This window comes from Lolium perenne, chromosome 2 (assembly GCF_019359855.2).
Source record: "Lolium perenne isolate Kyuss_39 chromosome 2, Kyuss_2.0, whole genome shotgun sequence".
Taxonomy (NCBI): Eukaryota; Viridiplantae; Streptophyta; class Magnoliopsida; order Poales; family Poaceae; genus Lolium; species Lolium perenne.
In genome coordinates, this window is record NC_067245.2 from 173,703,705 (window position 1) to 173,775,793 (window position 72,089).

Genomic DNA, 72,089 nt, shown 5'->3' on the forward strand with positions numbered 1-72,089 from the left:
TGCCGAAGATAGTACCCGGGGTTTACTGAAGGCCCACGACTCGAAGAATAAGAAGAATCGGAGGCCCAAGTTGATATTAAGGAAAGTTAGAGTTGTATTAGGAGATGATGTTTGTAATCTTGCGGGATGAGTTGGAAACCCTCCCGGACTCTGTAACTTGTACAATACGAATCCCTCGGCTCCACCTCCTATATAAGGGGGAGTCGAGGGACAAAGAAAGCATCGAATCATTGTCTCACAAACCCTAGTTTTCATATCGTCGAGTACTTTTCGGCTGAAACCTTCGAGATCTACTTGCCCTCTACTTCCAACTAAACCCTAGTCTACAACCCGTAGGCATTGACAAGTTGATACCTTGTCAATTGGCGCCGTCTGTGGGAATTAGAGGCGTCAAGGATCTGATCTCGATGGCACGTTCAAGATCGTCGACTTCATCAACAGCAAGCAACGTGATGGATCGAGGTAAACAGATCGCAACTGGTCCTGTCGATTTTGTTCCTCACCCGCCCTCCTGTTTGGATGCATATGCGTATCTGGAGGAGCCTATGGAGATGATGTTCGGAAGATTCCACTTTCGCGTCGAGAAAGAGGGAAAGTATCGTCTCGAAATTCCGATCTCGTCGGGATTATCGGCGATCGATTCCGATTTTTCAAGCTCAACATCATCAATCGAGTCAGGCGAAGAGGAGACTTCATCGCCACGCTTCATCAGCACTAGGGCAAGCGAATAGCTCGCCAAGATCTTCAGCGACATGTCCTTCGAGTCATCCGCGGACTCCTATATAAGCGATGGCTCGAGCAGTGTCGACAGCTTTAGCTTCATCGACAAATCCACTACAGTGGGCAAGGTCTTCACCAATCTTTATGATGGTGTCACCAAACCCAGCACAGATCTGAATACAAAATACCATCAGATTTATGTCATCGGAGAGCCAAGCCGCGATCAGGAGGAAACGTCTGAGGCTTTCGACGATTTTGGAAATCCATACGTCGATCCCTCTGATTTACGACAAGGTCTAGGCAACAAATATGTCAGACCTACGCCTCGTGTCAGGGTTCAACTCCCGCAAACAGCATGAGATAGAGCCGCAAGAGCTATGGATGGCTCAGAACCAATGGCCACAACAGCCACACCAGAGGAGTTGCAAGCATATCAATATAGGCTCGCACGAGCTGCAAGGGAATTGGAAAAACAGACAGCTGCTCTGAATAGAAGAAAGGAGGCAGCCTCCGCGTCAAGCAGGCGAAGAGCAGAGCTGAGTCGACAATCTGGGACTTCGGGAGATAGCCACAGGGAAGCTCGGAACAGAGCAAGATCAAGGATGCAACATATACCTGAAGGAGAAAGAGAGCACTTGGTTCAAAACCTCGACATGTCTTTTATGTCGATAGACACGAGAGGGAATATTATCCCCAAGACACCAGAAGCTGGGTATATGGCGACACAGGCCTTTATCGTTGCATCCAGGCCACCTCCAGGAGATCCAAGGGAGGCATTGTACAACATGGCAATGGCAGGAGTCGAAGCCATGGGAACGGCGTTTGCATCAACACCTCCCGAAGAAGCAGCGAGGCAAAATAGTCCACGACCCGCGGCAGCAGCAGCGGCTCCCGAAGGAACAAGTGGAGCAAGAGACATGGCAGTGCAGGCAAGGGTGGACAGAGCACGGCAAAGTAGAAGGGAACATAGGCACTCCCCAGAATTAAACGATGAGGATATGTGCGGTTTGCCATGCTTCACGAGGAGAGTCCAAAAAACTCGAGTCCCATCGGGGTTTAAATTGCCTGATAACTTCAAAAAATTCGACGACCTGCAAGATCCAGGGGATTGGCTAGTTGATTACCTCGAGACGGTGAAACTCACAGGAGGAACCAGAGCAACAGCCATGCAAATCATCCAAGTGCATCTAAGTGGAGCCGCGCGATCTTGGATAAAGAAGCTTCCTCCAGGATCTATCGATAGTTGGGATAGTTTCGAGGACGTGTTCGTCAAGAATTTCCGGTCCACCTGCAAAAAACCCGCATCGCTAGAGGAATTGAGGGCGTGTCGGCAAAAGCCAGATGAATCAATGAGAAAATACATCCAAAGGTGGAATATCATTAAAAATTCAGCAGAGAATATATCTGATGAGAGAGCGATAGATGCGTTTGTCGCAGGAATCAGGCGAGGAGATTTTGTCGAGGACTTGGGGAGAACTAACCCAAAGACAGTATCCGCATTAATGGAGATAGCAAACAGATGGGCAGATGGAGAAGATGCTGTTCACAACAAACAGCATAGGTCACCAGAGGAGGACCATGGCCGAAACTATCAAAATAGGCGACGATTTCCTCGGCAGTACTCAGGCTATGATGCTCCTGGGCAAATTTCGGCTGGCTTCCGAGCAAGCGCCGGAGGAAACAATAGAGATGATTATCAGAGGAGCAACGAACAGCGAGGCGACAACAGAGAGGACTCTCGAAACAACAGGCAAAATACAGGGTCAAGGTTCCAGAGACCTTTTGTGTCTCCCGAAGAGATGATGAACGGGCCGTGTCAGATGCATTTTTATCTCGATAATAATGGAAAACAACAGTCAGGACACTTGCAAAAGGATTGCCGAAATTTCCAGGCAATGTTAAGGTGGGCAGGGCATGCCAATGCTCAGGCAGCGCACAGAAATCCTCAAGGACCCAGGAGTGAGATTCACCTGCCACCTCCTCCCGCAATTACAGACGATAATCGACATCAGCTCAGAATTGCGGCAGCACCTGCACCACCGCCTTATGTTGATCCCAATTCCAATGGAGCGGTCTCGATGATTCAGAAAGGTAGGCCATCCAATAGAGCTCAGAAAGTAATCTCGCGACAAGTGTTCATGGCGGAGAAGATGCCTCCACCAACGGTTGAGTATCTTAATTGGTCAGGGCAAGATATTGGCTTCACAATAGCGGATCATCCACAGCAAGTTCCTCGACCAGGGCAGTCAGCACTTATCTTACCAGCAGTAATCGCGGGATTCGACGTATCTCGAGTATTCATAGATGGAGGTAGCAGTCTAAACCTTATGTACGCAGATACATTAAGGAAGATGAATATATCTCTAGCAAATCTGAAGCCAACTCATACGCGTTTCCACGGAATTACGCCAGAAAAGCCAAGTTATCCGCTGGGGAAGATCAACCTCGACGTTCAGTTTGGGACCCGAGAAAATTACAGGATAGAGAGTTTGGAGTTCGAAGTCGTGGATTTCCCATCACAATACCACGCTTTGTTGGGGCGCCCAGCATATGCTAGGTTTATGGCGGTCCCACATTACACGTACCTGTTGTGGAGGATGCCTGGACCTAAGGGACCAATCACAATCAAAGGAAGCTTTGCGTTAGCCGATAAATGTGATAAGGATTTTCATCGACTGTCAGAAACCTTCGGGATGCAAGCGGAGTACATGGCGTCAAGGCTCACGACTGACTATGATGTGTTGCCAGATGTAGGAAGGCCAAATAAAGAATCAACTTTCAACACTAAGAAAAATTCTAAGGAGGTGCAGATTCACCCGACAGACCCGAAAAAGACGACGTCCATTGCAAACGACATGGACCTCGCATAGGAAAGTGCGCTCGTCGAGTTCCTCCGTGAGCACTGGAAAATCTTCGCATGGTGTCCAGCTGACATGCCAGGAGTACCCAGGGAACTTGCCGAGCACCACCTAAACTTGGATCCATTAGCGAGACCAATAAAACAACCTTTGCGGCGTTTTTCGGAGCCAAACCGCAAAGCTATGCTGTCAGAAATCGATCGACTGAGAGAAGCTGGTTTTATCAAGGAACTGCATACAGAAGCCACATGGGTAGCAAATCCAGTGTTGGTGCCGAAGAAAAACATTAAAGTCCTTCGCATGTGCGTCGATTTTACGTGTCTGAATAAACATTGTCCAAAGGATCACTTCCCCCTCCCGAGGATCGATCAAATCATCGACTCCACGGCAGGATGTGAACATCTTTCCTTCCTGGATGCATATTCTGGTTACAACCAGATCAGATTGAAAGAAGAAGATGAAGTCAAAACAGCGTTCATCACACCTTATGGCGTGTTTTGCTATAGAACAATGCCTTTTGGTCTGAAAAACGCGGGAGCAACATACCAGAGGATGATGCAGAAGTGCTTAGCAACACAGATTGGGAAAAACGTACAAGTATACATCAACGATGTTGTCATAACATCAAAAAAGGGGACGACGTTAATCGAGGATCTGAAGGAAACCTTCGACAACCTCGACAAGTTTTGCCTCAAATTGAACCCGACGAAGTGTTCCTTTGGTGTCCCTGCAGGAGAACTTCTTGGGTTTCTAGTTTCAGCAAGAGGGATTGAAGCAAATCCCGAAAAAATCCAAGCTATCGTAACAATGAGGAAGCCAATAAAGTTGAAAGAAATACAGCAGCTAACTGGGTGAGTCGCAGCTTTAAGCAGATTCGTCGCCAGGCTGGGAGAAAAAGCGTTACCGTTCTACGCTTTAATCAAGCAAGGAGAGAAATTCCAGTGGAACGAAGAGGCCGATAGAGCATTCGAGGATTTAAAGCGCACAATTTCAACACCACCAATCTTGGTGGCGCCGAAAGAAAAGGAACCTCTCCTGTTATACATCGCAGCCACACCTCAGGTGGTTAGCACGGCGCTAGTCGTCGAAAGAGAAGAAGAAGGGAAACTCCATGGAGTGCAAAGGCCGGTATATTTTATCAGTGAAGTTTTATCGCCTTCCAAACAGCGGTACCCGCAGTAGTAGAAGTTAGCATATGGAGTATTCACGACAGCAAGAAAATTGCGCCACTATTTTTCGGCACACCCGATAATAGTGGTCAACGAAGCACCTCTATCACATATACTGAACAATCCAGAAGCTACAGGGCGTGTCTCCCTTTGGGGAATAGAACTTTCCCCTCGGGACATCACGTATGAAAAAAGAAAAGCAATCAAGTCGCAAATTCTGCCAGATTTCATTGCAGAGTGCATGGAGCTACAAAATACAGGACCCCCAGATTTGTCGAGAACTTGGACCATGAACTTCGTTGGATCCAAGAGAGTAGAAGGAGCTGGTGCAGGAGTGATACTCATATCACCTGAAGGCGACAAATTAAAGTATGTCCTACGGATGACGTTCCCAAACGCATCTAACAATGAAGCAGAATATGAAGCTCTTATACACGGGATGAAGATAGCGAAAGCTTGTGGTGCAGCTCGACTAAAAATCTTTGGCGACTCACAATTGGTAGCTCAGCAGGTTATGAACCAATGTGATGCAGTCAATGATAGCATGGTGGCATACAAGGAAGTGTACAACAAGCTTGAGAAGCTGTTTGATGGATGCGAAGTAAATCACATCGATGGTGAGCAACGATGAAGCCGATGTTCTCGCAAACATCGGGTCGCAGTGCCTCGCAATCCCGCCAGGTGTGTTTTGGGAAGAGATAGCTGAGAGATCCACAAAGCCAAAGAAGGCGCAGAAGAAAAAGAAGGAGGAGAGAACTTCGGCGCCTCTCAACGAAGCTCCAGATGAAGAAGAGGACCAGGAGCTGGTGATGATGGTGGAAGTCCCATGGATGCAAGCGTACATATCGTATATCCTACGGAAAGAAATACCCGACGACCCAGTTGAAGCAAGGCGAGTTATTCGACGATCCAAAGCCTTTACAGTGGTCAAAGGGGAGTTATACAAGCGAAGTATTTCGGGCGTGCTGCAAAGGTGCGTTACACCCGAAGAAGGAAGGATAATCTTAAAGGATGTACACGAGGGAATATGTGGTCACCACGCGAGCAGTCGAGCTATTGCGGCCAAAGTTTTTCGGGCTGGTTTTTACTGGTTGACAACAATCGAGGATGCAAAGGAAATAGTACGGACCTGCGACGCGTGCCAGAGATTCGCCGCAAAACCCCACTCTCCAGCAGCAGAGCTGATGCCAATACCATTGTCTTGGCCCTTCGCCCAATGGGGTCTCGATATGGTGGGAAAATTACACAAGGCTTCGCCAGGAGGATACGAGTACATGTTGGTTGCTGTCGATAAATTCACCAAGTGGATAGAAGCAAAGCCGATAAATTCACCAGATGGAGCATCAGCAGTAAAATTCGTGAAGGGCATCGTTTTTCGATTTGGAGTACCTCACAGCATCGTCACAGATAATGGCAGCAACTTTACGTCCAAGGAATTCAAGGCATACTGCGCAGAAGTAGGCATCAAATTGCACTTCGCGTCAGTTGGGCACCCACAAACCAACGGCCAAGTCGAGAAAGCCAATGGTATCATCTGCAACGGTATCAAAAAGCGCCTGCTAGGACCACTTGAAAAGGCTCGACATACCTGGCCAGAAGAATTACCAAGTGTCTTGTGGAGTATTCGAACAACACCAAACACGGCGACACAAGAAACTCCGTTCTTCTTAGTCCATGGAGCTGAGGCAGTACTACCGATCGAAATAGAGCATGACTCCCCAAGAGTCAGAGAGTATGACGAATAAACCTCAAGAAGAGCTTTGGAGGACGACGTGGATGCACTCGACGAAGCTCGAGATGAAGTACTCTCACGAGTCACCAAGTACCAGCAGGACCTCAAAAATTACCACAGTGGACGATTAAGGCCAAGATCTTTCCAGGTCGGAGATTTGGTCCTACGGCTAAATCAACAAAGTACTGAAAAGCTCGAGTCGCCATGGCTGGGCCCTTATGTCGTCACAGAAGTAATTAAAGGAGGAGCGTACAGGATCAAGGACAAGAAGACAGGGGTTCCCGAGAAAAACCCCTGGAACGTGGCGCAGCTCAGGCGGTTCTACGCTTAGAGCCAAAATATAGTCCTCCCTTGTAAAAATACAATGTACTGAAACGCCCGCGAGTTTTCAGACGCACTCTTTTCCTTTTCAGGGCACCGAGTGGGGCTGGAAAGGTTTTTAATGAGGCGGGCTCGCGGTGCTGCAATATAATAAAAGATAGTGATGAGATACATCTTTTTTCTTTGACACGCTCGGGGGCTAACGCCTTCGAGGGTACAAAATATACACAACATAGATGAACTCAATTTGCAAAAAATATTTCGCCTTGGTACAAAACACCTCGCCAAATAAAAGATCAGGGGCTAACACCCATAAAAATAGTATACTCAATTGCCTTGGTTCAAAACCTCGCAAAAAACAGTATAGAAAGTCACCACCAAAACACTCGGGGGCTTGACGATCAAAAATAAAAAAAATACATATACATGTTTGGCAGCTTTACAATATAGATTATGCTCACAATATACAGGAAGCAACAATGGAGAAAGTACAGCAAGATAAAAGAAAAACCCTTAGTGGATGCCTAGCACATGATCTATGGTTATTCGCTCGTTTGTAGCACGAGTACTATGCTCAGCATAGCTACCCTTCACGAAGAACTCAGCGTCCATCTGAGGAAGTTCATCCATCATATCTTCTGCTACAGGAGTCACAATATCGTCAATTTTGCCCATGTTTCTTTTCCTTTTTGACATGGGCACTTGGAAACAACTTGATTCATGGGCAATTTTGGATAGCAAATTTTTATCATCATCATAGCAAATCTTGCGCCGGCAGATAGTTGGGCCCGCACAAAGCCATGGATTCGAGGAGCATCTCGAAATTTTTCCATCAAAGCAGGAAGAGTTTCTGGCATCTTGTTGCGCGGAAACATGGCCCCATAAACCAAAAACAAGGTCCTTGTACAGAAGTCGAGAAAATCACGGACCTGAGCCGCGCGATCTTGGAATCTGACAATTTGGCGAGTACGCTCAGGCGTTACCCAAAAGTTAGAACCATGTTGGGCAGCAAGTCTGAGTAGTACATTGGCTCGAGCTTCAACACGTTGATCTTCGGCAGCAGTATCCAAAAATGAGCCTGTTCCAGCAGAGAAATTATTAAAGAAGGAACAATAGCAGGAACGACATCAAGCATGGTTAAATACATGAAGCATACCTATCATATCCAGGCTGGCGTCAGTCATCAGTTGAAGCATATAATTTTCTCGGGAAGAAGCTTCGGTAGCCTCAGGAACCGCGGCATCCTTCACAGCCATAGCATCATGGGCCTGTTGAAGAGCAATTTTTTCCTTTTCTGAAGATCTTCGAGACTGTTCCATTAGTACAAGCATTTGTTTTTTCATGGATTGAAGTTGCTGGCGAAGTTCTTGCAAATCTTGCGAGGAATGTTTACTCAAAGAACCTTCGATAAGGTTATCATCGACAGGAGTTTTCTTCGGGAAGGAGGAAGCAGAAAAAGTATCGGCAGGATGAGGATTTGCGGAGTAGTTATCAAATATCAACTGGAAAAGAAAATTTCAGTATCAATGATCACGCAACATAGAATTCCATTGATCTTCGGGAAATTTACACAGGTATTACAGAGGGAGTTTTCCAAAAGAATTACTACGACAGTTGTCGCCAGAGCTACTGCGACGACAACATCAAAAGAGGCAGCAAAAATAAAAACAGAAAAAGATAAGGACATTCTACTAGACCTCTGGCTTCGACGAGCTAGGAGCAGGAGTGGGCTTGAATCCAAGATAGGCAAGGATCTTCTTTGTGTTGGGCTTCGCAGCCTTGATCAGCGATCGCCACTTCGTGGTCTCCATCTCCTGTGTGTCGCCAACTTTGGTCCAGTCAATATTTTGCTGGCTGTCAGTAACCAGGGCGACAGTACTTTCAATGGCAACCTTCATATTTTCTTGGCGCAGCTTCAGTCCAAGATCTTCTGGCGGATTAAAGTCCTTGGCAAGAGCAAGAAAATTCGCGGGTTCCTTTTTCTTCGGGAAGAAGTAAGGGTAAAGCCGCGACAATCCTTCCTGGGCTTGATCAATGCCTTCGCGTGCTTCTGTTCCGTGAAACTCAAGGAAAGCAAGCGCGTCAAGAAGAGGATCATTCTCAGGATCTTCAAGTTCAAATTCCTGAGATGTTTTACGTGTCGAGGCAGAAATTTATTGATCACCAAACAAGTAAGAAAAGCAAGTCCAAAGAATACAAAATGGTTCGAGTACTCACTGACAAAGCGACGGTTTTGCGACTTCAGGCGTTTAGTAATCGCCTCTTCACGAGCAGTTTGTGCGGCCTTATGCTCGCTCAAAGCAGTCTCGGCGTCATGAAGCCTCTTCTGAAGTTCTTCGACACCAGCAGCTTCTGCTCTGGCCTTGTCAGCATCTGCCCTAGCCTTGCTGGCATCTGATTCGGCCTTTTTACGAGCCTCCTCACTTTGCTCTAATTTTTGAGCAAGTGTGTTGGCACGATCGTTGGCCTCCGCCAGTTTTTCTGCCAAAATAGTCAAAAATAGTTAAAATCGCGACAAGAAAGGAGTGAGAAGGCAAGGGTAAAGGAAAGCAGGGAGTCATTACCTTCAGCTTTGTTAGCGTACTCGCGGTACCCAACGAATTGGGCACCGAAGCGGATGAATTCCTTAATCAAAGGCTGTTAAAAGAAAGATAGAGAAAGAAAGCGTCGGTAGGGAAAAAAGGTGCGATAGCACAAAATCAAAAGAAGCAAACAGAGAAAACATCGACAGCATCAGAAAGCATTTAAGGACTTACATCATCCAAAAGAGGAGTCGAGGAGCTACCCAATTGTAAGGTAGGCTCCGTGATTGTTTCAACCCTCGCCCTTTTTGGTGAAGGGACAAGGGGGCTTGCAGGAGGAGTAGGTGCGTCGGTGTTTTGTTGAGGAGGCGAAGATTCTTCTCCTTCAACTTGCACCTCAGAAACAACTAGAGTATGCGACGTACGAGCAGTCGCATCAATAGCTGGCATTTCTTCCTCGTCACCACTACGATTAAATGGCGACAGTATAAGAAGCAAGATAGACAAAAATCTTCAAGTAGCAAAATAGTAAGAAACAAAAGGTGACTTACGAACTGACGAGGGCTTCAAGGTATGGATCAAAAGCTGCCTTCCGACGTGAAGGAGCAGCTTCTTCGGCTTTGGAGGTGCCAGAATCTTCGACATCTGTCCTCTTCCTTTTGTTCTTTGGAGAAACAGCAGGAGGAGGAGACTGTGCCGATGCGGTAGCCTCAGAGCCAGCCTCCTTTTCAGAGGATCCCGCAGATTTTCGAGAACCTGCGGGTTCATTCTCAAGGCAAGGAGTATCTTGGTTGTCATCAGTGACAACGGCTCGTTCGTCGACTTCTCCACCTTCAGGAAGGGGAGGAAGAGAGACAAGGTCTGGATGGTTCTATAAAAAACAAACAAACAAAGAGAGATGTCAATAAAAGAGTTATGGAAAGAATGTCAAACAAAAATGAGCAAGTCGACAAAGGTTACTTCGGGAAGCGCATTGGTGGCGCTATATGGTTTTACGCGACAAGAAGAAGGGACAGGATCTTTCTTGCTGAGGGAGGAGATTTTCCGGACAAGTTTTTCTAAATCATTGACCGATAAATCCACCGACAACCGATCCACATCACTGTCGCCAGCATACTTCCACAGGGGATTTTTGCGAGCCTGCAGAGGCTGCACTCTGATTCTAAGGAAATATGCCGTGATTTGAATACCCGACAGCTCTTTGCCGCGGGTGTTTTGCAGCTCGTGGATGCGGGTCATCAATGCCTTCGTCGCCGTTTTTTCTTCCTCGGTAGCCTCTGCATCCCAGGAGCGGCGGCGATAGGTTTTCTCGGCACCATCAAAAGGAGGGATGTTGTCTTCAGCACATCCATGATTTTCCTCATGGATGTACAGCCACTTCTTGCGCCACCCTTGAACTGAGTCAGGGAATTTGACATCGAAGTAATCGACATCAGGGCGAACGCAGATAACAACGCCGCCTATGTTATAGGCGAAATTGGGAGAGCCATTGTGGCGACAAAAGAAGATGCGCTTCCACAACGCCCAGTTAGGCTGGACGCCGAGGAAGGACTCGCAAAGGGTGATGAAGATGGAAATGTGGAGGATAGAGTTGGGTGTGAAGTGATGAAGTTGCAGTCCATAAACAAAAAGCAACCCCCGAAGAAAAGGGTGAATGGGGGCAGAAAGGCCGCGGATGAGATGATCGACGAAACTAACCCGATACTCCATTGGAGGGGTTGGGTAGCTCTCTTCGCTGGGGAAGCACAGCGCCTTGGGCCTCTTGCTGATCCCCAGTTTCTTCAGGAGGTTGATGTCTTGGGCAGTGATTTTGGATCTCTCCCACTCAGCGCTCCCCAGATCTGCGGAAGCCATCATTGATTCCGGCGTGTTGTGCCTGGTTAGTCTGCGCGGTGGCATCAACAATGGCGCTGGAGTGCGGCTCGAGAGAAGTTGAGCTCAGGGAACTGTGGGGCGCAAGAGGAGATTTTTGCAGAGGAGAGCAGGGGAGCGGCGCGAGCGAAAGTGCTGGAGGAAGAAGAAGGGGACCTTAAATAGAGGTGCGGCGAAGCGGCGTACCGTTGGATGGAAAAAGTGTGCGGCAGATGATGTACACGTGGAACAGGGGTAAAAAAGTAATTTCACCCTGGAGAAGTTACAGTGCGTGCGCCAGGAAAAGCGGAGGACGTGTGTCCCCCACTTGCACGACGTGTCAATACGATGCGTAATTTGGGCCAGCAAGGCAGCGAGAGAGAACATCGCGCGATTTCCAAGAACTGCGGTCGTGGCTATCGTCAGCAATGACATCACTTTAGCAAGAGAAAAATTCGACTTAACAGCTTCATAAAAAAGGCGACAGCAAAAAATATTGGAGAGCCTTTGATCAAATACAAGTTTTTGATCAAATGCTCGGGGGCTACTCTGGAAAAAATGAAAAGTTCGAGAAAGACAAAATAGAAATGGTGTGAGCCTATGATCAAATACAAATATTTGCTCATAGCCTCGGGGGCTACTCCCATCGGGAGCGCTGTTCGCGCACCCGAGAGATTTGAAAATATCGGGAGAGAAAAGAAAATATAGCGGCATAAGGCGTGGAGCCTACACCCAAGCACAAGTCCTTGGCTGTAGCCTCGGGGGCTACTCCCATCGGGAACGCTGTTCGCGTGCCCGATGAAATTATAAAAAAAAAAAAGAGAAAAGAAGAAAGATAGAAGAACAAGAGAGTATATTTCTAGTTATAAGTAACTCTACATATACTCCCATCGGGAGGTCAATATAAGTCATCCGTTGACTCAATAAAATGTGCCATTCCAACAGCCGAATAAGCACTCGACAATATATTCTCAGAACGCCAAAGTTGCGAACAATTTCTGAATGCCGCGAAACTTTGCGAAGGTAAGACCCCAGATCCGTTTTGTGTGGCGTGGCGCCGTCTCTGACGTCGGTTTGCTACTTTTATCTGTATCAACAGATACGAAGAAAAATCCTAACAGACGCGTTAGGTACCCGATAAATATGACTGGGACTCGACAGAATGGTAAGACCTTAAGCGGCACCTGTCGAAGTTTACACCAGTATCCCGAGATCATGTCCAGGGACGTGATTTTGAAGTAGGTTTTTGCGGATTGCCACTAGAGCAGTTAACTAGTATCTGATCCGTCAGATGAACTAGCCCCAACTACCATTATCCCTGTACAATATAGAAATTCATATGAAGAAATATAGAGAAGTTTAAAGTTGTCGAGTAAATATAAACAGTGGAGAATTTCCCTGACTCTGCGACTCAAGCAAAATCTTGGGGGCTACTGACATAGGCATCCCCAATGGGCCAGCCGAAGATAGTACCCGGGGTTTACTGAAGGCCCACGACTCGAAGAATAAGAAGAATCGGAGGCCCAAGTTGATATTAAGGAAAGTTAGAGTTGTATTAGGAGATGATGTTTGTAATCTTGCGGGATGAGTTGGAAACCCTCCCAGACTCTGTAACTTGTACAATACGAATCCCTCGGCTCCACCTCCTATATAAGGGGGAGTCGAGGGACAAAGAAAGCATCGAATCATTGTCTCACAAACCCTAGTTTTCATATCGTCGAGTACTTTTCGGCTGAAACCTTCGAGATCTACTTGCCCTCTACTTCCAACTAAACCCTAGTCTACAACCCGTAGGCATTGACAAGTTGATACCTTGTCAACGCATCACCATATTATGCTATGGACGAAATTATGAAGTGGAAAACTCTATATTTCGTTCATGTCTTCATCTCCTCTTATGGTGGCTTTAAAGTTCTGAAATCTCCACTTGCGGCGTCTTCTTCAATCCTCAAATGCTTGCTGCCATCTCCTCCATGCGTGATCATGCTCCAATGCTTGTCCTCCTCATCCATGCTTGGTCCATCATTCCTAAGAGTAACAAACATATCTGATTTAGGCAGCATCATATTCTCATGTATGTGAGGAATAGTTCCAAGAAACGAAAGTACGTGATAGTTAAGTTGTTTGGCACGAGCTCGAGTGATTGGTCCTTGTATTTGTGTGGCTGTAGGTACAACGGTTGTATCAAGAGATGGGATGTCCTCATCATGCCCCCCTTCTTGAATTGAAGTCGTCCTCGACGAAAGCTCCTCTTCTTCACCAAAGTAAGGCTTCAAATCTGCAATGTTAAATGTAGGACTAACCGGACCCAATTCTGAAGGAAGCTCAAGTTTATATGCATTATCATTTATTTTCTCTAACACCTTAAAAGGACCAGCAGCGCGTGGCATTAGTTTAGACTTGCGCAACTCAGGAAAACGATCTTTTCGCAAATGCAACCAAACAAGATCACCAACATCAAACACAACATGTTTTCTTCCTCTATCCCCAGCAATTTTATAATTAGCATTCATGCGTGCTATGTTGTCTTTAGTAGTCTCATGCAATTGTAATATCAATTCAGCATGTTGTGTAGCATCCAAATTATTTTGCACCGAAGATGGTAAAGGCAATAAATCAATAGGTGCACGGGGGACAAAACCATAAACAATCTCAAATGGGCACATCTTAGTGGTAGAATGCAGCGAACGATTGTAAGCAAATTCAACATGAGGTAAACATTCTTCCCACAATTTTAAGTTCTTCTTCAAAACAGCCTGCAGCATAGTAGACAAAGCTCTATTTAATACTTCAGTTTGTCCATCAGTTTGGGGATGACATGTAGTACTAAACAACAATTTAGTCCTCAACTTAGCCCATAAACATCTCCAAAAGTGGCTAAGAAACTTAGTATCACGATCAGAAACAATAGTATTTGGCACACCTTGTAAACGCACAATTTCGCGAAAGAACAAATCAGCAACATGTGTAGCATCATCAGTTTTGTGACATGGAATAAAGTGTGCCATCTTAGAAAACCTATCCACAACAACAAAGATACTATCCCTCCCCTTCTGTATACGAGGCAAACCCAAAACGAAATCCATAGAAATATCCTCCCAAGGTACACTAGGAACAGGAAGAGGCATATATAAACCATGTGGATTAAGTCGAGACTTAGCTTTTTGACATGTAGTGCAGCGTGCCACAAATCTCTCAACATCTCGATGCATACGTGGCCAAAAGAAGTATGCAGCAAGTACATCCTCCGTCTTCTTCACACCAAAGTGACCCATCAATCCTCCTCCATGCGCCTCCTGTAACAACAAAAGACGAACGGAACTATCTGGGATGCATAGCTTGTTAGCACGGAACACAAATCCATCATTGGGGATGAATTTGTTCCATGTTCTACCATCTTTACAATTCAGCAACACATCTTTAAAATCAACATCATGCAAGTATTGTTCCTTTATGGTTTCTAATCCAAAAATCTTGAAGTCAAGTTGAGATAGCATAGTATAACGGCGCGACAAAGCATCAGCAATAACATTATCTTTACCCTTTTTGTGTTTGATAACATAAGGAAAAGACTCTATAAACTCAACCCACTTTGCATGGCGACGATTCAACTTAGCTTGACTACGAATATGCTTCAAAGATTCATGATCAAAATGTATAACAAATTCTTTAGGCAATAAATAATGTTGCCGAGTTTCTAATGTCCGAACCAGCGCATATAATTATTTATCATAAGTAGAATAGTTCAGACTAGGCACACTCAATTTTTCACTAAAATATGCAACAGGTTTGCCCTCTTGTAATAACACACCTCCCAAACCAATTCCACTAGCATCAACTTCAAGCTCAAAAGTCTTATTGAAATCAGGAAGTTGGAGTAATGGAGCATGTGTTAACTTATCTTTCAGAATCATGAAGGCATCTTGTTGTGCATCGCCCCACACAAAGGGCACATCCTTCTTTGTAAGCTCATTCAGCGGCGCATCAATGGATCCAAAATCTTTCACAAAGCGCCTATAGAAACCGGCGAGGCCAAGAAAACTCCTCACTTGTGTGACCGTCTTTGGCTGCGGCCAACTCTCAATTGCCTCAATCTTGGCTGGATCAACTTCAATTCCCTGCGCAGTAACAACATAGCCAAGAAACGCAACTCGATTGGTGCAAAAGGTGCACTTCTCAAGATTACCATACAAACGTGCATCACGTAAAGCATTGAAAACAACACGTAAACGATCCAAATGTTCCTCCAAATATTTGCTATAAATCAGAATATCATCAAAGTATACCACCACAAAACGTCCAATAAAAGCACGTAAAACTTCGTTCACCAGTCTCATGAAAGTACTAGGTGCATTAGTTAAACCAAAAGGCATTACTAACCACTCATATAAACCGAACTTAGTTTTAAACGTTGTTTTCCATTCATCTCCTAATTGCATATGAATCTGGTGGTAACCACTACGCAAATCAACTTTAGAGAACATTATAGAACCACTCAATTCATCAAGCATATCATCTAAACGAGGTATAGGATGACGGTATCGAATGGTAATATTATTAATAGCTCTACAATCAGTACACATGCGTGAAGAACCATCCTTCTTAGGCACCAAGATAATAGGGACAGCACATGGACTAAGCGACTCACGAATGTAACCTTTATCTTGGAGAACCTGAATTTGTCGCTGGATCTCTTTGGTCTCTTCAGGATTGGTACGATATGGTGCACGGTTGGGCAGCGAAGCTCCTGGAATCAAGTCAATTTGGTGTTCTATCCCACGAATAGGTGGTAATCCAGGTGGAACATCTTGTGGAAACACATCAATGAATTCCTGCAAAAGGTTAGCAACCGTAGGTGGCAAAGAAGGAGGCATATCCTCAAATGAAAATAGAACTTCTTTACAAATAATAGCATAGCATTGAGTAGTGTTCACATCAAGTTCAGCAATATCAGATTTGCTAGCAAGCAAACAAGGATTCTTCAAACGAATTTCAGTAGCATGGTTCGAATCAGATTTAGTATTAGTCTTATGTGGCACAAAATCTGCAGCAACAATCTGATTTTCACTCTTATGTTTCTCCTCATTTTTTACTCTACTAACTCTAGCAAGGTCATCTTTTACTATTTGTTCAGGAGTCATAGGTTTGAGACCAATTTTCTTTCCATCATGCATAAGAGAATACTGATTAGTTCTACCATTATGAACAGATTCTCTATCAAATTGCCAAGGTCTACCAAGTAACAAAGAACAAGCTTGCATAGGTACAACATCACAATCAACAAAATCAGAATATGTACCAATAGGAAAATGCACACATGTAGTTCTTGTTACCTTGAGCTTCCGAGAGCTCTCAAACCATTGAATGTAGTATGGATGTGTGCACTGTCTTGTAGAGAGAGAAAGCTTCTCCACCATGTCAACGCTAGCCAGATTATTGCAGCTCCCTCCATCAATGATGATCCTTATAGCTCGCTCTTTTACAACGCCTCTTGTTTGAAACAGATTGTGGCGTTGATCATACTCAGCTTTGCTCAATTGCACGCTCAACACACGCTGTGCAACTAAGCTCCTGTACTGATCAGTAGTGTCAGCATCCATTACCTCTATCTCTCTCTCAGAATCAGAATTGGCACCATCACGTGCAGCAATAAGGGCCAATGTATCTTCATCAAAGTCACTTGCAGAATCATATTCTCCATCTTCACGCACCAACATCACACGCTTTGTTCTGCATTCTCTCTCTATGTGACCAAATCCCAAGCATTTGCGACATTGAATGCCGCGCGTCTTCCCTGTGGAGGCCATGGAAGATGAACTCCGAGGAGGACTAGTAGATGATGGTGGAGTAGCAGTAGGTGGTGCTCGTGATGCAGGCGCGGTGTACTTGGAGGTAGTAGGTGCTGGTGCAGTCCCACGAGATGGTGGCGCTGATTGTCGCGGAGACCACTACGATGTACGACCTGCAGAAACATTAGCTCTTCTCCATGGTGGTTGACGATCCTGCACTTCACGTTCAGCTTTGCAAGCAAGATGAAACAAGCGAGTAATAGTGTTGTACTCCTTATAATCTAAAATATGTTGAATCTCTTTATTCAAACCACCAAAGAAACGTGCAAGCATAGCCTCATTATCCTCGACAACACCACAGCGAATCATACCAGTTTGCAATTCTTGATAATAGTCTTCTACAGAATTTGTCTCTTGTTCTAAGCGAGACAATTTCTTAAGTAAATCACGCTGATAATGTGGAGGAACAAAACGAGTACGCATAGCAAGTTTTAAACCAACCCAAGTAGTAGGAATATTAGTAGGACGTGCTCTACAATGTTCAGACCACCAAATAGAAGCAAAATCTTTGAACTCACAAGTAGCAGCACTAACACGCAAGTGATCAGGGTATTTTAAACATGCAAAGAGTTGTTCTACTTCCAATTCCCATGTAAGATATGCATCAGGATTATATCTACCCTCAAATGGCGGAATATTCAATTTAATTTTAGCAACATGATCATCATCACGTACCAGGCGTGGAGGTGGGCGAGCGTTGCGATTCAGTTGGCGTGGCCGACCAGGTGCAGGTTGTTCAACTTCTTCACCGTCCAGCACGTTCTCATCCACCAGCTCGTCCTCATCCCCTTCATAGTCTTCATATCCTTCATCACAAGGTGCGTCATGTGCGGCTGCTGCAGGAGCGGTACCCGCAGGCACATCCGCACGAGGAATGCAGCGCGCGCGTCGACGTACGTTGTCGCGAGGTGGCGGCAACTGAGTCAAGAGCTCCTGGAACTTGGAGTTGAAAGCTGTCTCGAGGCCATCCAGCTTATCCAGCGCATCGGTGAGTTTGGCGTCAACATCACCAATGCGCGCATCAACGTCGCGTGCATGCCCGCCCAAAAGGTGGGTGAAGTGAGCATGCAACTGCTCAGACGTCATCTTGGCCAGGTCAACAGCGGCCGATGTAGGTCCTGACATGGTTAGTATACAAAAAGCACAAATGTATATGCCTAAAAACTACGGAATATGGTGGTTCACGCGCAATTCGTCAAGAAAAATACAAAGCTCTTACAAGTTCTTACCAAACATGAGGAAGGTGATACGGCAACCAACAAGGATCAGCGTCTCCAAAGATTTCCAAAGCGATTACCAGGTGTCGACACAGTGCACGTGGAGACAATATGTAGAGCTGTAGGAAGGCTAATATGGTAGCAAACAACAATTGTCAAAACAGCAATGCAATAAAGTATGCTCAACAACGGTACTGTGCTGGTCCTAGGCTAGACCGTACTAGAGACGCGAGCCTAGTTCACCAACGAAGTCACGGCGCGACACACAAGCAACGAGCAGCTATGGAGTGATATATGGTGGTGGGTGGCTCCAACAAGCACAAAGGAATAGCTCAAAAGCAAGATATAAGTGAAGAACACAAGAATTTCTAAGTAGTAAACTGGAAAGGTCAAAAATCTCAACCTTCCTGGCGTTTTTTGGCAATTCTGAGAGTTCGGAAAGCCGCAAGTTGTTGTGGTTGGATAGAACTTTTTCTCCTGGTGATTTTGACTGGTAAAACGTCGAAAACGGAGTTCGTATGCAAAAGTTATGCTCGGTCAAAGTTTGCTATCGAAAACTGCCCAATTCGGACTAAATTCGACCTGACTAGTGGAAATCGGGTCAACTCGACTTGGATGCGGATTTGACTTTTTTTTGCGATTTTTTTCTCTTCTACTCACAAACGGAAGGCGGCGATTATCTGGACACGACTATGGACACAGTAATGGTGGTGCGTGTATACGGATGTATATGGTAGTGGCGGAAGTATATGGTGGGTGTATATGACAATGGCGGAAGTATATGGTGGGTGTAGATGGTAGTGGTGGCGGTGATCTGCGTATGGTGCGAGCGGCGGCGGTGGCGTAACTAATATGACCAGAACTCGAAACTCTAAAGGAACTAGGCGCTAAGACCAGCAACTCGACACGAAGATGCAGACACAAATTCAACTATGCAAAACTGAAAGGACAATGCAAGGCATGGCAGGGGGTTTATGGGACGATATGATCTAAACCCTAACAATATTTGTTTGGCTTTTTTCGTGGTTTATGGGTATGATGGCAGATGCAATCTACACTAAGAAAACAGTAAATTCTCACCGAGCAACCTGAAATCTGATGCCACTTGATAGGGCAAAGGTGGCCGATCTTTCGATGAGATGTGGATAGATCGATTTGTTGGTGGAGTTCGTATTTGACGATCCGACTACACGTGCAAAGCTCGTGCGCCAATGCAATCGCTAGGACAATCTCCGGGAGTTACTGATCTTGCGGATGCGCGATCAGCCTGACCAGCGAGGGTCTTAATTCCTACCTGAAATCGAGAACAAGTAATAACTAATGATGCAATCAGAATATTGCGGATGAAAGATGAAAGCTTTATTGAATAAGGTGGGATTCCGAATAGTCGGTCTTGTTCTGGGCGTTGGCCTCAAAAGAAGTACACGAGAGTTGCAGCAATGGCTAACTTTTAGTCTAATCAAAATCCAAATCTAAACGTGACGGCTATGGGGGTATTTAAAGGAGGAAAAGGTGGGGTTTCGGCCAGCCATACGTATGGTGGCCGAACCAAACCCTAGAAGGCCTTTCCCCCTTCAATACGGACTCTAAAAAGTGGCTGACTTAATTCCTGCGAAAATGACATGGGCCTGGCCCAAAACTAAAGGTGACGCAGCACCATATTATGCTATGGACGAAATTATGAAGTGGGAAACTCTATACTTCGTCCATGTCTTCATCTCCTCTTATGGTGGCTTTAAAGTTCTGAAATCTCCACTTGCAGCGTCATCTTCAATCCTCAAATGCTTGCTGCCATCTCCTCCATGCGTGATCATGCTCCAATGCTTGTCCTCCTCATCCATGCTTGATCCATCATTCCTAAGAGTAACAAACATATCTGATTTAGGCAGCATCATATTCTCATGTATGTGAGGAATAGTTCCAAGAAACGAAAGTACCTGATAGTTAAGTTGTTTGGCACGAGCTCGAGTGATTGGTCCTTGTATTTGTATGGCTTTAGGTACAGCGGTTGTATCAAGAGATGGGATGTCCTCATCACAACCTTTCTTACATATAGTTGCATTGCCACATTTATCGCCTTGTGTGAGTGTCATTGGTTGTCTACGGTCAGCGCTAGGGCTTGTTATTGGTGCAAATAGGTAGCCCACCTACAACCCCACATATATACTGCTTTGCCGTTGTGATTTGTTCTTATACCCTTGATATTCGCCTCGCTACATCCGTGCACTAGTCATCACTACAAGTGGTAAGCAATACTAATTCACTTTGGAGCGGTAAGATTTCCTTTTCTTATCAGTTTTGAGTGAGTTGTGAGAGTACCACCATATATTTTTGATTTAGTGCACTAACCTACTAACCATGTCTGGTAGTGATGAGAAAATTGTTAACCAGGAGAACAAGAACTCCGCGGATTTGATGACATGGAGGGGGTATGAGGCTCTTCGTAATGAGATGCGATGTGAATTCCGCACTCAGGATGATGAGCTTAGGGGGACTGTTCAGGGAATCTAGCAGAAGCTGGATACTACATGTGAGACCGTCACTACAATGAAAGATCAAATGATGGATATCCAGCGCAGTCTTCAAGATTTGCGGCTAGCTGTTGAGAATTTGACCCAACAACAACAACAACAAGACGAAGAAGATCCTGAGCTTCAAGATGACGCACCTAATGCTAATCATGGTGCAACACGTGGTAATCGTCCTCCTGGGTTTGCTGAACTCCGATGTCCAGGTCATGGGTTTGAGGAAGAAGATGGATTGGGTAAGCCCAAGTTCTCCATACCCAAGTTTGAAGGAGGTGCTGATGTTGAAGAATACCTCACTTGGGAGCTGAAGATTGAGAAGTTATGGCGCTTACATAATTACACTGAAGATAGGAAGATCAAGCTTGCTTCTTCCGAATTTGATGGCTATGCATTGCGTTGGTGGGATAGATTTGTTAGTGCTCGCGAAGAAGATGGTGAGCCACCTATTATCACATGGCGTGCAATGAAGGTGGCAATGAATGATCGTTTTGTGCCCACTAATTATTTGCGAAATATATTTGATAAGTTGACCCTATTGAGACAAGGTGTGAAGACTGTTGATGAGTATTACATGGAGATGGAGATGCTAATGCAGCGTGGCCGTGTCCGTGAGTCACTTGAGATGACAATGACTCGTTTTCTCAATGGATTGAAGTATGATATCAAAGGTATTGTTCGTCATTACAGTTACACCACTATGAATGAGTTGCTACATCATGCAAGAGAAGCTGAATCACAGTTGGCTGACGAAGCTAAGGTTAAAGGCCGCACTACGGGAGCATGGCGCTTCATGCCTCGGGCGTCCCCATCAACGGCGCAAGCACCATCTACGCGCTCCACGCCTTATTCTACTCCGCCTAGCAAACCGGTCTCCAATGTGTCCAACACAAATAAGTCCGAATCTGCTGCAAGTACGAGTGGTTCTAGCATGTCTACTGCGCGCAACTGCGATATGAATTGCCATACATGTGGTGTCAAGGGTCACTTCAGGAGGGATTGTCCTAACCGCAAGGTCATGATTATTAATGAGGACAATGAGTATGAGACTGGAGATGATGTTGATCCATATGCTCCAGAAGATGACGATTATAACAGTGATGGTGTAGATGCTTATCCGTCTGAAGCTCGCACTATAGTTGTGTCTCAGCGTGCTCTTAATGTGTTGCCTAGTGCATCTAATCAGCGCTGCAATTTGTTCCAAACAAAAGCTTTAGTTGGTCCTGAAAAGGCTTGCAAGGTCATTATTGATGGCGGGAGTTGCCGCAATTTAGCAAGCAAGGAGTTGTGTACCAAGCTGAAGTTGAAGTATCTACCGCACCCGCATCCATATTATATTCAGTGGTTGAGCGACAATGGTGAGATGAAGGTAAACCACATGGTGCGTGTTGAATTTGCGATTGGACCGTATAAGGATTCCATTGATTTTGATGTGGTTCCTATGACGGTGTGTCACCTACTATTGGGTCGGCCTTGGCTCTTTGACCGTTCTGTGCAACACAATGGCCGTGCCAATACATATCACTTGGAGTTCAAGGGCAAGAAAATTAACTTGCAGCCTATGTCACCACAACAAATTGTCAATGAATCTCGTCAGAAAGTTGAAGTAAACTTGGAGGATGCTCCTTTAGATAGGCGAGAGAATTGTAATGTCGTGAGTGATATAATGAAAAGTGAGAGGGTGAATTCCTTAGTCTCATTAGCCACCAAAGAAGACATGAGAGAATTTAGTGAGGATCCTACAGCCATGCCTCTTGTGCTCTTGTACAGGGGTATGGCTTTGGTTTCTAACGACATGACCCCTCTTCCTCTTGGTGTTTCTAATGTTTTGCAGGAATTCAGCGACGTGTTTCTGGAGGAGGTACCAGCAGGACTACCACCATTGCGAGGTATTGAGCATCAAATCGACTTGATCCCCGGAGCTTCTCTGCCCAATAGGGCACCATATAGAATGAACCCTGAAGAAACGAAGGAGATACAGAAGCAAGTACAAGCGCTACTCGACAAAGGTTATATCCGCATAAGCCTTAGTCCTTGTGTTGTTCCTGTTATTCTAGTTCCTAAGAAAGATGGTACATGGCGTATGTGTGTAGATTGTAGAGCGATAAACAACATTACTATTCGATATCGTCATCCTATTCCCCGTTTAGAGGATATGCTAGATAAATTGAGTGGTGCTGCGGTTTTCTCTAAAATTGATTTACGTAGTGGTTATCATCAAATTAGGATGAAAGAAGGGGATGAATGGAAAACAACCTTTAAAACAAAATTTGGTTTGTATGAGTGGTTAGTAATGCCTTTTGGTTTGACTAATGCACCTAGCACTTTCATGAGACTGATGAACCATGTTTTGCGTGATTTTATTGGCAAGTTTGTGGTTGTATACTTTGATGACATATTAATCTATAGCCGCAATGAATCTGATCATACTATACATATTCGACATGTTTTGCAAGTGTTGTGTGATAATAAACTCTATGGTAATCTTGAGAAGTGCACATTTTGCAAAGATAAGGTCATATTTCTGGGTTATGTTGTCTCTAAGCATGAAGTAGAAGTAGATGTGTCTAAAATTGAAGCTATTCAGAATTGGCCTACTCCCATGAATGTGAGTCAAGTAAGAAGTTTTCATGGTCTAGCTGGGTTTTATAGAAGATTTGTGCCCAACTTTAGTACTATTGTTGCACCTTTGAATGATTTGACTAAAAAGGGTGTTATATTTGAGTGGGGCGCAGCCCAAGATCATGCTTTTGATGAACTTAAGAGATTGTTAACTTATGCACCGTTGCTTGCACTTCCTGATTTCAATAAGCAATTTGAGATTGAATGTGATGCTAGTGGTATTGGAATTGGTGGTGTGTTGATGCAAGAGGGTCGTCCAATTGCATATTTTTCTAAGAAACTTTCTGGTGCTAAGTTGAACTATCCTATATATGATAAAGAATTGTATGCTTTAATTAGAGTTCTTGAGGTTTGGCAACATTACTTGTGGCCAAAAGAATTTATCATACATTCTGATCACGAAGCTTTGAAATACCTGAAAGCTAAGTCTACTTTGCATAAGCATCTTGCTAAGTGGGTTGAGTTCATTGAGTCTTTTCCATACATTATTAAGCATAATAAGGGAAAAGATAATATTGTTGCTGATGCTCTATCTAGGAAGAATATGCTATTAACTCAACTTGATGTTAAAATTCCTGGATTAGAAGTGCTATGTGATTTGTATGCTACTGATCATGATTTTGCTGAACCATATCGCTTGTGTGCTATTGGTAAAGCATGAGAAAAATATCACATACATGACGGGTTCTTGTTTAGAGCTAACAAACTATGTGTTCCATAATCTTCCATGTGTTTGCTCTTATTGCAGGAATCACATGCTGGAGGTTTGATGGGTCACTTTGGGCGTGAGAAGACGCTACTCATGCTAGCTGACTATTTTTATTGGCCAAAGATGAGGCGGGATGTGGATAGGTATGTGAAGAGGTGCATTACTTGCAACAAGTCCAAGTCCAAGCTGAAGCCTCACGGTTTGTATACTCCTTTACCGACACCTACTACACCATGGGAGAATATAAGTATGGATTTTGTGTTGGGTTTGCCGCGTACTAAGAGAGGCCATGATTCTATATTTTTGGTAGTGGACAGATTTTCTAAGATGTCACATTTTATTGCCTGCCACAAGAGCGACGATGCGTCGCATACTGCTAACCAGTTTTTCAGGGAGATTGTACGATTACATGGAGTCCCGAAGACTATTGTTTCTGATCGTGATGTGAAGTTCATGAGCTACTTCTGGAAGACACTTTGGGGAAAGCTGGGGACAAAGCTACTTTTTAGTACTACTTGTCATCCCCAAACTGATGGTCAAACTGAGGTGGTGAATGGAACCTTGTCACAACTGTTGAGGTCCATGGTCAAGAAGAACCTGAAGGAGTGGGAAGAGTGTTTGCCGCATGTGGAGTTTGCTTACAACAGGGCGGTACATTCTACCACAGAGCTGTGTCCTTTTGAGGTGGTGTATGGTTTCAAACCCATTACTCCACTTGACTTGTTGCCTTTGCCCGTACATGAGTGAGTCAATATGGAGGCATCCAAGAGGGCAGATTTTGTACAGAAGATACATATGAAGGCTAAAGAGTTGATAGAAAAGAAAGGCAAGAGCAATGCTGCAAGGATGAACAAGAAGTGCAAGGAAATATTGTTCAAGCCTGGTGATATGGTCTGGGTACATTTTCGCAAGGATAGGTTCCTGAAGCTACGGAAGTCCAAGTTGCTTCCTCGTGGTGCTGGTCCTTACAAAGTGCTTGCCAAGATCAATGATAATGCATACTCGATAGATCTTCCACTTGATGAGTTTGGTGTCAGTAATTCTTTCAATGTTGCTGATTTGACACCATGTGACGGAGAAGACCTTGGAGCATTGGGGTCGACGCCTTTTGAAGGGGGGAGATGATGAGGACATCCCTACCACACTACTACCCCCGTCATTACCAAATGAAGATGAAGTTGTTGTGAAGCTCAAGTCCAATGAAGTTCGGATTGGACCTATTACAAGGGCTCGTGCGAAGCTACTAAAACAACAGGTGAACTTGTTCCTGAATGATACTTTGATTGATGAGAACTTTATACTGCCTAAGTCCTGTTACTTATGTATAATCAGGTATGAAGAAGAGACAAGCATCGAACGAGGAGGAGAGGAGCAGCTGGACATGCAGATGGACGTGAAGCTGGACATGGAGCTGGACATGAAGATACTCCATGGACGCGCGAGGGAGGAGCGGGAGGCATGCGCGAGAGGAGAAGCCAAAGTCCAGGCTGGTCCAGCACCTGGTCAGACCGGCCGCCCGGTCCCTAGCCCGGTCCGACCGGGCGGCCCGCCGAACCCGACCCGGCGCAAACCGAGCATCACGCTGATGCCAACCGGGAGCGTTACCGCGCGACACTGCCAGCCCCCGGTCACCACCCGGTCCCTGGCCCGGTTTGAACCAGACCGGCTGTGTCCGAGTCTGCCTCAACCAGATCTATTCTAGGTCAGTTATTTTCGTACTTTTTCGACCTGAGGTCGTCCCGGACGCCTATATAAGTGCCCAGGATGCTCCCAAAGTTGCTTTAGACCATGTTTAAGATAAACCCTAGTTCTTAGTTGTTTGCTCTGCAAAACTATTGAATTTCCTACACCATATTGCTTGATTTGGTGTAGATCTGAAAGTCTTGTGTAATCTGTTTTTCCATAGGGAATTAGAAGGTTGCAACTTACCGCTTCGTGGTCGGCGGCTCTGTGCGCAAGTGTGTGGAGTTACGAATATCTTGCAGGGTTGAGAGCTGTTGCATTGGCGACAGGGACCAATCGAGAGATCTCGTTGCGTCATACAAGTTATCATCCACTTCATCATCCGTGATTCTCCGCTGTGTTCATCCCGTGATCATCATCACCACCGTTGCTTACTGAGAAGATTGGGCCACCCCTTATCACAGTTATAACATAAGGATAAACTTAATAATAACATGGAGTTATACATAATAAATAAATATTATTATTATTGCCTCTAAGACATAACTCCTTTCGCTCGCACCAGGCGCATGCCCCGTGGTGTCGTCTCCTAGAGCAACATGCAGACGTGGCGTAACGGTTCTGGTTGGGCCCTCGTCAACAACATCATGTTCCCTGCCATCAAGGAGCCCCGGGATGTGTTGACGGTATTTGTGGCGGCATCATATGCAGCAAGGGCGAATCCCAGGGATGTCGCGTTGCAATACCAGGATGTCGAGGCAAAGGAGGAGCACGACTATCGGGTGTCAACCTGCAGAGCCTCAACAACCAACACGAGCTCGTCTACCCGCCTCGGCCTTCCGGCGATGCTTTCTAGGCTGCGTCGGTGAGTGCGATGATGTATGTCCTAGGGTAGACAATCCAAGAAACTAGCTAAGTATCCATATTCTGAGACCTAAATCTCGGTTTAATTTCTACTTTTATGTTTATAACTATAAACAAGTATGCGTGAAGATGAATTAATTATTTGTTAGCAAAAAAGCGCGAGTTCTTTTTTTAGTTACCCATTTTGCAAGTCAAATTTCTAGAACCCGAAAGTCGTTTTGTGGGAGGGGGGGGGCTTACCCCATCCTAGATATCTGTTATCGGGATATCCATGATCTGGTAGATCTGCTCTTAGTCGCAACTAGTCAAAGAAGCTGATTGATGCATGTAAAATGAATACATGAACTTTGTCCTTTATCATATTGAATTCCCACATATTTGTAACATATATGATGATAACACCATGTTTTACATTGATTTATGGGGATTTATCAATGATTCCTTTATTTGGTTTATAACCCTGTGATGTTGTGCAGAGCACACAGTTGGGAAACCCCAATAGAAAGGTATGATGAACACAACAGCAGATTTTTCTCAGTAAGAAACCAAGGTTTAATCGACCAGTAGGAGAAAGAAATCACTTCTGAAGGTGTTGATAGCTGACTTTGGCAGGGCGAACTACCGGTGTCAGCAACAACGTGGAACCTACACACAACACAATCAAAATACTTTGCCCCAACTTACGGTGATGTTGTCAATCTCACCGGTTTTGCTGAAAACAAAGGATTAGACGTATAGTGTGGAAAGAGATGTTTGTTTGCAGTGAAATAAAGAGAATTGTACTTGCAATAGATGGATTTATCAGTATAAAAGAAAGGACCGGGGTACACAATTCACTGGAGGTGTCTATCCATAAAGATAAATAACATGCTGGGTAAACAAATTACAACTTGGCAATTGACAGAATAAAGACCATACATGACAAGATGATTACTGTGAGATTCATTTGGGCATTAGAACAAGATTCATAGACCGTAATCTAACTGCATCTATGACTAATAATCCACCTTCCGGTTAGCATCCGCACCCCTTTCAGTATTAAGTTGCAATCAACAGATTATTGCATTAAGTAAAGGGTGTAGAGTAAACAATAGATTATCCTTGGATAAAGCATTGTTGTTTTCTCCCTAGTAGCAACAGCACATCTACAACCTTAGAAGTTATTGTGACTCTCCCAGATTACTAGAGGCATGAACCCACTATTGATCATAAATACCCCCTCTTGGAGTCACAAGCACATACTTGGACAGATCATCTACTAGCAACGAAGAGCATGCAAGATCACAAATAACATATGACAAGTATATAATAAATATAAACCATAGTATTCAATATTCATCTGATCCCAGCGAACACAACATGTATCATTACATAAAGATGGTCTTGATCATGATAGGCAACTCACAAGATCTAAACATGAAGCATAAAGTGGAGAAGATAACCATCTAGCTACTGCTATTGACCCGTAGTCCAGAGATGAACTACTCACACATCACTTCGGAGGCGGGTATGGCGATGTAGAGGCCTCCGGTGATGATCTCCCTCTCTGGCAAGGTGCCGGGAAGAGTTTCAGAACCCTCCCGAGCTAGGGTCGACGATGGCGTGGCGATGGAACTTTTCATGGATGGAGGCTCGGGTATTTAGGTTTTTCCCGATCATATCAATTTACAGGCCGAAGGGCGAGGTCGGTGGACGCCTGAGGGGCCCATACCACCCCTAGGCATGGCCAGGGAGGGGCCGCGCCTAGGCATGGTGTGGCCGCCTCCTGGCTCTTCTTCGTCTCTCCTCTAGACTCCTTCTTTGCGATAGTAAAATAGGAACTTCGGCTTTCGTTTTGTCCAATTCCGAGAATATTTCATGTACAACTTTTGTGAAATACAAAAATAGCAGAAAACAGGAACTGACACTATAGCATCTTGTCAACAGGTTAGTTCCAGAAAATGCATAAAAGTGCCACGAAGTGTAAACAAAACATATAGAAGTTGGTGTAAAATAAGCATGGAGCATCAAAAATTATAGATACGTTTGCAACGTATCACCCTGCAAAACAGGAAAACCTTGTTTCGCGTATTTTCACTTTCAGAGACCTATACGGAGTCAAATTGACCTGGGATTTTTGGAGCATCATTTTTTCACCGGGAGGAACATAATGGACTTTTGGAGCACACCTGGAGAGGCCCGAGGAGCGAACGAGGCCAGGTGGCGCGACCCCAAAGTCTGGCCGCGCCACCCACCTCCATTCGCACCTCGATCATCCGATTGCCCTGATTCTTTCGCCCACCAATGTATTTTGCCCTAAAAACGACTATATATATGGTCCCGAAGAGTACTCGGGAGGAGAGCGCCGTAGAAAGGCAAAAACACCAAAACGGAGGCTGCTGCAGAGAAGATTGGAGGGGAAAACTCCGTTGGGATCACCACCGGAGGGATCTCCACCTTCTCCAACGTCATCATCATCATCACCATGACCAAGAGGGAGTAGTCCACCTCTAGTCTATGGGTTTGTGGCAATATCTTGATCTATTTCTCTCATGTTCTTCATAGTTCTTAGTGCCATATGAGCTTCCTATCATGATTATGGTCATATTTGTAGTACCTATGTGGTGGATCCTTGTTCTATGATATTGTTATATGAGATCTAATCTTATTATATTTGTGAGATGTGTTGATAGATGCATATTATGTACCCCGTTCTTAAGTTTATCTTCTGATCCAACATCTATGCAAGAGCGTGTGTGGGGTGATGTGTGTGTTAGATGGAGTAGCAGGGTTTTAGTAATTGGATAGTGACAATATGTTCGAGAGCTATTATAGTTCTTACCTTTCTTTTGCTACCTCATTAGGGATAAAGTGAATGCATATGCTATGTTCATCATGTGACAATAATGGTGATCTTGTTTGTTCAAGGTAGCATATTTGATATTCAAACTTCATGTCAAAGTACTTATTGCTATGCTCTGTTAATTCTTAGTACAAGATTGATGAAGTTTCATTCTTATGGAACATAAAAGAGGTGTGTTGCATCATCTCTAAGTTAGGACATGATGCTCATATTAATTCTGATCTTACATATAATATGATTTGCACCTTCATATCTCATTGATGAATTGCTTTTTGTCCACCACAACTTTAGGAGAGAATAGTCAAGTGAACCCATGAACCCCGGTCCATGTTTTATCATAAGAAACACCTTTATCTTGCATTTACATTGTTTTCTATTTGCTGCAATATTTTATTCCAAAAAATACAAAAATATTTACTTTTCTTATTTGCATCCAAAACACCAAAAACAATCAACCTCTTTACAGTTTTGTGTGAAAAAAGAGTTGTGAAAAAAGAGTATGAGAAAATAAACAAAATGTGTATGAGAAAAAAAGTGAGAGAGAGTTAGAGAGGATGCTCAACGTCTGTTGTTCATGTTGTCTCGGTATGGATGGCCTATAGTTGCGATGCACATCTCCTTTGGTCTTGTGTATAGGTGACACGAATGGTTAAACATGTATGTCGAAAGGTCTTGGTAACCCGAAGTTGACTAGCAAGAGGTGTAGTCCTTAGCACTCAAGAAAATGAGGCAACACTTACTCATAAGAGGTCAAACTCATGACACATAGACATCTTTATAAATGAGATACTTGTTACCTCATCCTAATTATTATTCTTAACATGAATTGCATAGCTCAAAACCATGTTTTATGCTCTATACTTTTTTATTTTTGTCGGAGGTTTAGCATATGCATTCCCTGCTTACTTTCTTGAGTTCAAGAGTCAAAAGAAATATTTCTGAAAAGAGAAGATAAAGAATCAATTCTATAAGATTTTCTCAAGCATGCTTTATGATTCATAAGTACTTGTCATTCATGTTATTTACAATGCTATTTAATTTTATGCATGCTATGTAGAATGTAAGAGTTATCACTTTATGAGTTCAAGTTACTTATTGTTATTCTCTATAGACTGAACCTTGTAATACTTTGCATGATTATTTCGAACCTATATATTATAAACTTTAAAGTTCATGTTAGTTTATCACCTTCATGCTCAGGACGAGCATAGGTTAAGCTTGGGGATGTTGATGCATGTAAAATGCATACATGAACTTTGTCCTTTATCATATTGAATTCCCACATATTTTCAGCATATATGATGATAATACCATGTTTTACATTGATTTATGAGGATTTATCAATGATCCGCTTTATTTGGTTTATAATCCTGTAGAACAGAAAACCCTATTTCACGTTTTTTTTTTCACTTTCAGAGACCTATACGGAGTCAAATTGACCTGAGATTTTTGGAGCACCATTTTTTCATCGGGAGGAACATAATGGATGTTTGGAGCACAACTGGAGAGGCCCGAGGTGCGAACGAGGCCAGGTGGTACGGCCCAGAACTCTGGCCACGCCACCCACCTCCGTTCGCACCTCGATCGTCCGATTGCCCTGATTCTTTCGCCCACCGACATATTTTTTCCTAAAATAACTATATATATGGCCCCGAAGAGTTCTCGGGAGGAGAGCGCTGCAGAAAGATAGAAACACCAAAATGGAGGCTGCTGCAGAGAAGATTGGAGGGGGAAACTCCGTCGGGATCACCGCCGGAGGGATCTCCACCTTCTTCAATGTCTTCATCATCATCACCATGACCAAGAGGGAGTAGTCCACCTCTAGACTACGGGGTTTGTGGTAGTAGCTTGATCTATTTCTCTCATGCTCTTCATAGTTCTTAGTGCTATATGAGGTGCCTATCATGATTATGGCTATATTTGTAATACCTATGTGGTGGATCCTTGTTCTATGATATTGCTTTATGACATCTGATCTTATTATATTATGAGATGTATTGATAGATGCATATTATTATCCCTTTCTTAAGTTTATGTTTTGATCCAACATCTATGCAAGAGCGTGTGTGGGGTGATCTATGTGTTAGATGGAGTAGCAAGGTTTTAGTGATTGGATAGTGACAATATGTTCAAGAGCTATTATGATTTTGCCTTTCTTTTGCTACCTCACTAGGGATAAAGGGAATGCATGTGCTATGTTCATCATGTGACAGTAATGATGATCTTTTTTTGTTCAAGGTAGCATATTTGATATTCAAATTTCATGTCAAAGTACTTATTGCTATGCTCTATTAATTCTTAATACAAGATTGATGATGTTTCATTCTTGTGGATCATAAGAGAGGCGTGTTGCATCATCTCTATGTTAAGACGTGATGCCCATATTAATTTTTATCTTACATATAATATTATTTGTACCTTCATATCTCATTGATGAATTGCTTTTTATCCACCACAATTTTACGAGAGAATAGTCAAGTGAACCCATGAATCCCGGTCAACTTTTTATCAAAAGAAACACCTTTATATTGCATTTACATTGTTTTCTATTTGCTACACTGTTTTATTCCGAAAATACATTTTTTTATCTTTCTTATTTGCATCCAAAACACCAAAAACAATCAATCTTTTTTCAGTTTTTACTTTTTTCGATAAAGAGAATATATTAATACTAAAAGATACCAATTACAACCAGCCTCTGCAACAATGCACCACCCTAATATCAATACGGATGCACACATCCAAAAAATAAAAATGAAAACTAAGAAACAAAAGTCCCGCTACAGTATCTCAGGTCTAACAACAACAATACATCCACCATCAAGAGAACACCTGAAATAAAACTTTCCAAAAGCGACGCCTCCAAGAAGGGAACAGTGCTCCAACACCGTGGTCGCTCGATCAAAGATCTTAGGTTTTCACCCTGAAGATAGTCCCCGCTCTCAAAACAATGCCTCCAACAAGATCACTGCCAGACACAACCAGTTAAGGCCAAACCTTAGATTTTTACCCTAAAAGGTAGGACTTCGAACTTCACCTGTGCTGTCGTCCCCATATTCATACCGCTGCTGTGAAGCCCGGAACATCAAGCAAGTCCCTCAACATTGCGGATACTTGAACCTCCCTTAGCTAGTCCTCCCATCCGGCCTTCATGATATTCTCTTCTTCTGACTTTCATCATGGATCCATAGTCACTTGATGTCAACACAGAAAAAGAGCTTCGTGCCGCTTCCTCCAGAACCAAACGGTTGGAATAAAAGCATGGATGCGCGCGACCGAATACCATCCGATCCAGCAAACTACATGCAAAAGATGCGATGTTCCATTCGCTGGCGGAGCTTTCCAGAACTCAACACTCAAGTTAGATGAAGAGGATCAACATCCGGTAGGTCTTAATCTTCGCATAAGAAGAACCCTAGGACCACCATCTTCAAACCCGAAGAAGACAAACATGCTCCCAGGCCGCCATCCGCTGACCAATGAAGGAGAATTCGGTGGACGACGATAGCCGCAACCACACCATCCTCGCCCCGCAGATCGCCGCTCGCGCCACCAGCAGAAGCTAACGATGGATCTCGACGGGCCCAAGATCCAATAGCCGCCGCCGCCACCATCCATCGCCGTAGGCCGTGGAGGTGGAGCCGCCGCCGCACGTCCCGGGACACCGCCCTAGATGCGGAGCACGTCGAAGTCGGTGGTCGCTGCCCCAGCCGCCACCGCCACCGCCGGTCGCTGCCTCCAACAACCCCCCGAGCACTTTGGCGCCGGGGCCCGCCGCCACCGTGGCCAGCGCCGAGAGCAGCGGTGGAGGGAGAGAACGCAGAGGGAGGGGCGGCGGAAGGAGAGCGATTGGCCCCTGGCAGCACCCTGGGGAGCGCCACGAGAGAGGTTAGGGTTTGCTCCTACAGTTTTTACTTAGTTAATTCATTTAGTTTAGTTTCTACTTGTTTTATTACTACTTATGTTATTTACTTACGCGAAAAGAGAACACTCTTCCATCTAGTTCCCGAGAGTTCGATATAAACCCTCGAGTCACCCTTGTGGAAAAGATACCCCCTTAATACAACACTCTGCACTTGGAGTCCCAACGTATCAAAATTCTTTTTAGCGTTGTTATTTACCGCTATCAATCACGCTCGACCCGCGGCAGGCGGCGGTGTGGTCCGCCAGGGACCACAGCAAGAACTTCATCGACCTCGCTGGTCCATCTGAGCTGCCGGTCCCAAAGGAGGAGGACGACTGGTCCTTCGACTTCTCCGACGACGACACAGATAACCTCAACTTCAACGCATTCGACGCACGCCGCTAGTTGTTTTTAGTTTTTAGTTCAAATTCGAGTCACTTTTGTATAAAACTAGTCAATATTTGTATGAATTTCATTTTTTAAATGTTTTTACATTTGATTTCTTTAGAAGCTATCGTATTAGGAACATCGATATGAAAACAACATATTCAAATAGAGAATGCAGTACGGACGTCTGCTGCCACCGCTTATTTGGAAGGAGGCGGTGGAGATGCTCTTATCCCAGAAACAGCAAGTAGAGAGAAAATCCAAGAAGGAATCACGTGTTTTCTTGCTAGGTGACACTATGTTGGTTCACCCACGAGCTAGGTCTGCGCTTCTCTGACAGTCACTCTCTTCCTCTTGACTATTGTCTCCACTCCCCGAGGCACGCCCCCAATGCGCCTCCACCACCTCCCCCTCCTCGTCCTCCTCGCCGCGCTCGCCGCCAGGGATGCGGCCGGCGGCGACGCGGAGGCGCTGCTTGCGGCGAAGGCCGCGCTCGAGGACCCGACCGGCTCGCTCGCGTCCTGGTCGACCAACGCCACTGCCGGCCCGTGCGCGTGGTCCGGCGTGTCCTGCGACGCGCGCTCCGGCGCGGTCGTCGGCGTCGACCTCTCCGGGCGCAACCTCTCCGGCGCCGTCCCGAGCGCCCTCGCCCGGCTCCCCTTCCTCGCGCGCCTCGACCTCGCCGCCAACTCGCTCTCGGGTCCCATCCCGCCGTCGCTATCCCGGCTCCGCCTCCTCGCCCACCTCAACCTCTCCAGCAACGGCCTCAACGGCTCCTTCCCGCCGCCGCTCGCGCGGCTCCCTGCGCTCCAGGTTCTTGATTTGTACAACAATAATTTCAGCGGCCCTCTCCCGCTCGAGGTGGTCGGGATGGCGCAGCTCAGGCACCTCCACCTCGGCGGCAACTTCTTCACCGGGGAGATTCCCCCGGAGTACGGCCGGTGGGGGAGGCTGCAGTATCTCGCCGTCTCCGGCAACGAGCTGTCCGGCAAGATACCTCCGGAATTGGGCAACCTGACGAGCCTCAGGCAGCTCTACATTGGCTACTACAACAACTACTCCGGCGGGATACCGGCCGAGCTAGGGAACATGACGGAGCTTGTCCGGCTCGACGCGGCGAACTGCGGTCTCTCCGGCGAGATCCCGCCGGAGCTCGGGAATCTCGCCAAGCTGGACACGCTGTTCCTGCAGGTGAACGGGCTCACCGGTCGCATCCCGCCGGAGCTGGGCCGGCTCGGGAGCCTCAGCTCGCTCGACCTGTCCAACAACATGCTCTCCGGCGTGATTCCGGCGAGCTTTGCGGACCTTAAGAATCTCACCCTCTTCAACCTCTTCCGGAACAGGCTCAGAGGTGACATCCCCGAGTTCGTCGGCGACCTGCCCAGCCTCGAGGTGCTGCAGCTGTGGGAGAACAACTTCACCGGCGGTATCCCGCGCCGCCTTGGCCGTAACGGCCGCTTCCAGATGCTCGACCTCTCGTCCAACAGGCTCACGGGTACCCTCCCGCTGGAGCTGTGCGCCGGAGGCAAGCTGCAGACGCTCATCGCGCTCGGCAACTCCCTCTTCGGCGCAATTCCGGATTCTCTCGGGAAATGCCGGTCGCTTACGCGCGTCCGCCTCGGCGAGAACTTCTTGAATGGTTCAATCCCCGAAGGTCTCTTTGATCTGCCGAATCTGTCTCAGGTGGAGCTCCAGGACAACCTCCTGTCCGGCGGCTTCCCGGATGTTGTGGGCACCGGCGCACCCAATCTTGGGGGGATTAGCCTCTCCAACAACCAGCTCACTGGCGCATTGCCGTCGTCCATTGGGAGCTTCTCTGGGTTGCAGAGGCTGCTTCTTGATCAGAATGTGTTCACCGGGGCCATACCGCCGGAGATTGGCCGGCTGCAGCAGCTGTCCAAGGCTGATCTTAGCGGCAATTCGTTCGATGGCAGCCTGCCGCCGGAGATTGGAAAATGTCGGTTGCTCACTTACCTTGATGTCAGCCGGAACAACCGGTCGGGAGATATCCCTCCGGCTATCTCCGGCATGGGGATACTGAACTATCTGAACCTATCCCGAAATCAGCTTTATGGAGAGATACCAGCAACCATTGCTGCAATGCAGAGCCTCACGGCCGTGGACTTCTCATACAACAACCTGTCTGGGCTTGTGCCAGCGACCGGGCAGTTCAGCTACTTCAATGCCACGTCCTTCGCTGGCAATCCAGGTTTATGCGGTCCGTACCTTGCGCCATGCCGCCCTGGTGGTGCTGAAACAGGCCATGGAACACACACCAATGGTGGGCTGTCCAGTAGCCTCAAGCTGATCATCGTCCTCATCTTGCTTGCCTTCTCCATCGCATTTGCTGCCATGGCAATCTTGAAGGCCCGGTCACTGAAGAAAGCCAGCGATGCGCGTGCTTGGAAGCTCACTGCTTTCCAGCGCCTTGAATTCACATGTGACGAGGTGATCGATAGTCTCAAGGAAGAGAACATCATCGGCAAAGGTGGAGCTGGCACTGTGTACAAGGGGACAATGCCAGATGGTGATCATGTTGCAGTGAAGAGACTTTCTGCGATGAGCCGTGGCTCGTCACATGACCATGGTTTCTCTGCGGAGATACAGACACTTGGGAGGATCCGGCACCGCTACATTGTGCGGCTACTTGGCTTCTGCTCGAACAACGAGACGAATCTTCTGGTGTATGAGTATATGCCTAATGGCAGCCTGGGGGAGCTACTCCATGGGAAGAAGGGCGGACACCTGCACTGGGATACTCGGTACAAGATAGCTGTTGAGGCTGCCAAGGGTCTATGCTATCTTCACCATGATTGCTCACCACCAATCCTGCACCGCGATGTCAAATCAAACAACATTCTCCTTGACTCCGATTTCGAAGCACATGTTGCTGATTTCGGGCTTGCCAAGTTTTTGCAGGACTCTGGCACATCAGAGTGTATGTCAGCCATTGCCGGTTCTTATGGCTATATTGCTCCAGGTGAAAGATCAATCCTCATTACAGTTTGTGCCTATAAGCTATGCATAGTACTGTCTGCAAATTATCCATGCTCATTTCATTACTGCTGTCAGGGGATGATTTTAGAATAGCCGTGATACTTTAGAACTATTCTTACACATACTAGATTTTCTTGTCCGTTTAGCTCCTGGACATACTTATACATTGAATTCCACTGCACAAACGTCACTCTGTATTGAAACTTTGTTTTGAAACTTCTTAGATTTTTGTACAAACGTCACTCTGTATTGAAACTTTGTTGTCTTGTTTTTTACCTTACTTAATTAGTAGCTGATTTCCGCAATCCTTCTTAAAATACATTAATCTTACATAAATTGTCGCTGGATTTGCAGAGTATGCGTATACTCTCAAGGTTGATGAAAAGAGCGATGTATACAGCTTTGGTGTAGTTCTTCTTGAGCTGATAACCGGAAAGAAGCCAGTAGGGGAGTTTGGCGATGGTGTCGACATTGTTCACTGGATCAAGATGATGACCGACTCAAACAAGGAGGAGGTTATCAAGATCATGGACCCCAGGCTCTCAACTGTGCCGGTGCATGAGGTAATGCACGTCTTCTATGTTGCGTTGCTCTGTGTTGAGGAGCAGAGCGTGCAGAGACCAACAATGCGGGAGGTGGTGCAAATCCTCAGTGAGCTTCCCAAGCTGACTTCAAAGCATGGAGAGGAGCTTCCTAGTAGTGGTGAAGGTGACGACTCTGGTCCGGTGCAAGGACTTTCTGAAAATGTGGAGGCAGCGGCCAATGAAGCCAACGAGCAGCACCATCAGCAGCAGCCTCGCTCGCAGTCTTCGCCGCCTTCGAAACTCATCAGCATCTGAAGAATTGTCAAGCTGAATTCTTGCCATTCCTTTTCTTTTGTTTCTTTTGTGAAATTTGGAAATTTAAATCTTGTAACTTTAGGATTGGTATGCAGTTCTCTGCATTTAGAGCATGGAGCGTAGACTTTCTGGTTGTGCTATGTATCTTAGATATTTGTGCTGTAAATATCAAGCTTCGCAATCTCTAGTTACATGTTACAATCAAGAGACTGGTCAGGGAGTTAAGAGTTTAGTTGTACTGGAGCTATCCAGCTTTCTGCTCCAATGTGGACACCAAAGTTTCAAGTGCCTTCTCCATCCTGTGTGGCATCATAATCTTGACTCTTGAAATCAGGATTTTTTTTAAAGGTGTTCAGTGTTCTGTACCTTCTGTGTGCTCTGTTAAAGTCACCAGGTGTCTAATTCAGACGTAGTACTACTAATGTAAATCCAGTCTTGAGGCAAAGAAATGTACTTTTACATCTGGTAAGCAGTAGGTATCCATTTGGATGTGGTCAGTTCTGTTCAATTGCTATTGTTCTTAGAAAACATTCATGTTTGGTCAGTTAATGCAGACCCATTCCTTGCTCCGCAATGCATATGATGTTGCTACTCAACTATATGATCCGTATGCTGTCCTTAGGTGTTTGCCTGCCCTGGATAAGTTCACTGAAGATTTTCCTAGAGGTCCTGCTTGGAACGTGAAGGTAAGAGTATAATTCCAGCATGAATTCTACAAAAATTCTTTAGCTCTGAAAGCAGATTAAAATTTAGCTACATGTAAGCATGTGACTGTTGTTCAGTAACAAGAACAACCACCTTATTTCAGGTCGGGATCTGATCAGCAGAAGTAGTTGACTAGTAGGGGAGCATAGCTTTGAGTGAAGTGAAATCAAGAGAAGGATCGATCAAAAGGTAAGGTTGACTAAAGGCAATCTCTTTGCCTGTCCAACATTTCTGGTTAGAAGTAAAACATATGTGGCCCATGACCTTCACACAGGTTACAAATTGCATCAGATCTGCCTGGTCACAGTCGGTAGGAAGCAACACCATGTGTTAGCCGTACTGGTCTCATCCATCATTCTCAATCATTCAGAATTCAGAATTGTATACAGACCAACTGGAAGGACCTCTTGCTAAGTGGGTTCTTTATCATAGTCTTTTTCGATCTGATGATAGTCGTGCTAGAAATCAAGCATACCAATGTTGCTGCAAATCTGACAAAAAACTAACATGAGTATTTTGCAATTACCATACATACAATCACCTACTACTCCAATGCTTGTACGGAGTGCTTCTTTCTTTCAAAAATAAACTGGAGCATCGGTAATTCACTAACGGATATATTTCTGATCAACATTAGTTGAATGCATGGATATTTCCCCCCTAAGTATTCTGCTTCTTCTCTATTCTGTGAGTGCCAACATCCATATTACATGTATGTAAGTGCCTTGTCATTTGGAGCATGTTTTCGTCACATCTAATATTTCAGCAGCATTTCTTGATTAGCAGATGCTAATGTGCATAGAAGTTTGATTGCCAGCATAATCATCAGAGGAGAGTAGGTGGTGACAAAGGCCAACCAGTACTTCTGAGTAGTGAACATCACACACAATTCAGAAGCCTTTTGTGTCGTCAAAACTCTAGAGCTACCCTTGTTGGATCAAATATACGAGAGATCGCCCCAAATGATATGTTGCTAATTAAGTGTGTCTTGGACTGATTGTGGCGAATAGAAGGCTTTTCAATTGCAGCTTGTGTCTTTTGCTGTGGATTCCGAGCCACAGTGTAGAGGTGAATTACTTCATTTTTTTATAGGACATGCTGCACACCCCAGAGGTCAAATGGGGAACATACCAGTAGTGTTATTTCTTTTTTCATTCACATAGGTTTGTTAGCCCTTAGTATTTTAGTAATAAGTTGAGGAGAGTGGACAAATGGAGCTTCCATTTTATAAAAGGAACATATGTAGTGATTCTTTGCAGATGCACGCGAGGGAAGAAGTTCACACTAACATGTCTCCGAAGAAATTAAGATTTTTTTTGTCCTCGAAAGCTGAAAGGATGGAAAAAGGACCCTCTCATTTCAAGACCAGTAGAGGGATCACTGCCAGTTTCTCCAGCATGGCATCTGCTTATGTATCAATAGAACTCCCATGACTCCAGTAAGTTCAGCGAGACAAGAAAATACACTTTATTTTGATCCGTAGTTCCTCTAAATTCCAGCTGTGATTTTTGTGAAAGCATGAACCCCAGCAAGATCCCTCAAAAAAAAAAAAAAAAAAAAAAATGAACCCCAGCAAGTTTAATTCTTGACCCCTGGCAGGGACAGATCTAAGTGGAAGCAATCCATTGATTGGCGACCCGCCACCAACCATGATATTATTGCCTAGTTCCATGTGTTATGTGCATAAAAGGACCGGGAAAATACAGTTAACAGTATGAAGTACAAACAAGTAGAAATTGAAAAGGCAATGAACTCTGCACTTATTCAGGCCAACCCTTTTTTTTATGTTGAAAATATCAAGGTCACCCTAACTGTTTTTTTTTTCTGAAGCAGTAGCAAACTCAGTTGGGTTTCTGCGAAGCTGTAATTCAGATTTCAGAGTATACGTGCCTGTGATCCGACTTGAACCTTGTGGTATGGCAATTGCAGGAACATGATCAAAAGGAAGTGAACACGGTAGAAACCTGGATCAGAACCCTCAGGATGTTAGGGTGATCTGAGACCTGTGGAATCCAATGCTGGATCGGAAGCCAAAGATGAACCACCTAAATGTTGAATTTGTAGAAATGCCAAGTGGGGAGCAATGCCAAGTGGGAGCAATCGAAAGCATGATTCATCGAACAGGGGACTGGGAGCATACGTACAGTTAATGCCTAGAGCGACCCAGTAAGCCTTCCGCTGCACCGCCAAGGCTTTCTTCCTCCGGCGCCCCTCCTCGTGGCTACCGGGTGGGCGGTGGCTGCTCTGGGGTCTCGCTGGTGCCCTGCCTAGAGGCCTGATCGAGCCGGTGGGAGATGTGGTCGTCGGATCTGTAGGTGGTTACTAGGGTTGCAAGCGCCCGCCAAAGCATTATCTGTTTAACTTAACTGGACTAATTTGCTAAGTTAAGTTACTACAACTAATGGACCTGTCCGTCATCCTAGTGCCAACAACGGTGGTGGCTGGATCTGGTCATCCGATTTTCAATGTTCCTCCCTCTTCGAATGGCGGCGATGGAAGACGGTGCGGCCTTGATAGGGGCTGATGAGGTACTCAATGGCGGGACTGGCTAGTGAGAGATCGTAAGCTGATATAGAGGTTTTTGGCATTCCCACATTGGTGAAAACCTTCGGCTTGATCAGGCAATGCTTGCGTGCGTGCAACGTGATCTTGTTGAATATGTTAGTTTGGAACTCTTTTTTTAGAATGAAAATCTTAAATTCAACATCTGATTGGACACATAAACATTAACGCGCATGCCAATCATTTATGAAGAGCTTTGTCTAGAAGTAGGGCTCATTTTTGTTGTTCGTTCAGTCACTTGACGGGTGGATAATGCATCTTTTTGAAGTTTATGGGCATTGGCCTAGACCTAGGCATGGGCAGCCCCACCTAAACGGCTCGACCTGTAAATCTCGGGCCAAGCTTGCATGTTGGGCTAGGCTCGGGCCTAAATCTTGAGCTCAAACATCAGGTTGGGCCAGGTGCATGAGCTTGCAAAATGTGTGATTTAGGAAAGAGTCAGGCGCGGTGTGGGAATATGCCCAACATGGTATACCATAAAGGAGAGTCGCCTGCCATGCTAAGGAAACTCAAGACCAAACCAACTTGTCTGGGATCGCTGGAGATTGCAGTTGGAGTAGCAAAGGTTAGGTAAGGTAACTTAGCGGCTCAGTCGGTCTAATAGGAGAGTCCGAGTATCCAACCGACTCGCTCTTATCTTTGTGAACCCTACCTGAGGGTGTCCATATAAACCCTCGGCTGGAACAGTAGAGGTTATTTTCATGCATCCACGCTTTACGCCTAGTGCTAGAGCAGTGATCCCCTCGGAGCCTCCATAGCTGACTCCGGGAACCCCCTTGTAGAACTCCAATCAATATAATCTAGCGGGAAGTAGGTCTTTACCTCATTAGAGGAGCCGAGCCTAGCTTAAACCCCGTGTCTTGCTAATCTTGATTTGAATTTGCCTAAGTCATCTCCGCCTCACTACTCTCTTAAGCTACCCCCTGTAGCATATGCCATTTTAACCCCACGACATGGGATCATCTCGACCAAGCTTTTCCATATTCGGGCAGGCTCTGGCCTTATTTATAGGTCTGTCAGTAGGGCCTAGGCCTTATGTTTTCAGCATTGGGCTTTTTTTAGCCCGGCGTGAGTTTTATCTAGGTATAGCATGGCCACACGAGAGAACATGCGTTCGGAAGCTCTCTTCTTGCGTTTTTCAATCCGGCCCAAAACTCAGCCCGGCGTGAGTTTTGTCTAGGTATAGCATGGTCAGACGAGAGAACATGCGTTCGGAACCTCGCCTCTTGCGAACCTGCATTCGGCAAGTGGTGATAAGCTCTTGGGAGACATCTCGATGAGTCTGCTCACATTTGATCGAGTCATCTTCGTCTCGAGCGCCGGTGACAATGCAAACAATGTGGTCATCCCGACCAACATCTATATCTTCTCACCTTGTTTTCGGTGCCTTGACTAATGATTACTTCATATGCAAACGAGGTAAAAGGTGCTACATGAGTACCTATATCCAGATTGAACCAATTTTAAAATGCCTAATCCATTCAACAATTGATACGAGAAAACACAACCAACTTGAAGTACAGTCTTACAATGGTTTTATTGGAAGCCAACGTCTTACAAGTAGGATTGATAAACAAGTAGTATTTAACTAGGGTACGGGCGTCTATTAGTCGGCCGCATGGTTTTGGGCGAGGTATAACAAGGGGCTCACCAGTCACCATGAAGTTTTGAGAACTACCACCTCTTCCCAAATAGGATAGAAAAAAATATATTCTAGGAGGTAGTTCAAGCATTCACGGGTTGGTTTTGAAGCAATCATTTCTTAGCAAATTAAGAAGGAAGAAAGTGCACTTGGTTTTGCACTTCCCTTGTCTTTTAGGAAACCTGTTGGAATCGACAAGGGAAGTGCACAAACTTGTGTGTGCATCCTGATTGCGCTGTCAGATTTCAACACATTTCTAGGCTTGCATGAATCCAACCCCACCAACACAATGTTTCTGATGTTAGTCGTCGCGTCCTCAAAAGGCGTCAGCACTCATATCTCAGAGGTAGAAAGTAGAGAAAAATAAACATGTGTACACCTGGACAAGTCCAATTTGAAGTGATATGATCCATGGCAGTGTCAGGTTGTCATTTCAGTGATCTTTGCTACCAAACCAACAAAACATCGTGTCGTGTGCAGAATTCTTCGCTGAGTCAGCGCTGAATCTTGTACATGTCAAACCGAGGATCCAACGGTCAGCTTCTGCAATACTCTTTTGACAAGTTCGCTGGAAATCGCAGGCAGGTGGACATGTGTCCGTCCGAACTGAAACTTTACATAGCACTGACACGAATTCGCTGAATACAGCATGCATCCAGATGGACAAATCCAATCGAGCTAGGTATACCCAGAATCTTCTTGACTCGTTGAAGAGCGAGAGCCATGGTTGGAATTTGCATACCTTGTATTGATGTGTGCCATCCGTGCCATGTGATTCAGAAAAAAGAAGAAATGAAACTGTGATCATACTGTGGGGAGCACACCAATAAGTTGGAGGTGCACATTTCCACACTTTTGGCAATGCAATCTTTTGTCATTATGTAGTCAAAATACTTCGTTTGACAGTGGCCATTATCCAAAATTCCAAAAGAACGGAATGCGGGGTTCAGGATGATAAGAAAAAAAGAGTATGAAAAAGGGTAAATTGCTTTCGTTGAGAGTTGAACTCAAGACCTCCCGCTTACTAAACGGGTGCTCTAACCAACTGAGCTACGAAAGCTTACGGTTGCAATTTCTTTTAAAACTTATAAGTTTATTATATGACACACGTGCTGGTCTCGTTTCTCTGGTGGAAGATCTGAACTTTTTTTTTGTTGTTGACATGGGAATTGGGAAGATCTGAAACTTGGCCAGGACTTATCAGAGTATTCTCATGGCAAGTCCGAGAGCAATCGGACTGGATTATCATGTTCGTCAGCTCAAGATGCAGACAGAAGAACGAAACGGCTACATTTGTCTCGTCTGGCATAGAAATGCTCGACCTCGAGCCACGAGCGCGCCGATATGGAAGACGCACGGCACATGGACCTACGTACTCACTACCTATCTACTCATCGATCGTGTCCACTAACATAAGCATAGGCAATCCGATCCCTGATCGGGGAATCCATTCTTCGACCTCTCAGGTGCCAAGAGTCAATACGACGCAGCAGCAGCTCTGCCATCCGATCATCGCCACCTTAAGCTTTCCAGCGAGATACGCCACTAACTCACTGTCAAAGATAAGGTGTTCACTGTTCCTACCTACCTATCCATTCCACCTCACTGTCGATCTGCACTCCATCTGCTACCTGCAGCTTATACGGATCCACGGCACACAGATGCCTCTCCTGCACTGCGAGCCAGCGTTCCTGGCCACGATCAGTGCAATTGATCCTGACGTCGCGGCTCAGACCCTCGCCGACGTCAGCTACGTACGGCCCCAACGTCACATTACATGCTTAATTCAGGAGTGCAGGGCATGGCAACGAGCACATGCGATGATTACCCTCGAGCGACACAAGGTAGTCAAGAGAGTTTTTCTTTTCTTTTCTTTTTGAACAGGGAAGCAGATAGAGACATATCTTTCAAACAGAATATTGGCGTTAATTGCATGCATATCTTCCAAAATTTAGGATAACCTAATCATATCTTTCAAAAATAGGATCACATAATCATATCTTAATTTGATGCTCGCTATCTCTCATGAAATTTATCTTAGATTTATCTAATTTTGCATGTATCTATATATTAGATAGTGTCTAGATACATCTAAATTTTAACAAAATCATGACAACTTTAATGGGACATAGGAGTATATAGGATCATGCAAACATATCTTCCAATTATATATGATCACACAATAGTATCTTTGCCATTAATTTGCTATATCATCAATGGCTATAAGGGATGGCACATGCCATTTGGATGTGCATTAGTTTTTTTTTTTGAACATGTGTGCTTTATTAATCAACGAGACATACTGTCAATACAAATTGTTTCCCGGATACACTCCGGAGGCACACCACGCCACACTGATCTACTAGACAAATTAAGAGACATGGGAGTCCTCAAGGTTCCAAGCCTGATGCGCTTGCTATCTCTCATGCTGCTACTCCTCGTGGCTCATGGTAAGTTTTGTATTCAAATACCAATTAAACAACAAGGAACTTCCTCAATGCATCATCTATACATTTGCTACTCATATGTGAAATTCATACTCCGCGCATCATGTATTATCATGCTTCTTTCTAGAGCTAGCACGTACTACATGTTATTTATTTTTCATACGACATATTCCGTTCTTTCTTTTGTAGGCTCTGGTTGCAAGGACGTGGTCAGCAAGACCTATACCGCTCCTTATTGCCAGGATGATCCATGCGTTGAGGCATGCCACAAGGAGGGATTTATTGATGGGAAGTGTTACATAATCTTCACCGTTGCGACGAAATGTTTGTGCAAGCAAAAGTGCTGAATAAGATCGTTTATTGAAAATAATTGGATATGAGCAAAAGCCCTGATGGCATGTTACTTCATCCGTTGTCGAGTTTCTAGTTGTTGAGTGCTGGCTTTAGATTTTATGATGTATGATATTAACAGATTTGTATTGATTAATAAATAAATAAAAACCGTATTTCGCTTTGATGCAGATGTTGAACTCCCACTATAGGAATGGGGCGATATGCCGAGGGCCCGAAACCCTTGGCGTATCCTGCTTTGGCCGTCGGCGTAGGCTACGCCGAGGGCCGCCCTCGGCATAGCTCCTCGGCGTCTAACTCCCTCGGCAAAGCCACTATCGCCGTCGGCGTAGCCTGGCCCTCGGTGTAGCACGCTACGCCGACGGCAAAACCCTCGGCATAGACTTCTAAAAAATTCAAATTTCCTTTTTCCAAAAAAATTCAAAAAAAGAATTCGAAAAAAAATATTTTTTTATATGCCGACGGCAAAACCCTCGGCATAGACTTTAATTTTTTTAAAATTTTAATTTCTTTTACACCATTTTTTCTTTCTTTTTTCTTTTTTTTTTCTTTTTTTTACTTGTTTATTTTTCACCCAATACACTTTTAACTCTAAGTACACTTAATCTTAGGTCAAATTACAATCATGGTTAAACTTCCTAGTCGGTCACCCATCCTCACACTACTCCAACCTCAGCACGCTTAACTAATTGGTTTCATTAGGATGAGCTTCTATTAAAGAATTGACACCTCTTGTTGATAATAATAACATATCAACCCTATTAACTCTTGAACCGTGATGCACACCTCTTTATTTTTGAATCCCAAACAATTACTTAAGTATACAACAATGAATATATAAGTAATAATAATATTCAATTCAAATAACAATAAAATGATTTTATTTTTGGTCTTTTTTCTATTTAATATGGAGTAATTAATATCTTTAAATCGGAAAATCGAAATTCTACAAATAATATGTCTAATTCGATCAGAAAAATGAGAGGAATCTAAATATAACATCCATATCATCATTTGAACCTAAAAATTAGAGGAATCCAAATATGACGCCCAATTTTCCATGTGGCCAAAACGGCCCTCTCGGGAGATGCGAAATGGCCGTATCGGGCGCGCTGGTGTACCGTTCGCCAACACGCTAAATGTATAAAAATTAGCACATAAAGTGATATGTTATAAACCTGAAAACACTTTTTGCGGAATTTATTGAGCGACAGAAAGTGTACCCCTAGTTCAAATCCAGTCAGTTTCCAGCGGATTCGGCGGGATACCACAGGAAGCCGCAGGGATTCCCAGATAGCTAGCGCGTACATATGAAATGTGATATGTGGTTCGGAGGCGGTGTCCTACCACTACGCGAAGGTCTCGTGCAATACTAAAATGCGCCCCATGTAGCTGCTTCATAAAAAAAAAACTCATTTTGTCACCCCGAAAATGAAAAAACCATCGCCCATGGCCCATGGGTCGGATTGGAAATCCGCTCCCGGGGCCTTGCTTCCAAATACAGGGACCACACACGTGCTAAATATGGCCTCGTTCCGACAAACTATGCGGTCTCACGGGCCGTTTCCTACTCATTTGCCCTAAAAGTCATAGAACTCCGGACGTGATAGCCCTGTTTGTGAAGGGTTTTCCAAAATAATTGTCGTATCCTAATTCCGACTTTTGGAGTGGTTACTAGGACACATAAAACGACGCCATACGGCTCCGCGGGATTTTCTGACTTCGTTTAAATTGCCATTTGACCAAATCGGGCCCCCAGGGAGATGCGGTATGGCCGTACCTGGCGCGCTGGTGCACCCGTTTACCATCGCGCTAAACTGAAAAAAATTCACACATAAAGTGATGTGTCATAGACCTAAAAACATTTTTCCCGGAATTTATTGAGCGACGGAAGGTGTAGCCCTAGTTCAAATCCGGTCACTTTCCAATGGATTCGGCGGGACACCGCAGAAAGCCGCATGGATTCCCAGATAGCTAGCGCACACATATGGAATATGATATGTGGTGCGAAGGCGGTATCCTACTACTACGCGGAGGTCTCGCGCAATACTAAAATGCGCCCCATGTAGTCACTTCACAAAAAACCGGTTTGGCACCCCGAAAATGAAAAAACCATCGTCCATGGTTCAGATTGGAAATCCGCTCCCGGGGCCTTGCTTCCCATCCCAGGGACCACACACGTGCCAAATATGGCCTCGTTCCGACAAACTATGCAGTGTCATGGGCTATTTCCTACTCATTTGCCCTAATAGCCATAGAATTTCGGACGTGATAGCCCTGTTTGTGAAGGGTTTTCCAAAATAATTTCCTTATCCTAATTCTGACTTTTGGAGTGGTTACTAGGACACATAAAATGACGCCATGCGGCTCCGCGGGATTTTCTGACTTCTTTTAAATTGCCATTAGGCCTAAACGGGCCCCCACGGAGATGCGGTGTGGCCGTACCGGGCGCGCTGGTGCACATGTTTACCATCGCGCTAAACGGAAAAAAATTCGCAGATAAAGTGATGTGTCATAGACCTAAAAATATTTTTCCCGGAATTTATTGAGCGACAGAAAGTGTAGCCATAGTTCAAATCCGGTCACTTTCCAGCGGATTCGGCGGTACACCGCAGGAAGCCGCATGGATTCCCAGATAACTAGTGCGCACATATAGCATGTGATATGTGGTGCGAAGGAGGTTTCCTACCACTACGCGGAGGTCTCGCGCAATACTAAAAAAAAAAACTATTTTGACACCCCGAAAATGAAAATACCATCGCCCATGGGTTGGATTGGAAATCCACTCCCGGGGCCTTGCTTCCCATCCAGGAACCACGCACGTGCCAAATATGGCCTCGTTCCGACAAACTATGCGGTGTCACGGGCCGTTTCCTACTCATTTGCCCTAAAATCCATAGAACTCCGGACGTGATAGCCCTGTTTTTGAAGGGTTTTCCAAAATAATTGCCGTATCCTAATTCCGACTTTTGGAGTGGTTACTAGGACACATAAAATGACGTGATGCGGCTTCGCGGGATTTTATGACTTCGTTTAAATTGCCATTAGGCCAAAACGGCCCCATGGAGATGTGGTATGGCCATACCTGGCGCGCTGGTGCACCCGTTTACCATCGCGCTAAATGGAAAAAATTCGCACATAAAGTGATGTGTCATAGACCTAAATTTTTTTTCCCGAAATTTATTGAGCGACGGAAAGTGTAGTAGCCCTAGTTCAAATCCGGTCACTTTCCAGCGGATTCGGCGGGACACCGCAGGAAGCCGCATGGATTCGCAGATAACTAGCGCGCACATATGGCATGTGATATGTGGTGCGAAGGCGGTGTCCTACCATTACGCGGAGGTCTCGCGCAATACTAAAATGCGCCCCATGTAGTTCACAGAAAAAACGTTTTGGCACCCCGAAAATGAAAAAACCATCACCCATGGGTCGGATTGGAAATCCGCTCCTGGGGCCTTTCTTCCCATCTCAGGGACCACACACGTGCCAAATATGGCCTCGTTCCGACAAACTATGCGGTGTCACGGGCTGTTTCCTACTCATTTGCCATAAAAGCCATAGAACTCCGGACTTGATAGCCCTGTTCGTGAAGGGTTTTCCAAAATAATCGTCGTATCCCAATTCCATATTTTGGAGTGGTTACTAGGACACATAAAATGATGCCATACGGCTCCGCCAGATTTTCTGACTTCGTTTAAATTGTCATCTGGCTAAAACGGGAACCTGAGGACATATAAGAAAGTGATTGAATTTTTTCTATGTTAACATGGTACTGTACATGATTCAAATATGCATGATTTTGATATAAGCGGACAGAGGATGTTTTTCTGAACATTTTGATACCTCATACGCATTTTTCTGACATCATATGATTAGTTATGATTTTTACAAAATTAGATAAATTTGAAAAATGTCCTACGTCGAGGGTGGCTGTCGGCGTACCCTGTCTACGCTGAGGGCCAAAGATATGCCGAGGGCCGCCCTCGGCGTAGCCCTGTCTACTCCGACGGCAACGCTACACCGAGGGTCGAAAGGGCAAACTGGCCTGACCGGACCATACGCCGATGGCCCCGACTTTTGGCCGTCGGCGTATAGCCTGGCCCTCGGCGTAGCCTCCCATTCTTGTAGTGTCCCCTATTTCGAAAAGAAGAGGGGGACGCGATCACCTAGCTAGATGGAGGATGAGACTGTTACTCATCTTTCTTTTCTTCCGGTCCACCAGTTTTCCCACTCACGTAATCTAGCTAGCTCCTGGTTGCACAGGGAGTCGATCGATCTTCTGCATGCTTCACACGTTCTATCATTGGTCGGGAATCCATGCATCGATCGGCCTCTCAAGAGTCTCAGGTGCCAAGAGTCAATAGGTGGCAGCAGAAACAACATTGCCTGTAAACCATAGCTATTCCCCCCCGCTCTGCCACCTTAAGCTTTCCAGTTAGATACGCCACTAACTCACTATCAAAGATAAGGTGATCACTGTTCCTACCTACCTAAGTACCTATCCATGCCATCCCAGTGTGTGTGGCTGTGTGCAGTGTGCATTCGGTCCAGGATACAGATGCCTCCTGTACATGCATTCTAGCGTTCCTAGCTGGCCGCGATTGAATTCTGAATAATCTTGTGACGTCAGAACACATATTACCCTCGAGTTGTCAAGAGAACGCGGCCTATTGTTCATGCTATAGCGCAGACTTCCCTTCTTCTACCTCCCGATTAGAGTAAACGCCGGCCAGAGGGTAGTGGATGATTCAACGACATTATCCAGCCGGCGCTATTTTCCTCGATCGTTCGGAGCACATGTTAATTAAACTTGAAGGAAGCTTCCTGCAATTGTAAGTAAGCACGTTCAAGCCATGCAGATTCAAATGAGAGAGACAAGCTCGAAATGTATTCAGGGTGTATACAAACCTTTTCGGGGTCACGCGCTCGGTCAAATTAGCAGACCCCACCGGTCCACTGGCTGTCGGCTGGCATTTTCAAACCTTACTTGCCGCCGTAAGAAGATTCCCGATGAATCTTCATGCTCAGCCACTCGATCTCGGGTGCATGATAACCTTCCAAAGATGTGAAGAACACCACTAATTTTTAGACAAGTCACCTGTCACCTAACCACGGACGTATGTGTCATTCTTGCCCATTAACACCCCTGGCAGGTCACGTCTACATCTGATCTGATCTGAGCACACCCGTGTCAAATGTACAACTTCTCCAAATTTGTAAGTAGTTACAAAATCACAACCATAGCACACACACACTCACACTTATAACTACGGATCCAATAAATCGTCACATACGTACTAGTAGAATATTGCTAGCTAGCTCAGTTCTTGATCCTACCTTCAGACAGTAAAACCAGATTGAATCACCTTCGCTCAAAAATGTACTAGTATGCTTTGGAAAGCTAATTTAGCTCTCCAAGAAATACTCCCTCCCATCTAAAAATAAGCGTGGTGTCAACCTTTTTTAAATATGAATGTATCTCAAAAAGTATCTAGATATATTCGTATCTAGATAAAAGTGAGATACCTATTTTTAGACAGAAGGAGTACTACATTCTGGAACGTAGGCAGTATTAGCTTTTCAAGACATACTAAATTTTGGAAGGGGGTGTTATATTTCTAACGGAGAGAAGCTGGACGTGTGTATCGATCTTCAATGCAGACACTAGTAGAAAAACGTCCATGCGTACCGGTTCCAGAGGGGCATTCGTACCGGTTCTGCAACCGGTATAAAATTTCCGGCACTAAAGCCCCCCCCCCCCCCCTTTCGTACCGGTTGCTTACGAACCGGTATAAAAGGGGCCTCCACGTGGGCCACCAGGAGAGCTCAGGGCTAAGGATCTTTGGTACCGGTTGGTAATACGAACCGGTACCAAAGGTTCCCCCCGCGGCAGGGAATTTGCCCAAATCTCTGCCACGGCAGAGAATTGGCTTTTTAGGGTTTTGGAGAGGTTTAGGGATATCGGTTTGTTTCATATCGCGTCGATGCACCAGAAACGCGTTTGGGTTTGGGTAGTACATGAAGATCAAGATGATGCATAGCAAGTTGGTGCATATAATATAACACACATGTTATTGCATAAGATCGCAAATTAAGTAGCACTATGCATGAAGATCGATCTTCATGCATATATAGTGGTGCTCTCCGAGGCGTACTCTATATATGTCTATTACATGTAGCATAGTGGTACTCTTCGAGTCAACTATATATGTAACATGTACATCTTCATTCATAGTGGTGCTCTGCGAGTTGTGGTATGACGTCCCGAAGGACAAATCCCGCCAATTCCTCGCCTATTGCTATGAAGCGGTCATCGATTGAGAGCTTGTTCCGCTTTCTTGCCAACTATAAAAGAATAAGATACAAATGAATACATGAAACAACTATTACTGAAACTCAGCACAACTTATGATAACAAAACAAATTTGTGAAGATTGTTTTTGTACCTCTTTATTTCTTTCATTATTCGTTCTCTCGTTGACAATTCTGCGGATGTACTCGCAAACGAAGAATCAACAGAGATCGGTCCCCGGAGGTTGTTGCGGGCATTTCTTTACAAGAATATAATTCAATCAAACAATAGTCAAGTATGATAATTAAAAGGTGTGTGGACCTAGGTAGTACTACTTACTTTCGCACGCCATCGCAGCTTCGGTGTCCATTCACGGGACGTATCTTCCTTGATGAAAGTTTGCCATACGCTGCTCGACAAAAGAAAATGCATAAAAGAGTCATCAATTAGTTCAAAGCAGGAAATTAACGAAACAAACCGATAAGAATTAAAATTACCTTCTGAGCATTAAAAAACAAGACACGTATAGATCCTTTTTTTTGCTTAGTGAGTCCAAGACTTCAACTTCTCCAATTTCCAAATTGATGACGAGAAGAATAAAGTGAAACCTACGCACGTTTCAATATGTAGTGTCATATACATAAGTCATTAGTTAAAATTTTGACATACGGTGAGCAAAATATAATGTGTTATAAGACGATAAGACTCACTCGAAGTTGTAAGGCCAAAGTATTAGCTTTTTGTCACGTTGTCGCTTCAAAAACCTTAGCAAAGTCTGCGGTGTATCCTTGTTATAGAGGGGATTCTCTATGGTTTTGACATGCATTGTGTTCGGGTCAATGAACCCAATGTCTGTGATATCGTCCCTTTTGCATTCGAGCATCTTCGATCTGCATAATATAGCGCACAAAAGATTATAATCCGCAGACAATGAACGACTTCTCAAATTAAATAAATAAATCACTTACAGACAATAGCAACTGATGATTGATTTGTCGAGGGCCCGGAGATTGTATAAGCGAAAGAGTTCGGCGAAGTCAACGTTCACACGGTACTCACAGAAGTAGTGCTCTTCCCTAACTCGCACCATGATAGTCCTCGATCCCTTCCTTTGAGGCCTTAAGGTACCACGAATGCAAGTTACGCATACATGTTGGTACCTTCCTGAGATTCTCGACCAAATCTTTCCCTTGAACAAACTGATATGCTCGTTCAGCTAAGGCGTAATCAGTTGCGTCTTGTCGAGAACTTTGAACGGTCTTCCCGTCAAACACCTTGAGAGGGGCGACCGATTGAACGGGTTGTTGTCCGAGCTGGTAGACACTGTGTATCCCTTTTATCTCCCTGATACCCGATTGAACGGGTTTTGTCGCCTCGATCATCTTGTCATACGACCTTTCAATAGAACGCGCCTAGTCCGATGGCGGCGAGGGTACCGGGTCATATAGATTGTCAACGGTACGCACAACTTTCTCCCGATCTAGTGTCTTCTCGAAAGGTATCTCTGGCACTTTCGGTGCAAAAATTTCTTCACCTCGGCCTGAACGGCCTCCGCGTTTTCCTGGAGTTTTTTCCCAAGGTAACTTCTCGGGAGGCGGCGATTGTTTCTCCTTTCTAGCTTTCTTCCTAGGCGGCGTACCGTTCCGCTTAACGGACGCTGTCTTACGCGGAGGATCTCGAGATGGTGGACTCACGCTGGGGTCCCTCTCAGGTAGGTGTGGACTTGGCTGCTCACCGGGACTGCCACCAGGAGGAGTCGATGGCATTTGCTGCTCATGTGTAGGAGTCGGTGGCCTTTGCAACAGGACGACGTACTTCGGCGGCCATAGGGCGAAACCGTGCTTGACATCGGCCAGTGTCCTCTCATCTTCACCTCTAGGAATATCAAGCTACACTTTTTCAAAACCCGAAACAACTTCATCCACCCCGACACGAACACAACCAGGTGGAATGGGCATATGATGGTGCATTGCTCCATCTTCACTTGGGTACACATAGCCGACCGCCACCTTAACGAGACGCGGTCCCGATTAACATATGTAGCTCGCAATCTGTCTTCTCCGTGACATAATCCACGGGGTAGCTTCCTCCACATCCGTCAAGATGCGAGGAACCGACAACGCTTCTTCGCTGAGATGGGGCAGCATCGGCTTGTGGATCCTGTAGAAACAGCGGCTGATCAGGTGCCCTCTGATTTCTCTCAAGAGCCTCCACCCTAGATAACAACTCCGTTACAATGTCGGCGTCCTTCTTCTTCTTTCGCGGACGGCTTCTATAAGTGTCAGCGCTGTCCGGCCACGCTTCCTTCATGGTGAGACACAGGCGAGCTCGTACCCGTCCAACATGTTCGGGGTTCCCCAGGCGAGTGTCGGCTCGTCATTCTCTCGATCGGGAATGTACTCTCCCTTTCGACCTTTTCAATTGCATCTACAAGCTTCGGTACAATTGCCTCAATTTTTTCCTTCCATTTTCCCTTCGCAACGATCAACCACTGTCTTTGGGTCCAACCCTGCCCCATGAGCGAACAACCAGAACTTGGACCGTTCGGGCCGGTCCATGTCTCTGTGGAGTGATTCCATGATCCATCAGTTTATTCTCAAACGCTGTCCACTTCGGAATGGCACTCTTGTAGCCACGACCCCAAATGATGCGGAAGTTTCTTCTTTGCAGCATTTTCGGTATTTTTCTTCGATCGGGACACAAAAGTAGACGATTTCTTATATTCCTTAAATGCGGCCCGGTGATCTTTTATCTTCACTAGATTATCATCGAATCTTTGGATCTTCATTCTTATATTTGTCCCATAAATTTTTCTTGAAGCTCTGGAATTGTATGGCCATCTTCTTCCATGTCCATTCCTTGACTTTATTCTTCTGGCCTTCCGTCATGTCTTCCGGTAGGCTGAACTTTGTCATTAGCGTGTCCCAAAGAAATTTTTTCATCTTGTCGTTGACATAACTAGCACCACTCTCCGGGTTCTTCGGCTTATGCCACTCTTGAATGCTAATCGGTACATGGTCCCTAACAATAACTCCGGATTGACTTGTAAATTTGCGGCAAAACTCCTTGGGCTCCACTGGTTCACCATTATCCTTGAATGCCGTGAGGGCTAACCTGCCCTCGCCCTTTAGCACCCGCGTCGGGCCTCGTTTTGATCTAACTGTCTTGCTCGATGATCCAGAAGGCTAAAACAAAAAATTATTCGTTAATAAGTGCAATACAAATAAATGAATGCATCTAGGGATGAACATATAGACTAATTGATACATAGATATACACCTCGCCGGAGTTTGTGATGGACACTTCGTTGTCTCTTCTAACTTGTTCAGACTCAAGTCCCTCGCCGAAATCATTCAGAAAGTCTTGGAAATTGTTGTCATCTCCATCGTCGGGTTCCGGACCACGGGCACTCTCATAGATCAATTGCTGCACCGCTTCTTCCCCCTCCTCATCTCGGACGAAGGTGCCGTCCTCCATACCTCAATGTCACTGCAAAATTAAGAAAACAATTGTATTTCATTCATCATGTCATGATCATATAACAGATTGCTAGATGGATAACAATTGAAATGAAGAAAGCAAAAAAAAACCCTAACGGACCGCCACGGCCACGGACACGGTGCTGATCATATAACTCTCACCAATCTCATGCACGCTCGCCGCCGTCCAAATCCCCACCTTCACCCCCATCAACGGCCTCCGATCCCGCCACGTCTCGTCACAAAACCGCCCCGCACCTCACCCACGTACGCTGCCCACCTCCCTGCCGCTATATAAGCTCCTCGATCGCCTCCTCCCCGGCCGTACAGAGCTCAAGAGGTAGACGAACCCACTCGCGCGCCAAGAATCGCCATGGCCACCACCTTCCTCCTATCGGCTGTCATCGCTGCTTGCGCAATTCTCGCCTCCGTCTCCGCGTCCTCGCCGCGGGTGCTCACCATCGGCGGCGACGCCAGGGGCTGGACGGCGGCGAGGAGGCCAGGCTCCGGCTCGAGCGGAGCGGCCCCCTCTACTTCATCAGCGGCGCGCCGGGAACTTGTTGGGGCTGGTTTTCTTGGCAACACATACAGTAAGTCCTCAATTCACTACACATACGAATTTGTCGGGGAGCCCCCCAAGAGGGACGTGCGCTCGGCTGCCTCATCATCTCCTTCACACAAACCTTAGCCGCCACAACCTCCATCGTACCGCCCCCTCGCACCTCTCGTTCACATTTGCCATAATGAGCAGCGCCGGCGGCAGGCAAGACGGAGCCGCCCCCATCAGCGCAGAGGACTGGGGAGGCCGTGCTGCTCTCCGTGCAGCCGCCGATGTGTCTCTTTCCCCGCGGCCGCCGCTCCTCTGCATCGCCGACCGCGCCGCCCGAGTCAGCATCAGCCGTCGGTGCCTCCCGTTGAGCCTCGCCGCCTGTTCCCCATCGTCGTCCGGGCACTGCGACGCCGGGCAGAGGCTCACGGTGCGCGTCATGGCGCAGCACGACGACGCCTCCTCCTCCCCGGCGGATGCCCCCGCCGCCTCCACGAGGCCGGGGTCCGGGTCGGGAGCTGTGAAGGCCGGCGACGGGAAGACCAGCGCCGCCGCGGCGTCGGTTCACGCGTCGATCGGCGACGTGCTGTCACAACCGCTGGGGTTCGTGGCGGAGCGGCATTTCGTCGAGCAGGTTGCGGGCGTGCGTGAGGAAGTCCGGCGGCAACAGCGGCGCGGCGGTCGACGCGCGCGCGGGCTCCTCCCGGTGAGCGCGCGGCGGCCAGGGAGGCGAGGCGAGGAGGGAGAGGAGGGGGTGCTCACCTCGGTTGCCGGCGCGGGGAGAGGTGGAGAGCGGCGGGCGACGCGGCGATGACGGCGACCCGGCTCGTTGCTGCGCGCGACGGTGGCCTGCTGCTGTGGGAAACAACGACGGCGGCGGCGCGTGGAGCTTCGGCGATGGCGGCGGCGCGTGGAGCTACGGCAAGAGCTGCGGGCAACGACTCGGGCGACGGCGAGCTCGGGCCTGTCTGCGCGCGGAGGAGCTGTTGATTTGGCGAAGTTTTGCCACGCCTAAGTGATAACACAGGGGAGAGGGCCTTTGGTACCGGTTGGTGGCACCAACCGGTACGAAAGACCTTTCGTACCGGTTGGTGGCACCAACCGGTACCAAATCTTTTTTTTAGTTTTTCTTTTTCTTTTTATCTTTTCTGTTTCTTTTTTACTTTTCTGTTTCTTTTTTACTTTTCTGTTTCTTTTTTACTTTTCTGTTTCTTTTTCTTTTATTTTCTATTTCTTTTCTTTTTATTATTTTCTATTGCTTTTCTATTTCTTTTCTATTTCTTTTCTTTCCTTTTCTTTTCTATTTTTTTTTCTTTTCTGTTTCTTTTTACTTTTCTGTTTCTTTTTCTTTTATTTTCTATTTTTTTCTTTTTATTTTTTTCTATTGCTTTTCTTTTTCTTTTTCTTTTCTATTTCATTTCATTTCTTTCCTTTTTTTTATTTCTTTTTTTCTTTTCTGTTTCTTTTTTACTTTTCTGTTTCTTTTTCTTTTATTTTCTATTTCTTTTCTTTTTATTATTTTCTATTGCTTTTCTTTTTCTTTTTCTTTTCTATTTCATTTCATTTCTTTCCTTTTTTTTATTTCATTTCATTTCTTTCCTTTTTTCTATTTCTTTTCTTTTATATTTCTTTTCTATTTGTTTTCTTTACTCCCGCCACGACGCCGTCCTCGCGGGAAAGTTTCCCGCCACGTACGATGTCGCGCGGGAAACTTTCCCGCCACGACGCCGCGCGTGGGAGAAAAAAGGCGGGAAAGAAAGGGCGGGAATAAAATTTTATTACGATTGAACTCGAATTAAAAGTACATAGCTTAACTGAAAATTAAAGATACATGGCCAAATTCTACTGTTGGAGTCATTCTTCAGTCATACTCCTGCCTAGCCCTGTAGTACTCGCCACTGTAGTCGTCGTAGTCGCCGTCATCATCGTCGCTGGCATCGGGGTCGCGGTACTCTCCTAGAGGGACTGGAGGGACCGGTACGCCTCCGACGCTTAGCAACCAGCCGGTCGGGACGCGGTAGCCCGGCGGGCAGGGGTAGTTCGAGGCGCAAAGCGCCTCCGCCTCCCGGGGGGTTACAGATGCGATGGAAGCCATGGGAGAGAATGATGAGGTTTGCATATATGAGTCTAGATGTGATATGTAAATGGTGGCCAAGCCTACATATATATAGTGAAAAAATGGCGGGAAGACAAAGGCGGGAACCGGTGGAAAGCGTGGGAAGAAAATAGGCGGGAAGACAGAGGCAAACCTTTAGTACCGGTTGGTGGGTGCAACCGGTACTAAAGCTGTCGGCAGGATAAGGACGCCCTGCTCGATGAGATAAAGTATGTAGCGCACGACGCCCTGTCGGTGGGATAAGGACGCGTGGGTAACCTTTAGTACCGGTTCGTATCTGCAACCGGTACTAAAGCTGTCGGCAGGATAAGGACGCCCTGCTCGATGAGATAAAGTATGTAGCGCACGACGCCCTGTCGGTGGGATAAGGACGCGTGGGTAACTGATACGTCTCCGACGTATCGATAATTTCTTATGTTCCATGCCACATTATTGATGTTATCTACATGTTTTATGCACACTTTATGTCATATTCGTGCATTTTCTGGAACTAACCTATTAACAAGATGCCGAAGTGCCAGTTCCTGTTTTCTGCTGTTTTTGGTTTCAGAAATCCTAGTAACGAAATATTCTCGGAATCGGACGAAATCAACGCCCAAGTTCCTATTTTTCCCGGAACCATCCAGAACACCCGAGAGCCACCAGGGAGGGGGCACAGGCCACCCAAACCCTAGGCCGGCGCGGCCAGGGGGGGCCCACGCCACCCTATGGTGTGGGCACCCCTTCGACCCTCTGACGCCGCCTCTTCGCCTATATAAAGCCCCTGGATCGAAAACCATGATACGTTCGACGAAAACCACAGAAACCTTCCAGAGCCGCCGCCATCGCGACGCCAAGATCTGGGGGACAGGATCTCTGTTCCGGCACGCTGCCGGAGCGGGGAAGTGCCCCCGGAAGGCTTCTCCATCGACACCGCTGCCATCTCCACCGCCATCTTCATCACCGCTGCTGCTCCCATGAGGAGGGAGTAGTTCTCCATCGAGGCTCGGGGCTGTACCGGTAGCTATGTGGTTCATCTCTCCCATGTACCTCAATACAATAATCTCATGAGCTGCTTTACATGATTGAGATTCATATGAGTTTGTATCACAATTTATCTATGTGCTACTCTAGCAATGTTATTAAAGTAGTTTTATTCCTCCTGCACGTGTGTAAAGGTGACAGTGTGTGCACCGTGTTAGTACTTGGTTTATGCTATGATCATGATCTCTTGTAGATTGCGAAGTTAACTATTGCTATGATAATATTGATGTGATCTATTCCTCCTACATATGCATGAAGGTGACAGTGTGCATGCTATGTTAGTACTTGGTTTAGTCTTTTGATCTATTTTACACTATAAGGTTACTTAAAATATGAACAGTATTGTGGAGCTTGTTAACTCCGGCATTGAGGGTTCGTGTAATCCTACGCAATGCGTTCATCATCCAACAAAAGTGTAGAGTATGCATTTATCTATTCTGTTATGTGATCAATGTTGAGAGTGTCCACTAGTGAAAGTGTAATCCCTAGGCCTTGTTCCTAAATACTGCTTGTTTCTTGTTTCTTTGCGTTACTACTGCTTGTTTCTTGTTTCTTTGCGTTACTACTGCTGCAATACTACCACCATTAACTACACGCCAGCAAGCTATTTTCTGGCACCGTTGCTACTGCTCATATATATTCATACCACCTGTATTTCACTATCTCTTCGCCGAACTAGTGCACCTATTTGGTGTGTTGGGGACACAAGAGACTTCTTGCTTTGTGGTTGCAGGGTTGCATGAGAGGGATATCTTTGACCTCTTCCTCCCTGAGTTCGATAAACCTTGGGTGATCCACTTAAGGGAAAACTTGCTGCTGTTCTACAAACCTCTGCTCTTGGAGGCCCAACACTGTCTACAGGAAAGGAGGGGGAACGTAGACATCAAGCTATTTTCTGGCGCCGTTGCCGGGGAGGAAAGGTAAAAGGTACTCACACTCCGGACCTCGGCTACCAAGCTATTTTCCGCTGTCGTAAGTACTCAAAGCTATTTCCTTTAGATCCTGCAATTGCAACTTTTTGTTTCTTGTTTACACTAGTAAGGCATAATGGAAAACATCTGTGAGCTTTTTATTCTATTTCCTGAGTCAAGACATGAATGGTTTAATGCAAAAATTAAAAAACCCATGGAACATGTTAGCATGAACACATTGAACACCATTGTTGCTAATGATATGGAAAATTCTAAGCTTGGGGAAGCTGGTTTTGATGAGCATGATCTTTTTAGTCCCCCAAGTATTGAGGAGAAAATTTTCTGTGATTATACTATGCCTCCTACACTTGATGAGAATAATAATAATGATAGCTACTTTGTTGAATTTGCTCCCGCTATTACTAATAAAATTGACTATGCCTATGTGGAGAGTAATAATTTTATGCATGAGACTCATGATAAGAATGCTTTATGTGATAGTTATATTGTTGAGTTTGCTCATGACACTACTGAAAGTTATTATGAGAGAGGAAAATATGGTTGTAGAAATTTTCATGTTACTAAAATACCTCTCTATGTGCTGAAATTTTTGAAGCTACACTTGTTTTATCTTCCTATGCTTGTTACTTTGCTCTTCATGAACTTGTTTATTTACAAGATTCCCCTGCATAGGAAGCATGTTAGACTTAAATGTGTTTTGAATTTGCCTCTTGATGCTCTTTTTTTTGCTTCAACTACTATTTCTTGCGAGTGCATCATTAAAACTGCTGAGCCCATCTTAATGGCTATAAAGAAAAGAACTTCTTGGGAGATAACCCATGTGTTATTTTGCTACAGTATTTTGTTTTTATTTTGTGTCTTGGAAGTTGTTTACTACTGTAGCAACCTCTCCTTATCTTAGTTTTGTGTTTTGTTGTGCCAAGTTAAGCCGTTGATAGAAAAGTAAGTACTAGATTTGGATTACTGCACAGTTCCAGATTTCTTTGCTGTCACGAATCTGGGTCCACCTCCCTGTAGGTAGCTCAGAAAATTAAGCCAATTTACGTGCATGATCCTCAGATATGTACGCAACTTTCATTCAATTTGAGCATTTTCATTTGAGCAAGTCTGGTGCCATTTTAAAATTCGTCAATACGAACTGTTCTGTTTTGACAGATTCTGCCTTTTATTTCGCATTGCCTCTTTTGCTATGTTGGATGAATTTCTTTGATCCACTAATGTCCAGTAGCATTATGCAATGTCCAGAAGTGTTAAGAATGAGTGTGTCACCTCTGAATATGTTAATTTTTATTGTGCACTAACCCTCTAATGAGTTGTTTCGAGTTTGGTGTGAAGGAAGTTTTCAAGGGTCAAGAGAGGAGGATGATATACTATGATCAAGGAGAGTGAAAGCTCTAAGCTTGGGGATGCCCCGGTGGTTCACCCCTGCATATATTAAGAAGACTCAAGCGTCTAAGCTTGGGGATGCCCAAGGCATCCCCTTCTTCATCGACAACATTATCAGGTTCCTCCCCTGAAACTATATTTTTATTCCATCACATCTTATGTGCTTTGCTTGGAGCGTCGGTTTGTTTTTGTTTTTTGTTTTGTTTGAATAAAATGGATCCTAGCATTCACTTTATGGGAGAGAGACACGCTCCGCTGTAGCATATGGACAAGTATGTCCTTAGCTTCTACTCATAGTATTCATGGCGAAGTTTCTTCTTCGTTAAATTGTTATATGGTTGGAATTGGAAAATGATACATGTAGTAATTTGCTATAATGTCTTGGATAATGTGATACTTGGCAATTGTTGTGCTCATGTTTAAGCTCTTGCATCATATACTTTGCACCCATTAATGAAGAAATACATAGAGCATGCTAAAATTTGGTTTGCATATTTGGTTTCTCTAAGGTCTAGATAATTTCTAGTATTGAGTTTGAACAACAAGGAAGACGGTGTAGAGTCTTATAATGTTTTCAATATGTCTTTTATGTGAGTTTTGCTGCACCGGTTCATCCTTGTGTTTGTTTCAAATAAGCCTTGCTAGCCTAAACCTTGTATCGAGAGGGAATACTTCTCATGCATCCAAATACTTGAGCCAACCACTATGCCATTTGTGTCCACCATACCTACCTACTACATGGTATTTCCTGCCATTCCAAAGTAAATTGCTTGAGTGCTACCTTTAAACAATTCAAAATTTATCACCTCTGATTTGTGTCAATGTTTTATAGCTCATGAGGAAGTATGTGGTGTTTATCTTTCAATCTTGTTGGGCAACTTTCACCAATGGACTAGTGGCTTCATCCGCTTATCCAATAATTTTGCAAAAAGAGCTGGCAATGGGATTCCCAGTCCCAAATTAATTAACAAAAATAGACACTCCTCCATGGTATGTGATTGTTGGACGACACCCGAAGGATTCGGTTAGCCATGGCTTGTGTAAGCAAAGGTTGGGAGGAGTGTCATCATAATAAAACTAAAATAAAAAGGAACTCCTTCATGGTATGAGATTGTTGGCAGGCACCCGAGGATTTGGTTAGCCATGGTTTGTGAAAGAAAGGTTGGAAGGAGTGCCACCCAAAATAAAATAAAATGGGAGCCGCTCTTTGAAGGTTTGTCTGGCAAGGGGGTTAGAGTACCCGCTACCATTCGTTGACAACAACATACACCTCTCAAAACTTTATTTTTATGCTCTCTTTATGTTTTCAAAATCAAAGCTCTAGCACAAATATAGCAATCGATGCTTTCCTCTTTGAAGGACCATTCTTTTACTTTTATGTTGAGTCAGTTCACCTATTTCTCTCCATCTCAAGAAGCAAACACTTGTGTGAACTGTGCATTGATTTCTACATACTTGCATATTGCATTTGTTATATTACTCTATGTTGACAATTATCCATGAGATTTACATGTTACAAGTTGAAAGCAACCGCTGAAACTTAATCTTCTTTTGTGTTGTTTGTAAGGGTACATTGCCCCTATGTGTGGTTTTGGTAATTAATGACAACCCCTATGGACTAATGTTTTCATTGAGTTTATATGAAGGAATATTCCATAGGTTCTACTTGTATTTCATGTGTTGGATTCAAGTATGGATGCCATGAAGATAAAGATACACCTTGTGTATTGGCATCAAGATCATTGTTTTAAAGATACATATGTGACATGATCAAGAAGAAGAAATGAAGATGGAGTTCTTATGTGGAACTCAATATTAGCCATGCTCTATCTTAAGTGAGTATGAGAAGATACAAAGTTGATTTGGGCAAGTTCAAGATGAGCATCTCAAGTGGATCACATGCTTGAAGCTTGCCGTCCATTTGGTGATAATGGACATGTGAAGATGTGCATCAATAGAGCTTTCCCATCATGGTGTATGGGGGAGCATTTGTGAGTCTTCACGAAGCGACGATGATCAAGTGAGGCATTCCGGCTTGAGTGGAGCTTGAAGAGCTATCATCAAGATCAATCGGGATGCGCAAGGCAAAGGTATGGCCTTGCTAGGTTTTCCTTTTACCGGTCTCAAGGTGGTTGTTGGGAGACCGGATTATAGGATAAATAGCCGCACTATCAAGAGGGGCTTTCGGTTGGGTAACTTGATCGCATCGTCTTAGGGAGCTCAATCCTTTGCATACTTTGCATATCCCTATTGCTTCTTGGTGTTTCTCTGTGTGAGGTTCTTGAGCTTGTTGCTAGCTTTACAACAAGCCCAAGTTCATCGAAAACGGAATCCGCATGCATCTTCTATTGCGTTTTCGAGTTTGGACGTCTTTACCGTTTCCTGACGGTGGGAGACTCCCTCTCTAAAATCATCTAAAAATGTTATGTGAGGAGTCTCCATATTTCCAGTTTTTGTTGGGGTTCTATTCGTCGTTATCTTTCCAACAAAATTGGTTTCATGTCAATCGGAGTTCGGGAGCATTAGTTATTAAAGAAATAGGAAAGATGAGAAAAGAATAAAAAGAAAAAGGGAAAAAGGGGTGGGAGCCGGCCGGTCGACCGGCCCAGCAAACCCGGCCCACCCGGTCCGCGACCGGGTCCGGCGCTGGTGCCATCCGGGCCGCCTCCGGGGCCTTTTGGCCCAAGTCCGGTCGCAGGCCCGGTCCGTGACCGGCCTGCCAGCGCTGCCCCGGTCCGACCGGCTTCCCAACTGGGCCGCCTCACCGCCGCGCGGCCCACCCGCGGCCTGCAACCCCCCGCGTCGCCCAGCTTCCTGCCGCCCGCGCGGCTGCTGCTCAGCCCGGTTGCTGGGCCGGTCCGACCGGGCTGCTGACCGGCCTGTCCGGCTGCTGCTCCGGTCGGCCGGCCTGGTGACCGGCTGGGGCGTTTTTCCTGCCAAATTTGCTGCCCGTTTTTCTGTCTTTTTCCCCCAACAGTTATTTTTCCACTTGGGCTATAAATACCTTTCTTCCACCTTGAGCCCAAGTACTTCTTCCCTTTCTCTCACCTCCATTGTTGCATTTGAAGAAGTTGCTCTCTCTCTTGTTCCCCCCATGATTCTTGCTCATATTTGAGGATTTGAGAGAGGAGATCTAGATCTACACTTCCACCAAACCAATTCTTCTCTAAGTGAGGGAATCTCTTGGGATCTAGATCTTGGAGTCTTTGGTTGACTTTCCCCCTTGTTCTTCCTCTCCAATCTCATCCTAGCATTCGTTGCTTTGGTGGGATTTGAGTGTGAAGGACTTGAACACCTCCGGTGTTCTTGCTTTGCATCATTGCATAGTGTTGAGCTCTCCACCACGATTTGTTCGAGTGAGAGACCGTGAGCTTGTTACTCTTGGAGGGTGACCTCCTAGTTGGCTTGGTGATTGGTGCTCCGGTGATCTCTTCAAGAAGATTGTGAAGAGGCCCGGGCTTCTCCTTCGTGGAGCTTGTGAAGTGGTTGTGGAGCTTGCCATCTCCGGAGCGGAGGAAAAGCTAACCATAAGGAAAGGGCCATTATCCTTCGTGGGTGTGGTTCGGAGAATAGGGTGAGCCTTCGTGGCGCGGGGAATCCTTCGTGGGACCTCCACTCCTCCAAACGTGACGTACCTTGTTGCAAAGCAAGGGAACACGGGAATACATCCTCGTCTCCGCGTGCCTCGGTTATTTCTATACCCGAGCTCTCTTTCCTTGTGATAGCCATCGTGCTTGAAGTACATATATCTTGCTATCAATTGTGCTACATATATCTTGTGCCTATCTTGCTTAGCTCTAGTTGCTATTGTTACACTTAGTTGAGCTTAGCATATTTAGGGTTTGTGCTTGTAAACTAAACGATAGTTTAATTCCGCATTCATACAAGACAAATCCGCAAGAGTTTGTAATTGCCTATTCACCCCCCCCCTCTAGGCGACATCTCGATCTTTCATTGTTTCAATGCCTTTACTTTGAATTATTGCTTTATGAGTTAACTCTTATGCAAGACTCATTGATGCTTGTCTTGAAGTGCTATTCATGAAAAGTCTTTGCTATATGATTCACTTGTTTACTCATGTCATATACATTGTCTTGGATTGCTGCATTCACTACATATGCTTTACAAATAGTATGATCAAGGTTATGATGGCATGTCACTCCAGAAATTATCTGTGTTATCGTTTTACCTGCTCGGGACGAGCAGAACTAAGCTTGGGGATGCTGATACGTCTCCGACGTATCGATAATTTCTTATGTTCCATGCCACATTATTGATGTTATCTACATGTTTTATGCACACTTTATGTCATATTCGTGCATTTTCTGGAACTAACCTATTAACAAGATGCCGAAGTGCCAGTTCCTGTTTTCTGCTGTTTTTGGTTTCAGAAATCCTAGTAACGAAATATTCTCGGAATCGGACGAAATCAACGCCCAAGTTCCTATTTTTCCCGGAACCATCCAGAACACCCGAGAGCCACCAGGGAGGGGGCACAGGCCACCCAAACCCTAGGCCGGCGCGGCCAGGGGGGGCCCGCGCCACCCTATGGTGTGGGCACCCCTTCGACCCTCTGACGCCGCCTCTTCGCCTATATAAAGCCCCTGGATCGAAAACCCTGATACGTTCGACGAAAACCACAGAAACCTTCCAGAGCCGCCGCCATCGCGACGCCAAGATCTGGGGGACAGGATCTCTGTTCCGGCACGCTGCCGGAGCGGGGAAGTGCCCCCGGAAGGCTTCTCCATCGACACCGCTGCCATCTCCACCGCCATCTTCATCACCGCTGCTGCTCCCATGAGGAGGGAGTAGTTCTCCATCGAGGCTCGGGGCTGTACCGGTAGCTATGTGGTTCATCTCTCCCATGTACCTCAATACAATAATCTCATGAGCTGCTTTACATGATTGAGATTCATATGAGTTTGTATCACAATTTATCTATGTGCTACTCTAGCAATGTTATTAAAGTAGTTTTATTCCTCCTGCACGTGTGTAAAGGTGACAGTGTGTGCACCGTGTTAGTACTTGGTTTATGCTATGATCATGATCTCTTGTAGATTGCGAAGTTAACTATTGCTATGATAATATTGATGTGATCTATTCCTCCTACATATGCATGAAGGTGACAGTGTGCATGCTATGTTAGTACTTGGTTTAGTCTTTTGATCTATCTTACACTATAAGGTTACTTAAAATATGAACAGTATTGTGGAGCTTGTTAACTCCGGCATTGAGGGTTCGTGTAATCCTACGCAATGCGTTCATCATCCAACAAAAGTGTAGAGTATGCATTTATCTATTCTGTTATGTGATCAATGTTGAGAGTGTCCACTAGTGAAAGTGTAATCCCTAGGCCTTGTTCCTAAATACTGCTTGTTTACTGTTTTACTGCGTTACTACTGCTTGTTTACTGTTTTACTGCGTTACTACTGCTGCAATACTACCACCATTAACTACACGCCAGCAAGCTATTTTCTGGCACCGTTGCTACTGCTCATATATATTCATACCACCTGTATTTCACTATCTCTTCGCCGAACTAGTGCACCTATTTGGTGTGTTGGGGACACAAGAGACTTCTTGCTTTGTGGTTGCAGGGTTGCATGAGAGGGATATCTTTGACCTCTTCCTCCCTGAGTTCGATAAACCTTGGGTGATCCACTTAAGGGAAAACTTGCTGCTGTTCTACAAACCTCTGCTCTTGGAGGCCCAACACTGTCTACAGGAAAGGAGGGGGAACGTAGACATCAGTAACCTTTAGTACCGGTTCGTGTCTGCAACCGGTACTAAAGCTGTCGGCAGGATAAGGACGCTCTGCCTATAAAAGGAGCATCGATACACCATGGGAAGCAGCTCAACAAGCCAACATGGATGGAGAGTTTCATCACCATGGATGGAGGAAAGGGTTGGGAAATCTCCCGTGGCGGAACTTGTCGAAGATGCCCTTGGTGCACACGCCCTATGGCATCTTCGGAAGTTCCGCCTCGGAAACATTTCCCTGCAAGCCCGTGGAAGACTCCATCTCCTCTAACAATGTTGCGGAAAGGGTTGGGAAATCTCCCGTGGCGGAACTTCTCGAATATGCCCTTGGTGCACATGCCCTATATATGGCATATTCGGAAGTTCCGCCTCGGAAAAATTTCCCTGCAAGCCCGTGGAAGACTCCATCTCCTCTAACAATGTTGCGGAAAGGGTTGGGAAATCTCCCGTGGTGGAACTTCTCGAATATGCCCTTGGTGCACATGCCCTATATATGGCATATTCGGAAGTTCCGCCTCAGAAAAATTTCCCTGCAAGCCCGTGGAAGACTCCATCTCCTCTAACAATGTTGCGGAAAGGGTTGGGAAATCTCCCGTGGCGGAACTTCTCGAATATGCCCTTGGTGCACATGCCCTATATATGGCATATTCGGAAGTTCCGCCTCGGAAAAATTTCCCTGCAAGCTCGTGACTTAACTAGTAAAACAAGCCAACCATCTCCATTGTTAATATCTTACATACAGTAACATCATTACACAAGTTATGATCCCTATATGTAGCTACCTAGTCTTCTGAGTTTTCTTTGCCCGTTTCCCTTTCTTCTTACTGCGACGCAACTATGGACAATCTTCATTGTTTAAGATGATGCTTGGGTCAATTTTTACCTTGAAGGGTGGAATATCGTCAAACTTATTATAATCTTCTGACATGTCTGTCTTGTCCTCTACTCCCACGATGTTTCTTTTTCCTGAAAGAACTATGTGCCGCTTTGGCTCATCGTATGATGTGTCCTCTTGCCTTTCTTTTCTTTTTTTCGGTTTGCTAGACATATCCTTCACATAAAAAACCTGAGCCACTTCACTGGCTAGGACGAATGGTTCGGTGTCGTACCCAAGATTCTTGAAATCCACTGTAGTCATTCCGTACTGCGGGTCTACCTGTACCCCGTCTTTCAGGTTGAACCATTTACACCGGAACAAAGGGACCTTGAAATTAGGTCCATAGTCAAGTTCCCATATCTCCTCTATGTACCCATAATATGTGACATTGTTCCCATTGCCATCTTCTGCATCAAAGCGGACACCACTGTTTTGGTTGGTGCTCTTTTTGTCTTGGGCGAAAGTGTAAAATGTGTTCCCATTAATCTCGTACCCTTGAAAAGTCGATATAGTAGAAGATGGTTGCTTGGCCAACAAGTACAGCTGCTCGTCATCGGTGACATTCATGAGACGTGTTTGCAACCAACCGCCGAAAGTCTTCATGTGTTCTCCATCAATCCAATCTTCACGTTGCTCCGGGTATTTAGAGCGTAAGATCTCCTTGTGTTCCTCTTTGTACGGAGCCACCAAGATGGAATTATGTAGAAGCGTAGTGTGCTTGAGTGAAAGAATGTCCGTCCATACACGTTGCTGATTTCTTTCCTAGCGTGCCTTTTCCACGCAGTCTCCCCTCATAGCGCGATCCAGGAACACCGATCGGCTTAAGGTCAGGAATAAAGTCAACACAAAACTCAATGACCTCCTCTGTTCCATAGCCCTTGGAGATGCTTCCTTACGGCCTAGCACGGTTATGAACGTACTTCTTTAAGACTCCCATGAATCTCTCAAAGGGGAACATGTTGTGTAGAAATACAGGACCGAGAACGCCAATCTCTTCGACCAGGTGAACTAGGAGATGTGTCATAATATTGAAGAAGGATGGTGGGAACACCAACTCGAAGCTGACTAGACATTGGACCACATCCTTACGTAAATTTTGTAGAGTAAGTGGATTGATCACCTTCGAGAAATTGCATTGAGGAACGCACATAGCTTCACAATGGGTACTCGAACATTTTTCGGCGAAGCCCCTCAATGCAACCGGAAGTAATTGTGTCATAATCACGTGGCAGTCATGAGACTTTAGGTTTTGAAACTTTTTCTCCGACATGTTTATTATTCCCTTTATATTCGACGAGAAGCCGAGACGGGACCTTGATGCTACTCGGGACTTCAAAAAAGATCTCCTTCTCCTCTTTGGTAAGAGCATAGCTGGCGAGGACCTTGATACTTCTCTGGATTCAGGTTGTTTCCTTCGTGGATACTTTGCTGGTCCTGCCGTGCATCCGGTGTATCTTTTGTCTTCCCATACACGCCCAAGAAGTTTAGCAGGTTCACGCAAAGATTTTTCGTCACGTGCATCACGTCGATTGCAGAGTGAACCTCTAAGAATTTCCAGTAGGGTAGCTCCCAAAATATCGACTTCTTCTTCCACATGGGTACGTGTCCGTCAACATCATGCGGAACAGATTGTCCGCCGGGACCCTTTCCAAAGATCACTTTTAAATCCTTGACCATATCATATATAACTTCCCCATTAGGGCGGGTAGGCTTCGTTCGGTTATCTGCCTCACCTCCGAAATGCTTTCCTCTCTTTCTTACGTGATGTTGTTTTGGAAGAAATCGACGATGCCCCAGGTACACATTCTTGTTTCCCAAATAATTACTATCAGTCTCACCTAAACAGTGTGTGCATGCATTGTATCCCTTGTTTGACTGCCCTGAAATGTTACCAAGAGCAGGCCAATCATTGATGGTTACAAATAACAACGCTCGTAGGTTAAATTCCTTTTGTTCGTGCTCATCCCACACAGGTACACCTTCGTCACGCCACAACTCTAAAAGTTCTTCAACCAATGGCCTCAGGTACACATCAATGTCATTGCCTGGTTGCTTCGGGCCCTGGATGAGCACTGGCATCATAATGAACTTCCGCTTCATGCACAACCAAGGAGGAAGGTTATAGATACATAGAGTCAACGGCCAGGTGCTATGGATCGGAGCTCTGCTCCCCGAAAGGATTAAAGCCATCTGTACTTAGACCAAATCTTAAGTTCCTTACGTCATCTGAAAATGACTTAAACTCTCTGTCGATTTTTCTCCACTGTGACCCGTCAGCGGGGTGTCTCAGCATCACATCTTTCTTACGGTCCTCTTTGTGCCATCGCAACAACTTGGCATGCTCTTTGTTCTGGAACAAACGTTTCAACCGTGGTATTATAGGAGCATACCACATCACCTTCGCAGAACCCTCTTCACTGGGGTGGACTCACCCTCAACATCGCCAGGGTCATCTCGCTTTGATCTTATACCTCAATGCATTACATACCGGGCATGCATTCAAATTCTCGTACTCCCGCGGTAGAGGATGCGATCATTGATGCATGCATGTATCTTCTGCACCTCTAATCCTAGAGGGCGAGACAACCTTCTTTGCTTCGTACGTGCTAGAGGGCAACACTTTCTCCCACTGGAAGCATCTTCTTTATTATTTTCAGCAACTTTTCAAATCCCTTGTCGAAGTACCATTCTCTGCCTTCCATGCAGCAATTCCAGCGTGGTACCCAGCTTTTTCTCGACCATTTTCGCAATTTGGGTACAACAGTTTGTTGTGATCCTCTAACATTTTCTCCAACTTCAACCTCTCCTTTTCATTTCCCGCAGTTCATCTTCGCATCAAGACGGGCCCGACCCACATCGACATCCGGGTCAACAACAAACGGCTCATCGAAAATGAGCTCTTCTTCAGCTTCGTCGTCCCCCATTCTACTACCACCGTCTTCGTTGAATAAGGGATAGTTGTCACTATCCTCTTCTTCTTCGTTATCTTCCAATATAACCCCTCTTTCTCCGTGCTTGGTCCAACAATTATAGCTGGGCATGAAACCATTCTCCAAGCAGGTGGACGTGAAGGGTCTTCGAGGTAGAGTAATCCTTCATATTCTTACAGAACTACATGGACAATACATGAAACCATTCGACTGCCTGTTTGCCTCAGCCACGTTGAGAAAATAATGCATGCCAGTAATGAACTCGGGATGGCACCGGTCACCGTACATCCATTGTCGACTCATCTGCATTTTATATGTATATCAAAAATCATTAAGTACACAACATCATGGATATATGAGTGACCAACTTAATTAATATTCAATTTCATCACATAAAACTAAGTTTTTATAAAAAGAAAGAGGCTCACCGAGGTTGTACGGTGCCGCTAGGGGACGACGCTAGCGATCGACGGCGGTGAGGACGGGGATGATACTAATTAAAACCTACAAAATATACCATAATTTCAGCTCAAATTGATTATAAAAAAAGTAAAATCCCTAACTTAGGCATTTCATCAAACACCTTGCTAGCACTAGAAAAATAGTACGAGTTAAACTACCAAAGAAATGAGCTAAATTAGGAACGCCGGAAGAAAGGATGATATTGCTAACCCTTGGATAGATGGAGGTCGTTAATCTTGTTAAAATGGTGGAGAAAGAATGAAAATTTGTTGGAGTGTGAGAGGTGCAAAAGTTTTAGAAATGTGAGAGAGATGAAAATGAGATTGGATCGGGGGCGGGGCAGGGGCAGTGAGCATATGAGGCACCCTTTAGTACCGGTTGCTAACACAAACCGGTACCAAAGGTCCAACCTTGGCCCCACCCTCACCTGCCATTCTGGCCAAAGACCTTTCGTACCGGTTCCTAACACGAACCGGATTTAAAGCTCAGAATTAACCGGTACGAATGCCTCAGCGTCCAAACCGGTACAAATGCCACCTTTAATACCGGTTCGTAAGAGAACCGGTATTAAAGTCTTAGATGGATGAGAGGTTTTCTACTAGTGAGAGGTTGAAAGCTGAACTTTGTGACTCTAACAACTATATACATGGCCAAGAATCAATAGAAGTGTCATATAATAAATGGATGCACACAACCAATATATTGCAAAGCTTGGCGGTTCCTTTATTACAAATCACGGTTCAGTTAGATTGTTTTATTTAAGAGAATCAATACAAGCTTCCATTTCTAGAAATAATATATATAGAGAGATAGTACGTCACAGAGGCTATATGTTTACCTCTGCCTTTTCAACATTCCTCTTATCCTATTTATTTCATTTGAAAGGCGTCAAATATACTCAAATATCATATGGGGAGCTGGCTTGATGTTTGCCCCCAAAAAGACGAGGGTGTTCACGGCATTACTA

The 72,089-nt window shown here is 45.3% G+C and overlaps 1 protein-coding gene, 1 non-coding gene and 1 pseudogene across 2 annotated transcripts; 1 reads left to right on the forward strand and 2 right to left on the reverse strand.

The window, feature by feature from the left end:
- Nucleotides 1-13,919: 13,919 nt before the first annotated feature.
- Nucleotides 13,920-18,147, reverse strand: LOC139835664 (uncharacterized; annotated as a pseudogene).
- A 15,965-nt stretch (nt 18,148-34,112) lies between these two features.
- LOC127333973 (uncharacterized) lies at nt 34,113-37,904 on the forward strand. Its single transcript, XM_051360416.2, has 2 exons — nt 34,113-36,755; nt 37,127-37,904. The coding sequence occupies exons 1-2, from the start codon at nt 34,166-34,168 to the stop codon at nt 37,609-37,611; spliced, it is 3,075 nt and encodes a 1,024-aa protein (XP_051216376.1). The 5' UTR covers nt 34,113-34,165; the 3' UTR covers nt 37,612-37,904.
- Nucleotides 37,905-43,506: 5,602 nt separating this feature from the next.
- Nucleotides 43,507-43,580, reverse strand: TRNAT-AGU (transfer RNA threonine (anticodon AGU)). The gene has a single exon. It is a non-coding gene; the product is annotated as a tRNA-Thr (tRNA).
- Nucleotides 43,581-72,089: the final 28,509 nt, after the last annotated feature.

Excerpts from the sequence above, each read along its gene's own strand:
- LOC127333973 (XM_051360416.2), top strand. The coding sequence starts at position 34,166 with ATGCGCCTCCACCACCTCCCCCTCCTCGTCCTCCTCGCCGCGCTCGCC. Across the intron at positions 36,756-37,126 it reads TTATGGCTATATTGCTCCAG|AGTATGCGTATACTCTCAAG; the intron begins GTGAAAGATCAA and ends CTGGATTTGCAG.